This window comes from Dreissena polymorpha, chromosome 6 (genome assembly GCF_020536995.1).
Source record: "Dreissena polymorpha isolate Duluth1 chromosome 6, UMN_Dpol_1.0, whole genome shotgun sequence".
Taxonomy (NCBI): Eukaryota; Metazoa; Mollusca; class Bivalvia; order Myida; family Dreissenidae; genus Dreissena; species Dreissena polymorpha.
Genome location: NC_068360.1, coordinates 9480242 through 9552330, shown reverse-complemented (window position 1 = coordinate 9552330; position 72089 = coordinate 9480242). Strand labels below are relative to the sequence as shown.

Genomic DNA, 72089 nt, shown 5'->3' with positions numbered 1-72089 from the left:
ATAACAACACTTTAAACATATGGAATTCGCTTACAAAAATGTCAACAATAACTAAAGCCCAATAACATTCATTGCAATTGACCTCATAAACATATTATACGTCATGAGTGGACTCCTTTCAAGGTTTCAAAGCCGCTAACAGTAAATCAATGTTAACATGTCATGCATTAAATCACAGTAAACGCAGGAACACATAATCTTTCAATTGATGGGCACTAATTTAAGTGTGCATGTGCATTTTCACAAAAGGCAAATAAACGTGCCGTTATCTCAAAATAGCGCATCCACTTAATCAAAAAGACTAACTATACAAATACCTTTTGTTTGTATTACTTTGTCAATATGCACTTAAAAAGCCTACACAATGACTCTGATAAAAAAACTTGAGGGGAGCATCACCCGTCCCCGACGGTTTCTTGTTTTAATAGGGTTATAATATTTTTGGTGAGTCTGCAAGTTACCAAACAAAACAATATAAGCGTTTGCAAGCTTGGGACATAGTTCGGTATAAATACAGCTCCATTACAACTGACCATATAACATATTGATACCTTAATTTCATCGTAAAAAAAAGAGATTTTCAGAAAAGAAGTAACTTGAGACTAGATTCCTAAAGAATAAAACACATGGAGATGTGGCATATTATTGTGGCAAATCACAATGCAACTTGTACAAATAGCGTTTGTAGTATGAGTGCAAAACTTAAATATCAGTGATCAATCATAATAAGAGTATGTTTATAAAATATTATTATACGTTAATCGATAATACAAGTTCCTTCACTTTTCTTTCTATCATTAAACTCCATTCAGTCATCCGCAAAATTTAAATTTAAGAAAATACAATGTATAGAGCATATTAATGTGTAAATAAAGATAAATATTGAAACATTTCATCCCATCTATAATGGAAATGTTATGTATTCAAAAGTTGTTAGTGACTTAATTGCAGATTGTGATATTTTTTGTATCTTATCATGTTCCAATACGATTTTATTATAATCATGCATTTATATAAAAAATCCATATATAATTACACGAATCCCTGATTTGATGGCAAAGAATAGTTTAATATGGATTCAATATCTTTTAGCCTGTTATGTACAAATGTTGTTATCCCATGGCACATTTATATATATCCTTTATATATTATTTAAGCATTCATACAAAGTCTAAATCGAATAATATATTAACCACTGCTACAATTGTCAGTTTACAACTGTTTAGGGCTAAGTATTTAACGTATAGCTATATTTCCATTCCGCCAAACTAGGGAGTTTTATATGTACACATATAGACTTGTTTTTATGTTGTAGTTTCTCTGAATAATCATTTAATAATCACTTTCATAAAAACTATAATATTCCGCATAGTTCAAAACATTAATGCAAGGGAAAACAGTTATTTAAACGTTTGCCTTCCCCACAATAACGTATAGACAACTATAGGGAATTTTAAACACCATGTTAGTATGTATAACATTGCAAATACAATTCGTCTTTGTATTTTTTTTTCTTAATATTAAAACGTTCAAACTTGAATCACTTTGCTGGGATTAGGTTTAAATGTCAACAAAGTGAACATTAAGCTGCATCAGTAAGTTAGTCGCATTTCATGGAATGTGATTGTTTTTCATGGTATACATCCCGGTTACCAAAATTCAGACTCAGAACACTTTAGGAACAGCATTTTATTGAGACCAATACAGTATAAATTAATAATTATACATGAATACCTCAAAATAATATAATACAAAGTACGCCAAAAAACAATCAAATAGTTTAATATAACAGGAGAATTTACATATAAAACTTCTAAAAATATAACAAGTAAAGATCTAAAGTCATAATAAACAATTAGCTATTATTACAAATATGCAACTACACTAAACAATACTTATGCTAATCCTTACAAAAGATATCGTATTGATTAAAAACTATGATATGTCGGTTAATAATTCGCACACGTTGATCATACAAGTTAAATCTATCTTATATTAAAAGTAATCGCGATTTTACGTTCTTAGTTTCAGAACAAAACAGCGTATTGATAAGCATCATTTCGAGTAAAAACAATTTTAATACATTCTAATATGTTTGTTTGCATTAAATGGTATTACAAGGAGGACATTTATATCGATATCATGTTTAACAGTTTTGTTAAAATAAGACCTAAATGTTCCCAATAAAATGTTTTTATGTTACACTATTTTGCAATAATTCATAAAATAGAGACGCTGCTTTCTTTTACTAGGCACATTTAAAAGCATGATGAATTTTATTCAAATGTCGTCTGGTTTAGAAAGCTTTTGAAATAGATTTAGGTGTAGGTGTTTTAGTATGGTTTATATCAAACAAAATAATACATTGTTACATACAACATAATGAAAATGTAAATTAAAAGACACCTATATATTATAAAATTAAACGCAGCAAGTAACGTTCCCGTATATAAATGATTACACTAAAGAAAGTAATCATTTCCATTGTGGTAGGTGTTGGTTAGGGGCCTGACATAATAAAGCTAAACACATTTTCATATATACACATATAAACGGATAATACATTATCAAACATGCTTAAAATCAAATTATATATTACCCATATACTATGTACATATCTAATAAAATCTCCAATATATCACAAGCATATCACGGAGTCACATAAGCTTGCTAAACCATTAATGATATTATATCACGGTTATTTTTAATTATTTTACGCATGTTTAACAGGTTATACATATTATTTCATAAGTCGACATATGAAAAAAACTTTGTGCTGGTAAATTGCATCGGAAACAATAGTCATTGTAAAATAAAATTTAATATTCAAAAGGCACAATATAGTCATTGTTAAATTTAATTTAATATTCCAAAGATAATGAAAAGCTCACCTGAGTTCCAGATACACACACTGTCAAACTATGCGTAGAGATTGTCAACATTAACATTTTTATTTTTAAATCAATTTTGAGTCATAGAGTGGTTCATAGGTCAATGACCTGATCATTTTGTTTTCAGACGAACCTAACCTACATCTAAAATCGCCCTTAACATAGTAAAGAATTATAATATGACCAAGTTGCACCGAGATCGAGCCATAAATGAGGTTCATAACGTGGTAACACTGTGTTAAAGGATTTGACCAGATGGCACGGTTTAATTTAAATTTGGCCTAGACATTATTAAGAAACACATATTTTATAACGTTGCGCCATCTATATAGCCTATAGAGTTGTTACAAAGATTAAGTCTACCGACATTATTTTGAACGCAATATATTCAGATTTAATTTCGTTCTAGTGTAAAACAAACATATACATTTTTATCATGTTTCACCAGTATTAAGTCGTTTATTTGGCTTCTAGGGTGGTAATAAAGCTATTCAAAGATTTGTCCCGATGACCTGGTGTTTGCTATGCACATAGCCCAGAGTCAAAATTATCTTAGATATGTTTAAGATAAACATTATGACCAAGTTTAAAAAAGATTGGGTCATACTTGTGGCCTTTACAGTAATTACGATCACTTCGTTCTCAGGTGAACACACACATTCCCATTCAAGACAAATACACCCACCTGCGAATTATATTTGCAGTGTGCTCTCGAAAAATGAACATAACGAGGAGATACGCGGTAAGCTCAGTTGGACGTTATATTTAGTGTTAGTATTATGTTAAGATTCTTTAAGTAATAAAACAGTGATGACGATTATAGATAAGCCGTGTTTCTCACTACCCGGTATGTTTGTGAACTGTGTAAAACAAATTGCATGACATTACAATGATAGACGCCGCGCAAATAGTATGCATAAAACACATCAAGTGATTCAACAAATGTATTTACACGGACTACCAATTGTGCACAACAAATACAACTTCAGTAGAAAATGATAAAAGCCCATAGAATAACTCAGCTTATTTTCGCAAAAATACTCTGAACAAACGAACTACATTGTCTCTCCCATATATTTAACAATTACCCGTCTGTAGAATTACATATACACACGTTCATTACCCGCGAATTAAATTAGGAAAATATTGTCTTTAGTGACCATTTCAAAAAGCATCCGACTTTGCAATCAGTTGCTTCCTTTTGAAAAGATGTAAAGACAGCATCCTTAAAGGAGATCTTTGATATCTTCCCGGCCGACGTTGATGTTGACGTTGAGATTAACGTTGACCCTCTTATAACATAATGTTCACATGATGGGACTAAATTAAACATTTACACTTGTAAACATGTTGTATGGAGCAGATTAATTTCGATTTATCAACATCGTGAACATTCTTTATGCCATTGCATGTATAAATAATATTTATGTGAATTGTATTGTTAAGTGTTTCACGTGATTTTAAGTGTTTTAAGTCATCAATCAAGATTACATTATTGTTCAATTCGACGCATTTTACATGTAGCATATTTCTTAATATTAAAATGAAACTAATCCAAATCATATTGTCTCCCCAACTGTTGACAGTGTTTCACATGTATGTATTTATTTATTTCGAATGATAGCCCTGTATATTTATTTATTCACCCATGCATTCATTCATACATTTTAACGAATGACTGAATGATCGAATGATGACAGTATCATACTCTTTTTAAATATTGTCAATAGTATAATGCATTTCGGGATCACACAGTGATGCGATTTCTCGCCGGTTTATTCCGAAATTATTAAATCTAAAATTATTCTGCAAAACTGTGAGATATAAACCTGATCTCACACGATTATTGGTACGATTTTTTTGCTTCTCTGTTGTCCGCGTTTTTCCTGTTATGGGCAACACTCTCAATGTTTTGCTTCTCGGTTGTCCGCGTTTTTCCTGTTACGGGCAACACTCTCAATGTCGACAGTACTTGTTAAATACAGGCATTACTAATGCAACCCATGCAAAAGAAGTCGGACCGCGGACATTTCCGGTAAAATTTGCTGAGGCCTGGGATAATTCCCGATATTGTCGGACCTCGTATCAGAAAAAAATATATTAAATATGTTTGATGTAAAATGAAAACCAAACTAGGAAATTAATATGCTAAAAAATGCGAAGTAGTTCATGTTTGTTTTACTATCGATAGATTATTTGAAATTAAAATTAAAACTAATTTTACCAACCAGTCGAACTTGCTATCTTTGACGGTGACGCACGGGTTTCACTGGCCCCAAAAAAGTTGTCGCCACTTTTTTCGACGAGGAAACCTTCGGTTAATCTGGCATTATCTCTAAAGACAATCATGTTAAAAAAATACAACTAAATAATGTCATTGACTATGTTATAACTTTAATAACTATAATTTCTTTAATTACAAGAAGTAGTTTTAATAAGTCTTAATACGCTTTATTTGTATATTAATATGATTAACATCACAGGTGACCAAAATAATCAAATAATGTGAAGTTGAGACAAGCTAAACTTTTAATTGACTTCAACCCAAGAGTTGGCATGGACTAGAAAGGAGTCCTTGGACACCATGGAATGGTCCACTGCAACAGCCATGGTCTTCTTTTTCTCAAGACATGTGATGAGCATGAACTCTGATCACAACCACTATCTTGCCCCTTCACACCCATTACCGAACGTCATGGATGCACCCTCGCTCATAACACTGGAATCTTATTGACTATTCTATCAGGCGGGATGTACAGGTGACCAATTCAATGTCGGTTACCGAATGCTGGACAGATCACCGCCTCATCATAACCAGCCAAATATACATATTCAGCCCAAACAACGTTTGCCAAGAAAGAAGGCCCCTTAACCCTTGAACATTGCCAAGTTCGAGACTGCCAGCAGCAAGCTGTCCTTTGTAAATGCTCTGGAAAAGCGTTGGATTGGGCATCACTCAGAAAGCTGATTTATGCTACAGCCACAGACACCCTTTGGGAAAGAACCACAAGGACTGGTTTGATGAGAGGACATTAAGCAGGTATTGGATGAGAAACACCACCTCCACAAAGCCTACCTCAGAAACCCCAAGTCCGTAGCCAGGAATGATGCATTCAACAAAATAAGCATAAACTTTGTCAGATGCAAGATGCTTGGATCAGAAAAAAAGCCGTCGAAAGCTATTCCGATAAGAACAATGATACGAAATTTTAAGACGTGCTAAAAGAAGTGTACAGACTCACTATGTTTGCAATCAAGCGCGCATAGACATAAGCATGGGATCAACACTTAATTGTGACTGTTGTATGATATACAACAGAAACTTATGTATTTGGAACAGTATGAGTTAAAAGAAATGTTTTCAGGAATTGTTAAGTATTGCAGACCAACGAACAAACACAGTGACGAAGTGATTTTAGTTTCTCCAAATACACACCTATTCCAAGTGGTTATATATTAATTGCCTTTTGAGGCAAACTATGGACAATTATCTGAGTTAATACATTGCAATTAGGTGTTTTAATTTTATTCTACTGCAATTTTGCATTCTATTAAAATTAATTAATTGCACGACATTTTATAACTTCCAATTATAAAAACCTGTTAAATTGATACAAATTGAAAAACAAAAAACATCCATAAAACATCAATAATTTGCCTTCAGTGATTTTGGCATGAATTTTCAAGCTTTTAATATTTATGAAGTACATTATAATCAAATTAAACTAAGCTTCGGTTATGTTTCAAGACATCAGTTACCTGCATATATGTTGAGTATTGGCTCCTTAGCAAGTATAAAACATTTTGTTATCTCTGTTTCATCTTATCCGCTGGGCACTATAAAGTTTATTAACAACAGTTATCCAACTGGTTTATAAAAATGATCAGTTATGAACAATGCACAATTTGGGTGAGTAAAACACTTGAACAGGCTTTTCAATTGTCCAAATTGTAATAATCTTATTTTTTTAATATACATAATTAAAGGGGTAGAATGATGGTTAATGCCTTATTAGATTTTGAAAAATAATATTTACTTTAAACAAGAATGGATTAATGGTTGCTTGACACATTTGTTTGTATAATGTCTCCATTTTATAAATGTTCATTAAAACATTTGAATACCTAAATAATAAGTTGTCGCCACAGAGACTTTTAGTATGCATATGACAATTGGTAGTATTAATAATATATAATGAAATGTACATTAAGTTCAACGACACACATGCACACTATTAATAAGAGGACTTTAGTAAAGTTAAAATTTCATGGAAGTAGGTTTTGTGTAGGCATAAGTTTGATTCCCATTAAAAGCATGTATGTAACACAAAAAATAAAACATCTTTTTTAGATAAATACCTTTTTGAAAACAAAGAATATGCATTTTCATTGTGAAATACATGTACTTTTCATTTGCCCCTTTAAACATTTTGGATTTTCTGAGTAGATCATTCAATCAATTAACAAACTTTGATTCAAAGAAGTGAGGTTTTGTAGAGCCTAAAATCTTATTGTGCCCACTGATGTCTAATGATTCTGTTCAAACCTTTTGAATCTTTGTATATTATTATAGAACAATATAACATTTATAAAGGCTTATGTATCACTGCTTAAATTGTTTTCAACAGAAAGGGTCAAAGAGGTTAAAGGTAAATCAAAGACCAGTATGATAAAAGACCAGTGTTGGTAGTTCTTTTGTTATTAAATTATGGCTACTTGATTCAGTCAGTTTAAGGAGATATGATCGTAGCGGATCCGTGGTCTAGTGGTAATTCACTGGCTTCACAATCCAGAGATCGCTGGTTCGATCCCCCGCTGCACCTAACCTACTAACTCGTCTTGGACATGAGACGTTAAACCGAGGTGCAGTGTACTAGGTGCTATACACCGGGCACTAAAAGACCCAGGGTCACCTCTGGAGCGGGGTGTCTCCTGTATCTTGCAGTATCCCCCGTAACCAACTAACACGTCTTTCTGGGGGCGATGGCCATATTTGAGACAATCCCGGTGCACTCGATAAAAAATAATGAAGAAAGAAGAAGGAGATATTATCCATTGTTTAAATATGCTTTGTAACTGAATGATCCCAGAGCCCAAATTACAGCAATCATAGCAGAGGTCCACTTGTTAGTATGTTGCATAAAAGTATCACCGCTCCAGGGGATTTTTTTTAAGTTTTAACATAAGGCATCTTTTAATATAAAGATTTTGAGATAGTCTTTAAATCGTTCAGGCTGGAAGAAGGACGTACTTTTTGCCCACATTCCGTATGGAAAAAGTGACGTAACAATCTCCAAGTGCCATTCTAAGAACCAGTCAGATATAGTGCATATTGCTTCGAGCTTTGGTTTAATGCATTTAACTGGCTTCAATCCTTGTGATCATCGTAAATCCAAAGCGGGAAACCACACGACCGTTGCTTGTTTCTTGTCAAGATTGTATGCGAAAATCAGCGGTAGAAGCGGCTGTTTCAACGATTAAAGAACTTGTTTAAAAAAAAATCAAAAAGCTTTTAGCAATTTTAATTGAAAGTTTTACCCTATTTTTAGCGAGGCTGTTTTTGGAGAAAATCCGAGCTATTGTCATAGCTAGCTCGTCCGCCGTCCGACGTCCACCGTCCGCCGTAGGGGTCGTGCTAAAACCGTAACATTGGCTCTAAAATCAAAATGCTTCCACCTACAACTTTGAAACTTCATATGAAGATGCACCTTGATGAGGTCTACACGCCACACCCAGTTTGGGTCACTAGGTCAAAGGTCACTGTGACCTCTAATATCAAACTTTAACATAGGCTCTAAAATCAAAGTGCTTCCACCTACAACTTTGACACTTCATATGTAGTTGCACCTTGATGAGTTCTACATGCCACACTAATTTTTGGGTCACTAGGTCAAAGGTCAAGGTCACTGCGACCTCTAATATAAAACTTTAACAAAAAACTTAACATTGCCTCTAAAATCAAAGTCCTTCCACCTACAACTTTGAAACTTCATATGTAGATGCACCTTGATGTTTTCTACACGCCACACCCATTTGGGGTCACTAGATCAAAGGTCAAGGTCACTGTGACCTCTTAAAAAATTCTGACAAGCTTTATTTTGATATTCTAAAACATTTATATGCCCCTGAAGGATGGCATATAGTGATCGGACTGTCCGTACGTCTGTCTGTCAAATTTTCCGTTTAGATTTTGAAAAATGCTCATAACTTCACTGTTACTTCAGATAGCAATTTCATATTTGGCATGCATGTGTATATGGACAAGGTCTTTCCATACGCACACAAATTTTGACCCCTGTGACCTTTACCTTGAACTTAGGGTCCGCGTTTTGGTTTCGAAATCTGCGTTTAGGTTTCGAGAAAAGCTCATAACTTCTACCAAGCGTTTATAAGGGGCATAAGTCATCCTAGGGTGACAGCACTTGTTTGGTTAAAGAAGAATAATTAGGTCCGGGAAAAACTTGTAAGTCCGGAGAATTTTTTAAGTTGTCGGACCTCGTTTCCCATAAAATTATTTTGTCTTTCGCACGGGTTGACTTATGTTAGCATTATTGTCACGCTATTTGCAGTTTTATTTCAATCTAAATGCCCAGATACAATACAAGAGGGGAGACACACTTTCATCGTATTCACCATCGAAATTCAAAATCCATTATTGCTTAGCTTAACTCGAAAAAAAATAAGAGAATACTGTTTGATGAAAACAACGTTTTGCTTTATAACAATTATAAGCAGGGCATAATTAAACTTTTATAATATACACACGCATGAACTATAATTAAGATTATATATGCATTGGTTTTATAAAACAATTCACAGGTAGGTTTTTTTTGACGTTTTGTAAAACTGTACAAAACGGTTTTACTGATAATCTAATTTACGTCTCCATGTGATCTTCAGAGACTTTAAGATAGATTTGATTCAGCACTTATCAAATACTAAACATTAAATAGCATTATATAGTTTATTTATTTATTAGTGACCTATGTTCTGTGGCAAATATGGCGATGTCAGTGAAAACATATAAATGGTAATTGGCTTCTTCAATCAGTTAAAAAACACAGGTAAAGACCCAGTCAAATACAACTCTAGTTAGTAATGATTCAGACGTCGTTTTCAAATTGATACGTTATCGACAACAAAATGTATTAAAAGCAGACTAATAACATTTATTGTCATCTTTTTTTTCTATACACGCTTTAAATTGTACAAGGGCAATGTCCGTAGAAAGAGTACGGTATAGTATTTATTTTGGACATAAATTTATTGGTAATGAAGCGTTGATTTAATTTATGTGTGCAGTTTTCGAAATTAGACTATTATTATCAAAATATGCGAGTTCAAGTTGCACAATACTAAACATTTCTTAATGCTCACACATTTATTCGAGTTCACATAAAGGTGATGTCAGTTATGATTTTATATGGCGATACTTTATATAATCGAGATTATGTCGAAACGTCCGTCGATCCTCGTTGTTTTCGTGTCATTCAATACATGTATCGTAAGCCAACTCTCGTTAATAAATCCAGAGTTTCACATATGTTTGTGCCTACATAACATTCAAGCTACATAGTGCGAAAATCTATTCTTCCCACACCAATACTACCAAAACAAATATACACATAGATAAAAAGTATTTAAGACTCAGCGTTCATAGCGAAGAATACTATGACTACATCACTTCACTACAATCGCTGTCAGTTATCAGCAGCAAATCAAATACGCCGTCTTTTTTGACAGAGCATATTTATAATAGAGCATGGAATCAGCTCTCAAATAAAAGTTAATTAATCGAAAACAGAAATGACTTGTGAATCATGACGAAATATGTGTATTTTAAGTATTCAGTATTATAGTTAATGTCATTATAATTACCACTTTAAATGGGCTAAGGTAATAAAAAGTCAGAGAAGAAGGTAAAACAAAGAAAACATCAAAGTTGTCGAGTTGCAAGAGTGCATCTTGCATTCACTTTCGGTAGCCAGTTATTATTATTTCGACATCGTAAAAATGAATAATACAACCAATTATGTGTCATTTAGTATATTGCTTGAGTGTTGATGAATCATTAGAGTTTAAATATTGTCAACGATAAATGGTCAGATTTAAAATCGAAGTCCTAAGATCCGACACATGTCTCCTTAGCAAAATACTGCTTACTTCACGCAAAACATTAGTTTTATGTGTACATATATTCCACAAAGAACGTTTCGGTCAGGGGTGCATTTTGTTAAAAGATAGTTAGCAAAATAGTTTATGATTGGAACAACGAAGTTCCAGCCACTTTCATCAAATTGCATAATATAGAATGCAAGCTACATTGATTAAAATGTTACCTACTTTAATTCGAGTTTTATTCTTAGTGTTTGTAAATAAGCTGCGCCATATAAATTTAATTATGATCATTAGTTAAATCATTATTGTAATGTTATAGTATGCTTGCAATCGCAAAACCACACACCCAATTTTAGCATATGCAAACATATATTTGACATCAAGGATAACTGCTATATCGACATGCATAGCAAACAAGATCATACCATATGATTTCATACAGTAAACACTGTGCTTTGAACGAGCAAGTAAATGAATACAATGGGAATCTTACACATAATCATCATGCAAATGTTCCGTATGAAGCTTACAGATCTAGCACTAAAATCCTGTTTATTATTAACATAATCGATGATTCTGAATAAACTGATAACCACGCACAACATTCGATTAATTAAGCCTGAAAATCGTACACCCATCCAAACACACGCATGAAAGTGCAACATAACTATTCAAATGACACCATAAGTATGAACTGGTTAACAGGTTATATCAGAGATGAAGTATCACCAATGTCATTAATCAATATTCTACAGTGTACTGTACAGTAGTTGCGTACATGCTTATATGTGGAACGTAATATTCGTGAATATTAATTTTAATACCTTAAATCATTCGCCAGCAGTATTGATTAAAAGTGTTACAAAAACAAAAATCTAGCGCGTTCAAAATATGAGAAGTATAAAAAGAACACCAAGGTATTTATACGCCGGTGATAAGCTATTTCGTTCATAAATTTATGAATGCGTGCCCTATCCCTATTAAAATGACTGCGATGTAAAATTGATATATTGTTTATCATTACATGATATAATCACATTTGTCTGGGTGATTCATAAAATAATGTTAATAAGCCGTGACCATATTTGTATGACAAAATTCCTGGTTAGTCGCCTTAAATATACGAATAGCGGACAACCAATTATGTTCTTATAATGTTTCTGGAGTTTAAATCGTCCTATATAATATCAAATCAATGTGACGTTCTTCAGACGGGAATGTTACGTTGGTATATATTATCTTTATTTTCCCCACGCTTTTCGGAGAAAAATTGGGGATTATGTCCGCTGTCCGTTCGTCCGTCGCTCTGTCCTGGCCACTATCTCATCCTACACTATTAGCACTAGAACCTTGTTCATGATAGCTAGGCGCATATGTGCAACGGTGACGGCGACGGAATTTTGATTAGAACTCTGGGTCAAAAGTTATGGGGGTTGGGGTTGGGCCGGGTCAGAGATTTTCCTGCGACCGCGATAGGAAAAAGGCTCATAACTAATGTATCCATTCAGATATTGCTTTCATATTTGACATGCATGTGTATCAAGACAACACCTTTCCATGCGCATATAATTTTTTACCCATGTGACCTTGACCTTGAACTTGAGGTCAGCGTTCAGGTTTTGAAATCTGCGACCGCGATTTGATAAAGGCTCATAACTACTGTGTCCCTTCAGATACTGCTATTTGGTATGCATGTGTATCTGGATAACATCTTTCCATGGGCATAAACTTTTTGACCCCTGTGACCTTGACCTTTAACTCAAGGTCAGCGTTCAGGTTTCCAAATATGCTACCGCGATTTGAAAAAAGCTTAAACCTACTGTGTCCCTTCAGATATTGCTTTCATATTTGGTACGCATGTGTATCTGGACAACACCTTTCCATGCGCATGACATTTTTTACCCCTGTTACCTTGACCTTTAACTTAGGGTACTCGTTTGGATTTCGAAATCTATTATGTGGTTATTTCCGCCGTCTGTCCGTCCGTTCTGCCCACTATCTCCTCCTACACTATTAGCACTAGAACCTTGAAACTTACACACATGGTAGCTATGAGCATATGTGCGACAGTGCATTATTTGGAAATTCGATCTGACCATTGGATCAACAGTTATGGGGGTTGGGGTGGGGCCGGGTCAGAGATTTTCACTAATTTTTTTGGTTATTTTACATTAATTTCTTCATTTCTACACCGATTTACTTCAAATTAATACTGAACATCTCTTATGACAATACGGTCAATCTAAACGATGCATGGTCCCAATACCAACCCTAATGGGGCGCCCCTGGGTCAAACATGCGGCGTGTGGATACGCGTCGGCCTCTGCCGCGCCATATCTATTTAAGAGTTAATATAAACATAATCATGGAGCTAATTTCAAATATAGTATCGGCGATAGTGTCTGTTTAATCTAGCGTAAGAGAGAAGTCTTTTACACATGGATTTTGTTGTAATTCGCGATGATAAAATCATTCCAGACGCATGCATTTATAACGTTAACACGTAAGAAACTAAAAAAAGACATATTCATTGGATATAGTAATGAATAAACTCCAAAAATGTGGAAGATGCTCTTATCATCAGATATACTTATGCTAAACATTATATTATATAAAACATAAGAGTAAACGTAGCGAGAGAGTAAGATCGGCCATCTGTGTACTTGATGGAGGTTTTGGCGAGAAGGCAAAAGTAACAGTGAATGTCACTATAATAGCTAAACCTACTTTTGACTCTTTCGTTTCCCCTTTTTGATCAAAGACACAAACAGTAAAGACCAGTAACAAGTATAATACAGATTCTTAAAGCAATATTAGAAAAGTAATTTCGGTGTATGATACCGTATTACCCGAGTAGGTTACCGGATTCGAAACCATGGGAAACGTTTAAAAAACTTAGTAATTGACCACTATACACTTATACAAATAGAAAACATATAATCTGTATTATGGTTGATATCATATGTCACATACTACATGTCGAAGCAATTTGCCTTCTTTTCCGGGTGAAGGTGTATTCAGAAGTATGTTTGCAATTAAAAGCATATTAACATTTCATTACCTGATATTTTACCTAAAGGGCATGATTTTGTTTTTGTTTTTGACTCAATAGAACACACGTATGCATACCAAAAACTTTAACTTTATCAATTGTTGTTTTAAAGAAGAACTGTTTAATGTTTTTGTTAATTAAGTTCATATTAAAGGTGTAACCCTTCGGGCGTGACCTGTATTCACCAAGGGGATGTGAATCGAGAAACACCATCTGGTGCTTACACAAATAGCAAACCTGTACCTCTAGTGATGAAAATGAATTGTTCGTTTAATGTTTTAAGTTTGCAATCAAACTTTGTATAACACAGTCAAAACAATCTTAGAAAAGTACCGTTAGTCATCGTTTCATACTACATCTTATACCTTTAGGACATTGTGCTGCAGATATTTTCTTCATTTAACTAATATCTTGTGAAGTACAATGTGATTAATAGGCATAGTTTGATTTAAGGACATGCTTTAAACAAACTAAGTATATGAACACTCATTTTCTAAAAGTGTCGATGACTTAGATGTTTAAAGTTTGTCCGCTTAAAACGTATATGTCTTTACAATATAGTTACATAATGCAACTCCACAAACATCACCGGGAGAATAATTCCTATTACAGTCAGCTACATTTATACTATAAATTAATTCTATTTAATAAAACACCAGTTACAATACCATCGCAAAATGCAAGACTTGAACCGATTATATAACTAGAATTATTGAACACCATTTTGTTGAGGACATGATCAAGTGATCGTGTTTTTATAAAACACCTGACCTGAAATTCAAATATGGCCTACATATGAAAAACATAGTATCAAGTTTCATCAATACTCAGCTCTAAATGTTGCTCTAGAGTGTAAAAAAATATTTTTTTTTCCTGATGCCTTAGTTTTCAGATTGATCTGACTAAAAATCAAGCTTGTCCTAGATATTGTCAAGATAAAGCATTCTGACCATATCGAACGCACCCGGTCCAGTTTCAAACTCATTGAAAATGTCAATATAAATAATCTCATGAAGACAAATCAATATCGAGTAAACAATTTATTTCTAGAGTTGTTTATAAATTAATGTAAGATTTTACCTGGTGATCTAGTTGTTGATAGCACGTGACAAAGAATAGAACGTGGCCAAGGAACTGTTTAGATTATAACTTAAGCTTTTACCGTGGTAACAATTTTTCAATGAGATTTGACATTGTGACCTAGATTTTGAACGCACGTAACCCAGAATCAAAATTGTCATTGAGTTATTATGACAGAGTGTTATCAAAATTTATACAAATGTATGCCTTCATGTGCCTTCAAGAGTTTCAAAACCTTATTTCTTATGATTCATCTGTTTCTCAGGTTTTGAGACGCACGTAACCCAGATTCGTGGTTAAAATTTGTTTAAATATTTCACCTGGCAGGGTCCGAATGTCAGGAAACCACAAAACTTACTTTCTGAAAAAATATTACCTGCTAGACCGACGGGACAAGTTGCATCAAAATCAATTTATTTTATCTCTAATAATACAGCAATTAAATCGGGTAAAATATACAAAATGTGGTAAGAGTTTCCTTCCAAAAGTACTCGTTGACTATTAAACAATTAAGGGCGCGGTATATTGATACACATTTATTTCAATTAATCTAACATTTAACAAGAGTACCTTCATAGTTCGATTCGCAACACAGACGTGTTTTTTTACATTAATTGCTAACGGTTGACACTCTTTTCCGAGTTCGTGTCAATCTTGTTTGTTAGAAAATGAATACGTTTATTATAATGCCTTATGAATCGCCTTTTAACTATTGATACTCATATAGCCGGTTGTAAAGTATTATGAGATTTATAATATAGTAACATGATAGTCTACATAAAAGGGAACCAAAAATATACACTATTTTAGTCGTGCTGGATTTCAATGAGTTTAAACAGACAATTTCTATAAATACATTACTATATGTGTGTTCTACAGACACTGAACACTTATATAGTTACATGTTTGGTCATGCAAAATGACTCGTCCGACTATACAAGAGGATCTTAATGTTAATTTCGAGCATTTCCTGGTGGTCTTATTTTTGTACGCTCACTATCACCATTAATTTCAAAAATTCAGTTTGGTATACACAAACGACGTTTCATTCAATTGTTTGTGTTGTCGGCTTTCTTTGTGTCATTATGTCGCTTACTCGCCTAACAAAGGAGAAGAATGAATTTGAATTGCTTCCCTTTTACTGTAAGTATTTCATTTAATCCAACCCACTTTATTAATGAATCCCTTATTTCAAATGCCTATTGCTAATTAATCACAAAAATATACAAGTATTGTTGGTATGTTCATTCAAATATATGCGGTTGTCATATAGCATGGGTTTTCAGTTCTGTATTTTGTATTATAATGCTTATATTTAAGTCTGGATTCTTTAGATTGAAAAAAGTATTGCCAAAACCATTGATGTTGTTATATTAACAATATGGTTTAAATACTGAATTGGTTTAATGACAATTACAAATTACATCTGTTTACAATTTTACAAACACCTTAAAGAAACCAATGATTTGCAAGCGACCTCTTTCTAAGGGTATGGATATCAAAAGGTTAAAACAATTATATGAGTGAAGAAAATATAGTTTACAATCACGAAACCCAGGATAGCATGAATACTTGAAGTGAAATATGATACTCATCACCTTACAACATGGAGCCTGAAGAAATCAATACAAAGAACTAGCAACCACATAAATGGTCTTGCTTTCGTTTTTTATCAATATCATAAACTGTATTCACAAACGAAAACTATCGTTTTTTGAAAGCATCAAAATGAGTCAAATGTAACCAAAAATTGCATTTTCCGGGAATTTAACTCTTCAGCACTGAGCCGTGCTCCAGATTAATAAATTTTCATCGCATTTTAAACGATATGTTATTCCTGCACCTATATTTAAATTATGATTTAACAGCATAACGTCTGCTGTAAGAATATTCTCAATCGATAGTTTGAACCTATTTTTAACATCATACACGACATCCACCCACAAAACCCGCAAAATGTCATTTGTCTGACAGACCTTACAACCAGGGCATGTATTTTTTATTATTATTGTAGAAGCGGTCGCAATCTATTTGTAATTGTTAACATATCAAGTGAGAAACATCACCAATCTTCATAAGAACTCGAAACAGTATGTCGATCCAAATTCACTTATTGAAAGTCTGAATCTCTTGCTCCAGCAAGAAGACGCACACATGCCCCGATTAGTCAAAGATCGTCTGCCTCGGGGGAATCTGCTTTCCAGCGCCCATGGGCATCAACGTCAACAAATACCCACGCAAACACTAATCGATCTTCAACACGTGTTAATTCCAGAACTCCCCAAACTGTTAACACTAACACGGATGGAAACAATGTTCATCACCAAAACGCGAACTGTGAAAATCCCTCGAACTCTCCAAAATAGGCACAAGGGGGAGAGGCGCCTTGTGTAACCTGAAACCAGAAACAAATTTAAAATTATGTTGCCTGAATGTAAGTGGCATAAAAAAAACGTATAAATTACCCTGATTTTGTTGACTTTTTAAATATGTTTGACTTGTTTTGTATTTCAGAAACACATCTTGATGATTATGACATTGTTAATCTAAATGGTTTCCATTTTATATCAAAACACAGGTTGCAAAAGTACAGGAGAAAATCAGGAGGCATTGGTATTTATGTAAGACAATATTAGCCAATATGTTCATGTCGTCCCAAATAACTCAGAATACATACTCTGGGTTACCATATCCAAAAACTTATCCAAACTAGATGACGATATCTTACTAGGTGCACTGAATTTCCAACAGAAAATTCAAGGTTGTTTAACAACGACTTGTTTAACGTTTTAGAAAATGAAATCAATGACAAATGCAGTAACTTTAAATATGTCTGCATAGCTGGCGACACAAATACTCGAACAGGTTCATTGAAGGATTTTATACGTTCTGACCCACATCTTAACAATTTGTTTGATATTGACGAAGAAATTCAACAACAACTCGATAATTGTGTTATCCTTGAAAATTTGTCAGTTCCACTTACAAGGGTTTTCCTAGACAAAAAACAAATATGCATGGGTTCCGATTGCTTGATATCTGTAAAAACAGTAACTTTTTTTCCTCAATGGAAGACTAAACGCAGATAAAAATTCAGGTGCCCTCACTTTCCGAGATAAGTCTGTAATTGATTATGTCATTGCAACAGCCGATTGCTTCCAATACATTAACTCATTTGAGATTATTGAAACAGATCCCCTATTCTCTGATGGACACAGTGCTCTTACATGGACCTTTAAAATATTGAACAACCAAATCCCAAAACAAGACACTAAAACGACATCTCATCATCCAGCCTGGAAACACGGTATGGAAAACCATTTTAAGCAAAACATTAACATGGCAGACATAGACAATCTAATATCACAACTTAACACCTACCCTCAATCCACAGAAACAGTTGAATTCATAACCAGCAAATTACAGTCCATTTTTCACAACACAGCACTTCAAACGTTCCCTGAAAAATTTAGAAACAATCATAAAGTAAATAAGCCCAACAATAAACCCTGGTTCGGACCACAATGCTATCAAGCCAGATAAAACTACCATAATGCTAAAGACGAATATACAACAAATAAAAACAACGAAAACAAATTAAGATTAAAAAATGCAAGTAAGAAATACAAAAGAACAATGAATATATTCATTAACAAACATAATGAAAACACTTCTTCAAAACTTAGATCATTAAATGAGAAAAACCCAAAATAATACTGGAAAATTTTGAACTCCTTGAAACCTGCAACAAAAGTAAGTAAAGCACCTTCTATTGATGAATTCTATAAGCACTTCAAGATCATAAATACAAATACAATTAATGATGACCGTTTTCAAAATGATATACACACCACAATTACCTTAACGCACCACTCACTGAACATGAAATAAATAAATGCATAAATAACCTAAAAAACTCAAAAGCCTCAAGCCCTTCAGATAATATCCTTAATAGATATATTAAATCAACCGAAGAAATCCTAATACCCTTTTATTGTAAACGGTTTAACTGTATCATTGATACTGGAATTATTCCCCAAACATGGCTTGAAGGTACTATCATCCCAATTTTTTAAAACAAAGGCGACCCTAAAGATTTCAATAACTATCGACCAATAACAATATTAAGCTGTCTTGGAAAACAGTTCACCTCTGTACTAAATCAAAGATTAACTCAATTCTTGGAAAACAACAATCTACTTGATCAAAATCAAGCAGGGTTCAGAAAAGGCTACTCTTGCAGTGACCATATTTTTACACTTCACTCTTTAATAGAAATCCTTAAAAAACAAAAACAAAAACTAATGTGCATTTATTGATTTCTCGCAGGCCTTCGATAAGGTATGGAGAGTTGGCCTCTGGCATAAGCTTCTAAAAAACTCAATAAATGGTAATTTTTTAAATATAATTTTAAGTATGTATAGTAATATAAAATCCTGTTTCTCACACAATGGCACTGTCTCTTCTACATTTATTTCAGAAATTGGAGTCAGACAAGGAGAAAACCTTTCCCCACTTCTCTTTTTATTATTCCTGAATGATATGCAAGCCTCTTTGCATCTGATCGGTTCTGTTGGTGTAGAGTTAAAAGACCCATTAGACCTAACATTGTGAGTTAAACTTCTTATTTTACTCTATGCTGATGACACTGTATTACTTTCAGATTGCCCAATTGACTTCCAAAATAGCTTGAACATTTTTTTATGAATATTGCAACAACTGGCACTTAAACATTAATTGTAGCAAAAATTGGAGCAAGACAATTACAAAACTTCCATTTTTACATAGATAACACACCAATTGAAATAACAGACAACTATCATCATCTTGGTATCACTCTTTCAAGCAATGGATAATTTCTTAAAGCACGCAAACATATAGCAGAACAAGCAACCAAAGCCATGCACTTACTTTTCACAAGGGCAAACAACTCAAGCCTCCCAATCGACCTCATTATAAAGCTTTTCGACCACACTGTGCTTCCAATCCTGAGCTACGGATCTGAAATATTTGGTTATGAAAACATTGATATACTTGAAAGAATCCACAATAATTTTTTTAGGAAAATCACACATGCTAAAGCTTCAACACCTATATCTTTCTTACATGGAGAGCTTGGCAGGAACCCAATATCAATTACTATTCAATTAAAAATGATATCTTTCTGGACTAGAATACTTAACGGGAAACAAAATTAGTTTGCAGCGCAGATATATAACTATATGATGAATCTCCCTGACAACAATTTCAAATTGGTTAATAAAATAAAAGAAATTCTCAATGTAACAGGTTGCATAGATTTATGGCACAACCAAGACCAATTGAACACTAATCTAAAAAAAAATAATAAAATTGAAAACATATTAAAAGAGCAATGTAAAGCTACATGGCAAAACAGTCTCACAACCTCAAATAAAACCAGAACATACAGAATATTCAAAGAGAACATTGAACTGGAAAAATACCTTAGACTCTTACCTCAGCGTGAGCGAAGCACCCTTTTCAAAATCAGAACAGCCAACCATAACCTCCCAGTCGAAACAGGCAGATAAGATAGCACCCCGTGCACCGAAAGAAAATGCACAAAATGTACAAATGACCAGGTTGGAAGTGAAGAACATTACCTTCTATTTTGCCCCTTCTTCCAAACACAAAGAGAACAGTATTTAAGTGTATTCAATACACAAAGTTCAAGCCTTACTATTATAACAATTATATTTACAACGTCAACACCACATCTTAAAGAAGTGTGCAAATTAATAAATATAATCCTAAAAAGTTTTAAACAATAGTAATGCCACACCACTCCATTACCATTTCATCCAATTACTATCATATGTGTGTTTTTGTCACATTTTTTTCTTTCCATTCTTTTTTTTCTTCCACCTCATCCTTTATTTATCTCATAAGCATCTGTTTTCTAAATATACTTGGTAAACAATTCCTAAATCCTCATATTCACTAGAGTGTAAAATGGCCAGTATGTTCCCAACCCAGGACAATGCCTCCTGATTTTCCAAAGATTACAAATGACAACCATCCTCAATGTATTATATGCATGTTGCTGTTCCGTTTTAATTACCAAGTAACGGCGTTTTTCCTGTTTATTTTTATTTAATACAATGTTTGTGACCATTTTACATAAAATAAAAATGTCAACTTCGACATTCTCAAGCCTTCAAGGGAGGTAAAAAATTAAGCCTAATACAACACAGTTAAATACCATAATTTACAAAAATGATATAGCACTTCAAATAACATACTAAGCTTATTTTATTAAAAACTACCTGCTTACCTGGTGCTTTAACGGTTAACTCCATCCCTTACCTTAAAATCCGATAATTGCTGACACGTTTTCCCATTCGAACGCTCATTGTTGTACTCGTCAGTCTAAACCGCGAACGAAATAATTTATTGCTCCCGGGCTACATGCTACATATAAAATTTGTATTGCCGTTGCATTGCTTTGTATAGTTTTTTTTGTTTATAACGCATTGTGTTCATCTAATTTAAATGTTTGTTTGTTTGTTGTGTGTTTTTCTTATCTCGATGTATTTTGATATTGATTAAATATTGCATATATACATGTAAAGATAATATGTCACCCCCCCCCCCCAAACGAACTTGTATACACACTGTATGTGTTTGAACTCCCATTTAATAGTTCCCCTTTTTATCTTTAATAGTAACACTACCTAACACTAATATTAGCTGTCCTATAACTGTTCCCACCTTGAACCGGAAAATACCGTAAAACTCCTTTTTGTTAGGTTGCCCTTATTGTATACCTTGTATACATGGGTGTAAAATAAAGAGTTGTTATGTTCTGTTCTGTTCTACTTAGTAAGCGAATGTATGCTATTTTATACATGCCTTTGTACACATAATATAGTTAATGTGTCTTTAAAACATGAAGTAAATATAGCGTCTGCATGCACAAATAATAATTACAATAAACGCAATCACTATCAATCCAACAAATATTATCCAGAAATTATTGTGTCCTTTGTATGGAGGTGTTGAAGGTATGATTTGTGTTGTCATTAAATCCGAATTGTTGATACTAACAGATTTGCTACCTGGAAATATAATATTCATAATTTGTTTAGATTATGTTTAGCTATTTCAAACTACGTCCACTGAAAAGTTAATTTATGCGATTGCTATTTTAATGCTCACGCCGGGTATGCGGATACTTTGATAACAGATGGCACTTCGATACCAGATAACAACAAAAGCCACGCGCTAGACTTGAGTTCTTCAGCTTTTTTTGCATTTATGTTCTGTTTATTTGGTTTTCAGATACGTAACATTGTTTGGTCGATTAATGGTATAGTACTTCGTATTGCGGAGCAAGAAAGTCGTGAAAAAAAAAAACAGTTGATAATAAAAAAGAGATAAAATGTCATCGATAATCGTCATGAATTCGATGATCAGTGCGTATTTCAACAAAATAAAAATACTTTGAAATAAATCAAGAACGTGCCAACTTATCGAAATAAAAGATCAATATGTCCATTAATGTTACAACATGTTAAATTTTAGTTCAATAACGTATTTGCGGAAATTCAAATGTTTGAAGAGTCGGATGCCAAATTTTCATGGATACTTCTTTTACCGATCATCTCAAAGACAAAGGCACTTCGATTCCAGATAACACGACACTTTTACCAGATATAACACACCCTATTTAGGGAATCAGAAATACGGAATTCGCCGTGGAATATTGCTATAGTAAGCAGGCAATAAATAAAAATGTATGTACTAACGTAAATTAAAAACGAATTACCGAAACATGTGCTTATCCCTTTGGAATATGATAATACAAGTGAACGGGAAGTGTAAAGGTAAGTGCTTCCTATAAGTAGAGCTCAATATAAATGGAGTTTTCCAATCTCTTTTAAATGTTGTGGCTACACATAAGTATCGTATTCAAGATGCGATTCTGATGAGCACCAATGACAAAGGATTTTATGAGGTTTATTGGCCGCTTTAAGACCCCTTGCTCCCCTTATCTTGAGTCCTGCTATAAGTTCAATTGAATACAGTCGTGTTGATCCACGTGATCCGTTGTATTTTTTCAATTCTCTTAATCTCAATTTACTACTTAAAAACAAGTTAATTTGTTAGACAATTATTTTCGGTCGTCACTTGAAATATATTACTTCACGTTATGCATAGATTTCCAATGTGTCGGGCTTGACAATGCAAATTGATTCGTACTTCAAAATGTTTGGTAAGAATAGCCATAATATACATAAATGCATTTCAGGTAGAAGATAAAACTCGGTTATCAGAGTGCCCAATTTGTTGAAAGTCTCTGTTATCCGAAGTGCCCTGTATCGGGAATCAAAGTATCCGCAATTTCATGAATACCACATATTAAAACATGCTTTATCTTCGTTTATATTTCATTGAATACTATCAAAATTTCAGTATTTGAAGCACAATGATTACTCTACATGGTGGAATATCGAACAATTTCTTGCAATATTTCTATGTAGTTTTATTTTGTTGAAATGTTTATTGTTCATCCAGTTTATGCTGTTTTTCGACCGAATTTTCTATTTTTGGGAGAACAATCTACCATTTTCCGTAATGTTTTTATTTGCAATAGAAAAGGATACACCATTTATAAATTCGACCATGCGCCTTGTCTAAAAAACTAATCTTTATGACATAACTTTGAACAAAACTGATGAACATAGCTCTCGCGCGTGGCTTTTGTTGTTATCTGGTATCGAAGTGCCATCTGTTATCAAAGTATCCGCATACCCAGCGTGATGCTGTATTCGTGTGTAGCACTGAGCAATTTTAAAGGGACCTTTTCACATATTTTGGCATGTATTATCATTTGTTAGTAGATTCTTTATATTGATAAATGTAAACATTGGATATAAGAAGCTCCAGTACAAACAAACAAGAATAACATTAAAGAAAGAAAAATAAGTAATGCCCTACTGGACTCGAACCACTGACCCCTGGAGTAAAAGTCTAACGCTTAGATCACTCGACCATCCATGCTCATACAAAAAGGGATTTATTTTATACTTTATAAGAAATCCTCGTAGTGCCACAAAATATAACGACAACAGCAGAACGCGCCAAATTATTCATTCGTTTCGCGTTCCAACTTTCCATAATTTTCAGGTTTTTAAATCGTAAAAAATTGCATATAATGGATATTTTAGAGCATGTTAAATATTCAATATTACTGTTTCCTCACAAATATCATAACTACAACGAAAAATTAAGATTCTGAAACAATTTGTTTTAATTTTGTCAATTTACCAAAACGTGAAATGTCCACTTCTAATCATGATCATAAATAAAATTCGTCATGTTCAATATATAATGTCTTTAAATCAGGCGCTTAATTATGTACGAAAAAGTTATGTGCACGAGCCTAATATAACTGCACAAAGCAGCAGTATACGCGAATACACATGCCCTTGTTTTATGCTTTCAGTTAACTAAAATGTCCGCCTTGATACAAATAATTAATTTGTGCATAATTATTGTAGCCAATGACAGCACAAATCAAATCCAGTATTAAAAATAATATATTTAAGTATAAACAGTTCGTTTACATTTAACGGTTAGAGTAGCCTGTTAACTTTCAATTATGTTCAAAACATACATTACCATTGTCCTCTGTTGGTGCACTTTTCTGCGTTGTTGGTATAGCTGAAATATTTAATAAAATACTGTAATGCTTTTATGCACATACACCAAATGTTGTTTTTTTTTAATTAGAATAGACGCATAACATATTACCTTTTACTTCCAATATTTGTTCGTTACTATGGTACAAAGTGCCGTTATTCGAGTCGGTTATGGCACACGTCCATACTTCTCCGTGGTTCGACAAGGACAACGATTTCAGTGTGCAGCTATGTCTTGAGTTACCAAACGTATACTCAGAAAAGTAAGATGGTATATTAGGTGGACTATAAGCACAGACTCCGTTGTTTTCTTCTGCTACAGTGACTCGTACATTCTTTAACCACCATGAAGCAACTTGCGCAGTTGAGTGTTAGCAAATTTATTCAACAGCTTGTTGTTCAAACACTGAAGTTGAGTTGGCTTTCGACAAAGGGTTCTGTCCAACTGTGGAAATAAAGCAGGACGATAACAGAGTGCGTTAAATTCTTTAATACTACCATATCAAACAAATTAGAAGAACTGCCGAAAACTTTAAAGTATTTAGTTTGTATCAGATTATAGAATATAAAGAAGTGAAACTCCAGCTGCTGGAGCAGTATTGAATTTTCATTAAAAACAATTAGTTGGTCCTTAATTTAAGGCAAGTGACCGATTGCCCAAACAGTACAAAACAGCACAATACAGCACAATACAAACCAACATAAACACAAAATATGAATAAAGCTGGGGTCACCGCCTTGGAACGGTCAATGCAAAGCATTGGGGGTTTAAACCTGGTTATAGAGCGCTCAACCTCACACTTGGCCCAGCAATATTCATAATACAACTTTAAAGTATTTAGTTTGTATCAGATTATAGAATATAAAGAAGTGAAACTCCAGCTGCTGGAGCAGTATTGAATTTTCATTAAAAACAATTAGTTGGTCCTTAATTTAAGGCAAGTGACCGATTGCCCAAACAGTACAAAACAGCACAATACAGCACAATACAAACCAACATAAACACAAAATATGAATAAAGCTGGGGTCACCGCCTTGGAACGGTCAATGCAAAGCATTGGGGGTTTAAACCTGGTTATAGAGCGCTCAACCTCACACTTGGCCCAGCAATATTCATAATACATTCAAGTGTAAATAAAATTTAATGTCATAGCATTGTAACTCAAATTAAACAATAATAAAAGGGAATTAAAACGCATTCAATATAATTAATATTTAAGTACTCAATTGCATTGAAGATACAAGAGTAACAGAATTTTGACGAACGATCAAATAAAACTATTAACAATTGTCAACTACATTCCTTCTTTATAGAAAAGATTTGAGAATGTAGAATCATAGAGTTAATATCTCAGATAATCATCGCGCAAATACAGGAAGAAGCAGCAATAGTGGGTGTAAAAATTCCATATTACATACTTGGTTGTTTATGTGACTGCTAAACAAATTAAAAATAATTAAATCAAACAAGAAACGCCTATCACAGAGAAAATATAAATAAAATGGAACGTTATAAACCCAATGACCTATGCATGTAGATTACAACTGGGAAAGTCGGTCGTATGACGTCACAAAAATCCATAATGACATAATGACGTGAACAAATTCCAAGGGCAGTACTAAATAAAAATATTAATCGGGCTGTGCTACTAATAAAACAAGTTTACGTGATTTAATATTAAGAAGCAAATGAATACAAATGGTGATTCCATTAAAGCGACATTATTGGAATCACACAGTATATAGGTGTTTTGACAACTGAAGACAGAAATGATTTGATGTACGATTTGAGTCCAAATGTAGTTTACATGCAGATTTGTTCATACGACACAATGACACAATTTTATTCAACAGTGACAAATGCCTATAATGTAGTATTCATGCAGATTTGTTCATACGACACAATGACACAATTTTATTCAACAGTGAAAAAGGCCTATAATATCACTAATTATTCCAAATTTCAAGTCACCAAGCTCGAATATATAAAATAACAAAAAAACAAAATAAATACATAAATAAATAAATAAATAAATAAATAATTTAAAAAATGCATAAATGAACGCATTAATTAATTAATTAATTGAATAATAAATGAACGAACGAATGAATGAATAAATGAAAAAAATAATTAATTTATAAATTAATTAATGCATTAACGAATAAATAAATTAATTTTTAAATAAATAAATTAATTAATTAATTAATTTATAAATTAATTAATTAATTAATTAATTAATTAATTAATACATAAATAAATAATAGATAAATAAATAAATAAGTAAAATAAAAAATAAAAAATAAATAAATAATGAAAGAAACAATGAAAGAATGAAAGAATGAATGAACGAATGAATGAACAAATGAATGAATGAATGAATAAATAAATAAATAAATATATATATATATATATATAAACAAATAAATAAATAAATAAATAAATAAATAAATAAATAAATAAATAAATAAATAAATAAATAATAAATAAATAAATAAGTAAATACGTAAATAAATAAATAATCAAATAATTTAAAAAATGTATAAAATAATTAATTAATTAATTAATTAATTATTTGAATAATAAAACAATCATAAAATACTATAAAATATAAATAAATAAATAAATAAAATTCAATGAAAGAATCAATGAAAGAATCAATGAACGAATGAATTAAAGGATGAATGAATGAATGAATAAATAGATTAATTGATAAATGAATGAACACACAAACGGACGAACGATCGGACGAATGGATGAATGAATCATTCAATAAAAAATAAATACATAAATAGATAATCTGTATATCTATCCACATAAACTACATCTAATAAACAACATAAATATTTTTCCCAAAACTAAAGAGTTTTATATACAATGCTTACCCACAATAGCCATTTTTAAAACGACACAAAACACTTTAAAAACAAATAATTTGCACTCCATGTTTAAAGCAGAGGGGTTTAACCAGACCCGATGAGACATCGCATAACGACCACGTTTAGTAAAGAAACTAGCAGGACTTTAAACATATTTTATCATATGTACGCACCCTGCAGTAAGCAGTAAATACACTCTGAATTCAATAATCAAATTGCGGCGTAGTACATATCTCGTACATTCTCATTGGTCGCTATTAAATCGCAGTGTCACGTGGAATGTCATACCGGATGATATTTAAAATCGACAATAATCTACTTGAATTTCCGCATTCATTATTTCAAATAGTTTAATAACGTGTGTAGTCTTTCGTCGGTTTACGATTCGTGTTAGTGTTAGGTGGATAACAATACTTTACAACGACAATAGTTTTTTCATATTTAGCATGTAGATAAATTCATACTGACGAAACAAAGCGCAAACTAAAGTAAGTGAAACGCTAACTGTTAAAATTTAAATTACGATTAACGACTAGCTTTTATGATGCTCATGCATCAACAGCCACAATTATAAGTTTAAAGAGGATGGTAATTTTGCTAAAAATGAGTAGTTATCATAGAACATAGATAACATGAACGTTTTGTGCTACTTGCAATTTATGCATGCGTGTAAAACCTTTGTTTTATTGATTTGTTTAGAAGTACGAACACCTGTTTACATCAGTAAAGTGTGTGTTACCAATCATATTTATGTTTTTTTTATTTCATTCAAATATAAATTATTAGCAATAATTTATAACTAAAATGTTTCATTTTAAGTAAACAAACATTTTAGTTTAAGTACCTCTTACATATACTTGTAATCGTGTTTTAATTGCTCGGCTATGACGCAAATCTAGACACTTTAGATGCTGTTTTGTGTGTGTGTTGTTTTTTACTATTGCTGATTATTGAAGCAAAATACATAAAGTCTTGCTAAATCTAAAGTTTTCGTTATTGTGTTTATTAGTTACAACCAATGTGTACAGTATCTTCATATGTTAAAATAAAAAATAAATTAAAAACTGGAAGTTATTTGAAAAGATGATCGGCGATTAAATAACTTTTGGGTTGTCAGTTTTACTCTAGAGAATAATGATCGGTTACTTCAGATGTTGAACTCAATAGTGTTCGGGCTAACTTAGGAGACATCTTGCACCATAGATATTTTGAAAAGGCTAACAAAAAAGAACAAGGCTATACAAAATTGCACTAGATGAAATCTACAGGAAAGGTTTTAAAAACGGTGTCATTATAGCCATTTCTTAACATAAAGTACTGTTTATCGAATTTATATTTTTACTTTTAATGAAGCTTATAAGAAGCAATTGTTTTATTGTAGGTTCCAAAAGGTAACCATGATTCGTTTTAAATAAGATTTCGTGTATTATTGCAGTAGAGAACTACGGCAAATTATTTCTTAATTGAGTGTTCAAATTGCATAATTATCATATGGAATCTATGTCAAACGACAACAGTCAGCCAAGCGATATTCCATTTTAACTATACCTTGTTTGTCAAAGCTGTGTGAGTATAATTTAGGCTATCTTGCTATGACATTATCTTATGAAAGTGTCTCTGAATTTAAATGGATAAACCGCAATGGCTTCAATGCCCATGTGCAAGTGTTTAGCAAATGAGCGTAAAATAATTACAAAAGCATTACATTACGTATAAATATGTTTAAGTGTCTAAGCCCGTATCGTGGACAAATAACGATGTATAAGTTTGTATTGAACCTGCAAACAGCCGTAAAAACTATTCGAGACACAATTGTTTTGAATCGATTTGCTTACACTTATGGTGTCGAAATAACATTTAATAGCAAAAAAGCAAGTTTATTATCATTTAAATCCAACCATACGTTGATTTGTGTCATTTCAATCTCGATTAAATATATGTATCATTCAAAATTAAATATATTTTTATATCTTAGTTTTAGCAAGATGGCTAACATGATCGTGATGACCATGTGGGCATGTGTTGCTGCTTTAAAAGTGATTGGTAAGTTTTCATTTGTTGTGTTGGCTTTCCTTAGCCACTCCGAACGCCAGTCAAATATCCCCTAGAAATATTACAAATATTACAATATTATTGTGATACACTTTATTATTTCTCGGGATCCAATTCAAGAATTAAATAAGAAGAATGAAACTCATCTTCATATGAAATTATTTTAAGATACGGCAGTAATCTTTTTGTAAAGGCACAATACCGAGTGCCTATACAGCACAATTAAAAACATAAAATAAGACATTAAACATACCATACTAGTGAAAGCATTAAAGCTGGGTTCACCGCATTGTGGTTCAAATAAGTTTAAAATTAAGCAACACATTATTCCCGTTATTATCACCTCAACATATAGGTATATAATTGAAAACAGTAATAAAGCACGACATATATAAATTATTCAGTGTGTTTGATTATGGGATCTGTGCCACGGAACGGTCATTGTAAAAGCAAATTTAGCGCTTCAACCTTTTGCGAAATGCAAAACATCACTATTCACCCATAACCTATTACAAAAGACACACGCATTAAGAAGTTTATACTCCTATCATGTCAGTTCACGTACAAGGCAATAAAGGAGAATGCAATTCACCATAGCAACATAGTTACACCGTTTGAAGCATGAGGAAATAAAGTGCATACAACCTGTAAAAGCTACATCAACTCTGATTTCATTTTCGTTGTTTTTAGTATTCATATTATTTAATATGTAATTCATTGAAATAGAGACATTAAGGAGCTATAAATGAAGTTTTTTAATGTATGTTTTATATGTATGGTTTACATTCTACGTTATATAACCAACTGTATGTAAATAAGTGTGGGAAAGATCGTATTTATAACCAATTTCTTTTATTTATGTTTGTTTGTTTTTAGATGCATGCGATGTTTCGCTATCTACAAGTTCCAACATTGTGCAAAATGGTTCTAATGTCAGTCTAGCCTGTCGTGCCTGCAAACTGCCAAATACAATTTCAAATTTTGAGTTGGTCCACAATGGAAGACGAGTGGGAGATTATTTTTTTAGGGTGTTAACAAATTACAACTATTCGCTTTATAACATTACTATACTCGTTGATAACGACGCAATTACTCTAGTATTAACGATCTTGAAATTTCTTGAAACATACGAGGGAATGTATACCTGTATACTGGATGACAAAACGAAAAGTGCAACACAGTTTCTGGCATTGCCAGGTAAATCAGATAAGCGAAACATATCGATATGATTTTAATAAATATGTACTGATTATTGTTATTTTTGTACAGTTGCTTATTTATTTTAAGGGCAATTATGTAAATTTGTTTCGATAATAGTAGATGTACCCATTCAAGTTTAATGCCGATCGAATTATAAATACATATATTTATACAGTGCCAGTAACGTCAGTGAAATTAACTCCGCAATACAATGTGCTGAATGTTATTGACGGGCTTCCTATTGTCTACATGATATGCGAATCATCACGCGGAAGACCTTCTCCCGCAATTACCTGGTATCTCGACAACGGGACACAGCACACGTACTTGGATGATATAAGTATAACATCGAGCCCACACGTTTCTACAAATGACGTGGCAACTAGCACGCTCACATTGACACCTACAATACGAGACACCAATCAAAGTATTTACTGCAATGTGTCTAATGGATATTCCGTGATTTCATCAACGGAAAGGCCTCGATTGAATGTTCTGTGTATGTTCAATATGATATAATATTTTTATTGCGAATCTATTTATATGTGTGTTATTTGTTTTAATAGAGTAATCCGTACAATGAACTATTTTATCTTAATTATTTTCAACGCAGCTTATCCGTCTCGGCCAATTATCCAATACAATGGCACACATGTTACCGAAGTATATATCATCAAAGGCAGAAATATGTCGTTTGAATGTTCTTCTATTGGCGTACCAACTCCAGTTATAATGTGGGAAATACCTCCGGGCAAAGTCATCAATAACAGCGTCTTATCAATTCCTATTATGCAGAATGGTTCGTACAATTGCAGCGCAAAAAGCATTTTATCACCTTCTCAAGGAGATAAGTTAGCGACATGTAATACTTCAGTCCTCAGTGTCAATATTCTATGTACGTTTTCTTTTCATTATATATACGTTTGTTTTTATTATTGATATAGTGCATTCAAGTTGAATATTTTGTGCTAACCATAATGATAAATTTGGCTTTGATGAAATTTGTGACGTATTTATTCCTTCGTATGTTTTATATTAATGTTGATCATACGTTCCAAATACTCTAGATCCGCCCGAAGTCATAAGGTGCACGATAGGAGAACGGTCTATGATATTATCAGGAATTATAAAGGTCGTTCAATACAAACCTTTTGAAATGAACTGCACAAGTGACGGTTACCCTCCACCTACGAATTTTACTTGGTTTATGCCTGAGGGAAGTAAGTCTAGCGAGACGAGATTGGAATTGCCCTCTGTAAAGTCTATTGGTAACAATAGTTATACGCTTCGAGTCAGCAATACAATGAAAGGAACATTTGATACCGATGTTACGGTTGGGTATTCGACTACAACGTTTACGTTTGACATATTATGTGAGTGAAAACATTACAAATAACAATAGCTTTATGTCTATTATGTCCATTGTTTAAAATTTAACATTTTTTATATACATACCGCCGTTCGAAGAAAGTGAGCGAATGGTATCTAAAGCAGAGTAAAAGAATAATAATTAAATAGTTTAAATATGTTTCGGCATATACTTACCACTACATACATATATTACGTAAGTAACATAGTCATCGGCGTATGCATCCATGCTTATTTAACTTCATTTTGTCATATTATATCATTTACAGATCCCCCCATGATGCCGGATTTGTATTATAATGGTTCAACACATATGCCTATAAACACGTCTATCATTCATGTACTCAGGGGCCACATGGTAAGCATTCTATGCAACACTTCATCGAATCCAAATCCGAGGTACAACTGGTTTGTAGATGGCACCCAAACAACTACTGCTAAAATATGGAACGCTAAAATACAAAACAATACTAGAGTTCAATGTTATGTTAGCAACACGATGAATGCTACTGGAAAACAATCTGTCACAACATCATCTAATTCGTTAATGACAATTGTGACAATGTGTAAGTATTAAGAAAAAACTGTGTAAGTATTAAGAAAAAACTTACCCATTTAAATTTTTGACAAAACATTTCGAAATTATGTAATATGATACAATCGCTCCAATTATGTAGAACCTTAATTCATTCCATCTGAAAAAATACAAATAAGCAAGAACATTTACTACAAAGTCCTTAACTATTAACAATGGAATCTTGTTGAAACAATATCAAACACGTATGCACGGGGGATCGTTCGCATGTAACCGGTGGAGCGTAAGTGAGATAAATACTAACTGTTGCTCAAAATGGCGACCGACGGCTGATTTTTTTAATGTTTTTTGCCGCACGTTTGAAACATCACGTATCACTAATCAATACACACATCACAAATCAATAATTAAAACAGCAAACCTGAACATGCGTTTTTTGTTCTTTTTTCCTATTCTGTACTCTGACTTTTGCATAAACACCAGTTACGGAAAGTGGGTTACTGTGTTTACCAGTAATAGTAATAAAAATGGGGATTAATTTTAGAATTTTGATGCATATATTGCGATTGCCTAATTGAATCATCCTGGTTCAAGGTAGGCAAACTTTGATGGTTCTTGTGTCCAACTGTCCATGAAATCTGCTGAGAAAACCTTATGCATTACCTGAAAATAAGGCACAATCACGCACTTGCGTATAAAATGTCCAATTCATTTTTAGCTCGGCTGTTTTCGGAGAAAACCCGAGGTATTGTCATAACCTGGCGTCGTGCAAAAACCTTTACATTGGCTCTAAAATCAAAGTGCTTCCACCTACAACTTTGAAACTTCATATGTAGATGCACCTTGATGTGTTCTACACGCCAAACCCATTTTGGGGTCACTAGGTCAAAGGTCAAGGTCACTTTGACCTCGCTTTCATCTTTTCAAAACTGTACCCGAAGCCGAGCGTTGGCACCCGTAATGCGGTGCTCTTGTCTAATTAATAATGCATCTGTAGGTTTTAAACTGAGGTGTAATAAATACCAGCAAATGATCCTGCGCGTAAGGATGATGTCGAATAAGTATGGTAAATGTACTAACCTTTCAAAAGTTCTGAATAAAACATCGAAAACTCAGCCGTTGGCCGCAATTTATATGTTCGTTAGTTTTTTTTGTTCACTAACGCTCCACCAGTTAATTGCGTAGGATCAACGCGCTGTAGACATTGAGTAAACTAATTGAAGTTGTCAACCCATTCAGTGTTTACATTTTACCTTCGTATTTCTAGAAACAATTATGCTCGATTCGATATACTTATAAAAATAAGGAGTATTATTATAAGTTATATTGTCTACTTAATCATAAGCGTTCGTTACTTAGTCCGTATTACTAGTTTGTAACTCCTAATAACACAAGTCGAATTATAACTTGTGTGTCTAAACAATGACGTAGTGAATCCGTATTATGAGTTTATGAGAGACATATAGGATCTGGCACGAGTTGTCATATCACACCGTATTTTATTAAACGAGTTCAGGAATTGTGTTACTAAGCCAGTCTTTGGCGAGCTTTCTAACAAATTTCCTGAACGAGTTTAATAAAATATGGTATGATATGACGAGTGTCAGATCTTTATTTATCACATGCTTTTAAATGAACAAGTTTAATAAATATTTACGCAAACATAATGATAAATCCCGAAGGTTGTTTACATTTCGTGACGTCATTTGACATTGCAACGTCATTTAAGCAAAATAACAAAATGCGATTGGTCAATCGAACGAAAACTAAGCCAATGAAAACGCTTAAAAAGTATATTACACATGTGTAACATAAAAATATTCGTAATGGATATATTACCTGGGAAACAGGGTATGGCATGTGATAAACAATTACTTCAACAGTTTCATTCGAACGAATCTGTATATAAACCGCCGTTGCAAATCTTAAATTGTGTTATTATTTCTTTAAATTTAAATCAACAAACAATCACCCACTATATATGGTATCTATGATATAGTGCAATGTAACGATATTTTTCAGGAAAAAAGCAGAATAAAGTTTGTCTCACTATGAACGTTCATGGTAAACTCAAATTACATGTGTTGCAGTTGCCCCGGACACACCGACGTTTACATTTCATTCGTGTGGAACGATTGTCAAAACAAACTATTTGAAAGTTATCCGGGGACGTTCTGTGAATGGAACGTGCACTACTTTTAGTAATCCTGATTCTATTTATTCATGGATTCCTGCTACGTTTGGCCATTTGAACAGTTTTGTAATAAGAAAATCGAACTCTAGCAATAGTGGAAACTACACATGCACGGCTACATATAAGATGATTACTACATTCGATGGAACTATAGAGGGAAACACAAATTCAAGTTTATTTTTGGATATTCTAGGTAGGTAAATGCTTATTAGCATTTAAATCATGATCGTTGCTGTTTGTGAATTAATTCATATCTTTTTGAGTTTCGCATCTTTATAGTATGCTAAGTGTCTAAATTAATGTTTCACCATACATTTTTACCTTATGATATTACTATTATTATATTTCCAGTCCCAGTTGATGTTCAAAGTATCGCAAACGCAACAGTAGAGCTGAATAGTAATTACTCAGTCGAATGCCGTTATAGAGAAGGCAATCCCGTACTTTGCCAATTGTAAATCTTTCTGATGAAGGGTATTATACATGTAAAGTGTCTTATAGGTTGGAACCTACCATGTGTGAAGCTCAAGACGATTACGACGAATCCTCATTTTACTTAGATGTGCAATGTAAGCAATACTATCTTAGTTAAGCAGATACGTTGCATGACATTTTAAATTGCAATGTGATTTGATTTGTCAACGCAACATACAAGATTTACTATTTTGTTTTGTAGATGCTGCCAAGATAAGTAGATTTCATGCCGTTGGGTTCGATGTATCATCCAAAAGCATTACCATTAACGAAAGTAAATCTGTTACCTTATTGTGTGAAGTGGATAGCGATCCTGTTGCTTACCTGGCGGTTATAAATACTACTCGCGGTAGTAACCATTTATTGATAGGACAACACAATAACACAATATCTATCAGTTTAGGTAGAGCACAATGTGAATATGATATGGGAGTTTACGATTGCAAAGGAAACAACACTCACAATAAAGTTCAGCAGGTGCGAACAGTAGAGATATTGATTAATTGTAAGTGCGTTTTATAGATACATTATGTTTATTTTATATTTATATTGTGTTGCATATTTAAAGTTAGCACTAGTGATGTATTTATTTTACATCAATGACTAATGCTCATGATATCTATTTCTGAAGGTGCGCCGAGACCATCGCCATTTTATCCAGTTAATACTACTATCTACCGAAAAACAAATGATTCTGTAATTCTCACGTTCACCTTTGTGGCATATCCTCCCCCGAGTAATCTAGACGCATTTGTTTGGAAAAAACTAAAAAGTAACGAATGGGTAACTCTTCAAAATTCAAGCGGATTTTTTATTCATATTTCCAACGATCGACTGCAAACAAACCTGTCAAAATGGCAGCTTCATAGCGACGATTTTACTAATTATACGGTCCGTGTAAATAACGATATCGGATCTTGGGAACACAGCTTTGTTATTCGAGCAAACGGTAACGATTGTTTATTTTTATGAACATAACAGTGTGAATTATGAATGGAAAATATGTGTGATTGTAACATTCCTAATAATAAAAGTCAATAGTAAAATTGTACATCAATAAATCAATATAATTTGTTATCAAAATAACTAAATAAATAAGAAACGCGTTCATTATATTTCACAGTGCAGCCATCTGCTCCGGAACTATATGAAATTATGGAAGACTTAGTAACACAGAATTCTGTAACAATCGAGTGGAAATCGGGATTTGATGGGGGTGAAGAACAACGGTTTGTTATTCTATACAAAAAATCTACAGAAATGGCTTGGGACAATATAACTCTGCCAGGAGCAATTACTCGAATCGCACTTGATGGTTTAGATCCTGGCACCGCTTATGAAGTCAAAATGTATGCTGAAAATACGATTGGAAAGTCAGAAGAAACCGCTGTGCAACACGTTGTGACGAAATCCTATTCAGGTAGATATAGGTGAACCATTCAGGTGAACTTTTCATAGGTGAACAGTGTACCATTGAAAAAATCACGTAGAGCTTATTTTTTTAATATTTATGAATGTCAGCATCGTGTATAATATACCGTCTCTAATAAAAAGGATAATGTCCTGAAGGGAAAGTTCACAAATAATTTTCTTTTCACGAAAGGTAAAGTTCACGTAGTATTGTGTAATACAACTTTCTCGTTAAACAAGATACATAATAATGTATAATGTGATATTCATTCGTTTTATTTTCGCAAATTGTATTTGGTTTTAACAAAATAAAACTCTGGATTGCTATTGTAAATTTGAATTGTTACATTTAAACACGTGAGATGAAAAGTTGATCGAAATTCTGATGTTATTTTTGAGAGTTTATTATACTTTGACAGTTGTTGAAATATAAAACAACTTTAATTTGCTCCCTTTAAGAACCTTGATAACATAAAGTCCGCATTGAAACGAACATTGCGCCAATAAGTTATTTGAGTACGTTAAGAATTAAATTGCATTTCATGCACGATGATTGTATTTCAATTAATATGTCTTGTTAACATATTGGTGGCAAAAAAACTATCTTTTCAACTGCATTTTGATGCATGAGACGCAGTGATGTAATACGAAAGTTTAAAACAAGTTTAAAGATAATCACATGTATAATCAAACAATAGTAATTATCAAAAATGACTGAACACTACCAAACAATCTTTAACTGGCTACAAAAAGTTGTATTGATAATACATATTCCTGGTAACCTCAGCTTGTGATTTGCTTTGATATTGTGTAGTAATTAAATGTGTACATCGTTTAGTAAGCAGTTACTCTTCAACATCCGCTCTTGGTGGAGTAGTAGGTGGAATATTTGGAGTCGTTGTTATACTCGCCGTGTCCGCCCTTATCTGGAGATGCAGATCGCATGGTATAACTTTACTGCAATGTAGTATGCATACTTGTCTGTTAAACCGTGCATTCAATGGCTTTATAATTCAATTTAATCTAAACCCGTATAATGACCTTTATTTTTGTTAAAGCTTGATAATATTAAATAAATTATAAACATGCTGTATGACCTTGACAATACTTATTCGAATTAATACTTGATACATTGCCGTCAAAGTCTTTTCAGGACTTATCACAACAAAACAATGCCTAACACACAGGAACTCGTTTAGGAAGTATGAGGATCTTATCCGACGACAGTAAGTAGAATTACGCTTTCAACTCACTTGTTCATGTTAATTTTAGCTTAAAAAGTGTGTACATAAACATTAAGAGCATTATGCTTTAAAAGCGCAAAAATACTAGTGGTATCCTTGTGTAAGACACCAGGTAGTTACCATATTCAGTAGGTGTTTGTAAATGCTTTTACCTGAACTATGTATTTCAGTTCTATTAGGATGACTGGGTTAATAAAAACACTATGCTTCTAATCATACAAAGTTGATGAGATCTCCACACTATGTTTGCATTCAGGGGTTACAACGACGCCTCAACAACAGATGGAAGTTATGCAACCTGTAGAATCGGTAAGGCTTTTTTAGATAAATAACTGATTGATTTAAAATACTTCACGTTTGGAATAAATAGTACTTATAGGACAACGTATACATATTAGAGTTGAATGTTTACACGTGTTGTTTGAAATGAAAAGAGAACACGTCAGGCTATATTAACCTAGATATCCACAAAAATAATCGTTTTCTGTTCTTCCAGACTCATCACAATCCCGTAAAGCCAATCAGTACGAAACAATTGTGGAGCTTGAAAGTCGTGATTACTCGATTGTGTCGGCGTGTTATGATCAAAGAGACAATACTACATCTGCAAAGGTATCCACATCGGAGCAAACTGATGTTTCATCGACCGATCCGGAATACGTAAATTTACAAATATAAATATAATGAGTTTTGTAACAATCGTGTCGGAATACTTTTATGTATATCCATATGGGTTTTATGAATGAAAATCGATTTTGCATTCTGCCTATATATGTAATATTCTGTTTTATTATGCCCTCAGTACTTTCCTTAATTATATATGCAAATGAACCCGTTGCTTTCTGCTTAAATATTGTTTCTGAAATATAAATATAACTTATATATATATAAATGTATATAATATAATATATATATTTATAATATATAAATATATACATATATAACTTATTGTTTATATTTCACAAACTGTACAATTATTTGTATTTACTACTTATATTGAACGTTCTATTTTGCCAGAGTTTCGGGATAATATAATTTATGTTTGTTGAAGTGCTTAATCTAAAGTGGCGGTTTTGTTGTTTACATTAACACAATCGCCTAAATCATCAAACACGCACCCGACGGCGTAAGTGTAACATTCACATTTTACTTAAAGAGTCATAGCATTATTTGAACACCACGACGATATATTGCATATGAAACAAATGCGTTAATTCCTTATTAAGCTGTGTTTAAGCTCTTATCATAAGCGCCTAGTTTGTTTTACAAAGTACCTATTCCATTTAGAAAAAAAGTAAAGACACAGTAAACTTAAATGTACTGGTTAATAAAAACATGTTAACTGAAAATTGAATGCAATAGTTGCGTAACATCGTAAACAAAGAATTAGGGAACATGGGTCGGTTAATAGGTTAAAATGTACATGGACAAGACAGGGCCAGACTCTTTAACAAATGATTCACCAGTTACAGAACAACATAAAGCGGACCGTTGCTTTTACAAACGCAAACACACTTCCTTTAACAATTGGAGCTCTACAATTATTGCAAGCGCACTGTTCCTAGAACAGTAACCATATTAAGTTTGCAAGTCCAGATTATTTGCAAACTTATTATTTTTATTTATTGAACAATTGTAATGAAATTTTGCATATTTGTTGAGGGCATTGAGTACATACATATAATTGAAAAATGAGTTAAACTATTTTTGGAAAGTAGAGTTATTTGATAATAAAGTTGCCATCCCCGTGGGATCCCAATGGGGATTTGGCTCCCGGTTAAGAATTGCAATTCTCCCACGGATGTTTTTTTCCAGACGGGAGAATTTTTCGTATATTTTACAAAAAATGTAATTTAAATATTATGCTTTGTTTACTGTTTCAATGTTTACAAATACACATGCTTAAGTCATAATTGTAAGAAATATGTACTTAAATAAGAAAATAAAGTGTTTGTAGATTTTCTTTCCCCGTGGGATTTTGACGGGAGCCCCCGCCAAACCCCCATTTCCATTAAAATCCCATGGGTTTTGACGGGTTTTCAATGAACCCCAATGGAAGTTTGACGGGGGGAGGGGGAATCAGACTTCAATAAACATTTAATACCCATTGCAATATATTCAATTGTATAAAGACACCAAACTTAATTAAATAATTTTTGTTTTCTTTATAAGGTGTCAAAATCAATTTATATGATTGAATTTTCTTAAATCAGTACCAAAGTTTATGTTAAATAAAATGTCTTTTTGGTAAGAGATAAGACCCACATATCGATATTTCTGTAAAGATGAATTTAAAACGTTCAATAACTTTGAAAGACTCACTGTATAAAGTGACTTGTCTCGAAGATATATTACATTTACCTTTTGATAATCCAAACGTTGCTTTTATCCATTACTGTGATGATAAATACAATTCAGAAAAACAATAACATTGGAAACATATTTATTGTCATTCGGACTTGTATTTCTTTTGTTGTTCATTCCCGTGTAAAAGTTTTGGAAGTTTTTTGCTCGAAACTTTGCTTGGAACCATGTTCGGTGCAATGTCGTACCTTAGTGTACCGGTTACATTCCACAAGTTTTTACACAAAATGCCTGAAAAGGGCAGTGTGTTAGGTTCATTGTTTTGTTACTGTAGTTGTTTTTTTTTTATATCTTTAACAACACCGTGCACTGGTGGCGTTATTATCAGAGAAATGAAGGCGTCTTCTTGAAACATACTGGACTGGCTACAGTACAATACAACATAACCAATACAAGCAGTTTCAATTATGAGACACAACACGACTTATCTAATAGAATCGATGATGTTGAAAAACATTTGAGTTATATTTGCAGTTTTAGTTATTTACTGGGGTGGGGTTTCTGATGAGGATATGATATCCCAGACGTTAGTGCCTGTGCTGTTTTTTTCTCTAAACAAACAGACATTTTATCTCAAGGACTTTGATCACTTTTCATTATTGTGTATAAAATACAAAATACCACACAAAACTGAAACATATTTGATATAAACATATCAGCAGCATGATTCCCTTTCTAAATGTAAGAAAAACTTTATTTCAATCATGAACTTGTAATTTCAAGAAAACAGGAAACCAAGAAAAAAGGTGAAACCAACAAATGCGTAGAATTGTGAAATATGCAAGCCAGAGTTCTCGAGTTACGATTGTTGTGCGCTGCACTTCTATACACCACAACCTATCTTTGTTCGAAGTTTGATGTCATTTGGCCTTAATGTAATTTTTACGTTATGACCCGGACAATAAAAAAAGCGAGATAAATATAGTAATTCAGGGGCTATAGCTATAACTCTTATACTCTAAACTTCTTATCAATGAGATCTATCCATATATGAAGTTTCATGTGAATAGGTGTTATAGGTAAAGAGTTATAGTCCGGACAAAGACTGGAAGCTGCCTGACCCCCGGCATTACATAGGTAATTCCTTAATATGCCTTTTATTAGACGGACGTATATAAAAGACAAACGGAAAGGATGAAAAAAAAACAGCAGTAATAAGTTTTATCAGAGACAAATAACAGTTATAGGCAGCTCGCCAAATATCGGCAAACTCTCGCATGTTGAGTGGCTTTGGCGAGACAAGTCTAAGCGCGCAACTGTTTGTTGGTTGCAGCGGTAGTTAACATGCTTATCAGCATTTTTAAAACACGCTTTTGTATTCCAGTCTTTTTTATATGAAACAAATATACTGCCATGTATTATTAAAATGAGAATGTATGCAGTATTATCACTCAATTGTAATGTGTCAATTAAAACAAGAGATTGCCAAGCAATATGGTCCCCTACCGGTGAAACTCCACCATTGTCAATTTTAATTTTTTATTTGTTGCCATAGCAACCACAATTCTAAAGGTAGGAACAAAATGAAATGACGTTCATAATCTCCCTATTGCCATCTATCCATGTTTTAAGTTTCATGAAAAAATATGAAAAACTTTCAAAGTTATCGCATGATCCAGAAAAGTGTGACGGACTTACAGACTGACTGACGGACAGAGCACAAACCAAAAGTCCCCTCCGGTTTAACTGGTATGGGACAAGTAATCATATGCCGCATTGATTTATTAAGCGAGTTTATAGTTTGAAAAAAAGATTTCCGGTATATAAAGATCGCCTTTGTAATGAGATAAAGGAGCGATTAGAATCTTACATCAAACAACTAGTAATAGGTTGTTTTAATTAGTTTTTTGTTTTTCATTTTTATTGCAGTGTTTAAATTTGATTACTCTGAATTCCATTTACCTGTAGTATAATTTGAATAAAGCTCTGAATTTTTTTTCTTATGGAGAGAATCTATTTTCGGTCTGTATTAATCTGTATATAATCGGCTGTATATGGTCTTTGTTCTCTTTCACAACCGCTAAATTCAATGCACAATTTTACCAATTATAAATAACATTACCATCTAGAAATCTTCAGACCCGTATACTGTGCCATTTGTTCAGCACATTAATTAGTCATTTGTGTATGAGTGCCCAGAATGCAAAAAGTAAATGAAAAGAATATATGGATTCCATATATTGTTAAAGAGCATAATCTAAAATTGAAAAGTATGTTCCCTAATGTACATAATGATAAACTAAATGAAATGTGTCCCGGCTTCTACAGAGGAACCTATGCAACCATTTATGTGATACAGTCTCTTAATAAACCTCTGAAGTAACAATTTAGTCTGAGCATAAAAGAATGCATGAACACAGTTTTTACAGTTTAATGATATTTCATCAAAACTTCATAATTCATGAACAAATATCAATACACCAGGCATAAAAAATAAGCAATTTATCAAGCATTACACAAATTAAGCAAGTTGTTGATATTACAAATAACATATTGGAAGACAACTTGCTAATATTCTGCAGTTATGCAGGCAACAAACATGTACGCATAAGAGTCATTATCGTATGAGGCAGGGTATATATGTTGCTGAAGAAAAATCATTGTCACATGTGACTGAGAGTGTTAACATGTTTTCACCATAGTCATGTAAGGAAAAAGCTTTGCCCCCCTGGTGGCCATGTTTTTAAACCATGATATCATTGTTACATATTGTTTGACCAAGTTTCATGAAGACCGGACAATACATGTGGCCTCTAGAGTGTTAAAAAGGTTTTTCGATAGCTATATATAGACTTATAAGGAAAAATGCCCCGCCCCCTGGTGCCCATGTTTTTGAACCAACCGGAACCATTTTTGAACTTGCCCAAGATATCATTGGGACAAATAATCTGACCAAGTTTCATGATGATGGACAATAAACCGGAACAATTTTTAGCTTGTCCAAGATATCATTGGGAAAATTGTTCTAACCAAATTTCATGATGTTTGGACAATTAATGTGGCTTCTATATTGTTTACAAGGCAAATGTTTACGACGCACAACACACATCGCATGACGGACCATTCACACATTGTGTTCAGGTGAGCTTAAGGGCAAAAAGATAATCACTATAAATTTGTTTCCACAAAAAATGGTCCTGTGCAACTTCCTTACCATGAACATACACAGTAGTGTGTCCTGCTTCATTAAAACATACTTTCATACTCAAAGATGTCTTGCCATTGCTTTGATCTGAATGCAAACAGAGAATGTCAAGGTCTCTAGCGTGCATATTGACAATAACTGGCTTTGGATCACTTCGTTCAGTATGCAACACTCAACCCTGATAGGCACAGTGATCTCAAACTGACAGTCTCCAACGTCAGCTCAGTCATGTTCTGTTGTTGACGATGACGAACCACACTGAATTGCCTTGTCTTCATACAATGCAGTGTTGAGAGAAGTATTATTCTCAGTTCTCAGTTATGGATTCATCCTCATCGAGCAGGAAACCATCATCAAGCGCTGTTGGGGATGATTCATCATGTCAAGATGGTTTGTGCTTCTTCTGCACCCCATAACTCAGTCACTTCCTCCTGGGCATGGCCAAACTAAAAATACCAATGAGCATATCAGATGAACACCAAATCATATGATATGTATTATATGCTATTCTAAATTTAGATAAAAAATATAAATGCCTCATGGAATTTATAAAGAAGGCATATAAGTATGCAATTTATATTGTTTCATAGGTGAATTGTATTTCTTTCTATAAGCATTTTAACCTGACAACATTCAGGCTGTTCAGTTGACTTCTTACTGCATATTGTAACAAGACTATTGCAAAGCAATATATGTCCCAAACCGGCTCCACCATTGTCAGAAATTCCACAATTGTCAGGAAAAAAAAATGCTGTTGCTATATCAACCAGAAGTTTTGACGCATAAAGTCCATATAGCCATCTATCCATGTTTCAAGTTTTATGAAAAAATATGAAGAACTTTTAAAATTATCGCAAGATCCAGAAAAGTGTGACTGATTGACAGACAGACAGACAGACAAAGCGAGAACCGGTAGGGGACAATAATGGCAATTTCTCTATAAGATATAACAGACTACTGCAGTTGACGTCCCCAAAAGCCAGTTACCTTTAAAATAGGGATTTATGTGTGTTACATGAAATTATGTTACATTGTAACTTAAAAACACTTCCAAAATACAAAATTTATTTTCTTGTAATAGAATGAGCTTCATTTTTATAAATTCACTGTCATATTTCAGCAAATGAACACCGAAAGACAATAACCAACCAATCTACCTTTATACCACACAATACCTGGTAATAAGACAAAATTTTGTCTTTTTTCCAGGTATTGTGTGGTATTAAATATTACCTGAGCTAAGAGACCTAATAATTTCTTCCTATATTATAAATTGATCAACAAGCTCCTGTTTCAAATTAAATTCTTAGATTTAATATTCCTTGACTTATGGATTAAAATTAAATTATTAAATAAATTCTTATATTAATTATTAAATAACTCTTGTATCAAAACTAAATTTATAAATTAAAACATATATTAAATGCTCAATTTATTAAAAACTTCCTTAACTTATAAAATTGAAGCACTTTTTTAATTAAGCACATTATTGATGGTTTTAACTGAACAAAATAAACAAACCATTATTTAGTCTTATTTACACAAAGTAAGATTGTGAATGAGAATGAAGTCAAATTAGCAATGTTTAAATTATTATAAAAAGTTTATTTAATTGGGGAGAGCTACCGTTATCTCTTATCTGGTAGCATCCTGTGTCTGCAATAATAAATTTGAGATACATCAACTGATAAGGGACATTTCAACACCCATATAGACATAAACTAGATGACAAAATTAATTGGCAGTTCTTTATGAAATATTACACAACATTAGTAACTGGCATCAATTTGACATCCTTTTTGGGGTGTTTTTATGGATATGTAGGAAAATTAAAAAAGGAGGAAAGGAATCCATCTCTGTGTGCACTTAAATTAAATCCAGATACTGAGATATGCTCAGTTGTTCATTGTTTAAGAAATCAATACTTATGAACCATTATCATATTATACTTAAAACTAGAAATGGCGCGGCAGAGGCTGACGCGTATCCCCGCGCCGCATGTTTGACCCAGGGGCGCCCCAGGGTCGGTAATGTGGCCATGCATAGTTGAGATTGACCGTAGTGTCATTAGATTAGTTCAGTATCAATTAGAAGTGAATCGATGTAGAAATGAAGAAATTATAGTAAAAGGCAATTTTGGGTGGGTGTGGCCTATTTTGGCGGGGCGCCACAGGGTTGGTAATGGGGTCATGCATAGTTGAGAGTGACCGTATTGTCATAAGAGAAGTTCAGTATCAATAAGATGTGAATCGGTGGAGAAATTAAGAAGTTATAGTAAAATGAAATTTTGGGTGGGTGTGGCCTATGTGGGTGGGGTGCCCCATGGTTGGTAATGGTGCCATGCATAGTTGAGATTGACCGTATTGTTATGCATAGTTGAGATTGACCGTATTGTCATAAGAGAATTTCAGTATCAATTTGAAGTGAATCTGTGTAGAAATGAAATTATAGTAAAATACAATTTTGGGTGGGTGTGGTCTATGTGGGCGGGGCGCCCCAGGGTTGGTTATTGGGCCATGCATAGTTGAGATTGACCGTATTGTCATAAGAGAGGTTCAGTATCAATAAAAAAATGAGTGAAAATCTCTGACCCGGCCCCGCCCCAACCCCCATAACTTTTGACCCAGGGGTCAGATCAGAATTCCAAATAGTACAGGGTCGCACATATGCTCATAGCTACCATGTGTGTAAGTTTCAAGGTTCTAGTGCTTATAGTGTAGGAGGAGATAGTGTCCAGGACGGACAGACAGATAGACAGACAGACGGACGGCGGAGAAAGCCACAATATCCCCACGCTTTTCAAAAAGCGTGGGGATAATTACTTCACTGTAAATATTTGAATTTGAGCTTTTATTCCATTGAAATACTAGCCATAATCCTTGTCAACTGTAATCTCCCATAATCTCCCTCCTTGTATTGCCAGCTTGAGTCCATTTCTGTGTTACAAATTTATTTTTTATTCATTTTTGTATAATTTCAATCATCTTGAGATATATTCGACTATTCGAGTGCTTGACAGTATAACGTAAGCCATCATGAAGATGGGGAGGTATAATGTGGGTGTGTGGTCATTAAATAGATGATCTTTCAAAAATAAGAAAAACACAAACAATTTTTTTATATTTTTGGGGGGATGGGTGGGGGGGAGGGGGGTGTATTGTGTGGGTGTGTGATCATTTAATAGATGATCTTTCAAAATTAAAAAGGAAAAAAAATGGGGGGAGAGGTTGTGGGCGGGTGGGGGAGGGCTTCTGGGGTGGGCGTGGGGGATGGTTTTGGCATTGTGGTATGTCAGGTAAGTGTTGTTTTGTCAAACTTTAACATAAATTTATCAATAATATGCATATTCTAAGAATAAACGGGGCCATAATTCTGTCAAAATGCTTGATACAGTTGTATGCTCTTTTTATAGATTGGGGTCATGTTGGTAAAGAAGTATGCACACTATGAGAGCAATATGTCAAGGGACATAGGAAATATTTGGGGTAGTACTTAAACAATAACATAGATTTATCAATAAAATGCATATTCTAAGTATAAAGTGGGCCATAATTCTGTCAAAATGCTTAATACAGTTGTCTGCTCTTGTTTATAGGTTGGGGTCATGTTGGTTAAGAAGTATGCAAAATATGAAAGCAATATGTCAAGGGACATAGGAAATATTTGGGGTAGTACGCAAACTTTAACATTTGCACGCTTACGCAAACGCCGACGCTGGGGTGAGTAGGATAGCTCCATTATATATATTTCATATATAATAGTCGAGCTGGAGAATCAAGTTTATCACATTCTTTCAGTTATGATTGCCATTTTCCCTTATTCATGCACCTGCAAATTAGGATAAAAAAGTATGTAGTGCATTTCTTATGTTATATCAGAATTTCACTAAGCAAATGTGAGCAAAATAAAATAAAATTCGCATTGCCTTCGTAATTCTGGAATGATAGTACACGACTATGTTATATGAACAAATTGTCAACATATTTTACATATTGTTATTGGGTGTTACAGAATTTCCGAGAACGGAACAATTTGATAATAACTCCTGGAACCATAGATGGGAGCACAGACGTTGATTTCCTATGGTTACTGCACGACTATAATCTTAAAACAGCCGTTATACTTAATGAAAAGGTTTACTATGTTTTCATATCATTTTACAAATTGTGATTGTTTACTACAAATAAACATATCAGGACTGAGTATATTTGTTAAATATATATTTCAGATGGAATCCTATATTTCCGATCAAGGCACAAATACTGTTACCGGACCAATCAGTGGCAAATTGGTTTCAAAAAGGACACAAAGTCATTACGAGGAGCTAGTTATAAAATACCAATAGTACGCAGAGGTAATAGGCTATTAGCATAAATATTTCATTTTGTCTTAAAAATGAATAACATTTTGTTTATTTATTCATAAGTTTACCTAAACAATTTACCATAAATTTTCTTAAACTATGCTATTTCTAAAACTATAAATATAACACTACTATAACGTTATAATTTACGTATGTTGATATGTTGGTTATTGTTTTCAGCATGAAAGTTTTGATGTTCAATTTCTCCTCTTCTCTTCATGGCAAAAGAAGACAAAAGTGTGCAAAATATCACATATAATGCATTTGTTGATTGGTGCCCAAGACCTTGCGACTGATTGTCCAGTGTAGGTAAGTGGTGTGGTTTACACATATTCATGTTTTTTATTTGTCGTCAAATTTAACATCAAATTGGTACACACATTTGGACCGTTCAAACATGTTCAGTACTTGACACAATTTCATGGCCACGGTAAAAGTGAGCGTATTAAAAAGTCACAAAAATAACTTCAAAGAATTACTTTTTTATTCAAGTAAAAGTTTGCAAATAGTAATACTGTCTTGACCCAAGTTTGATTACATATCTTCTTTCAGTGACGGATACACTCGAAGTGGTCTGTTCGCGGTTTTATGGTGTATTGTGGAGAGGATTAAACGGAACGGGGAGGTGGCCGTGGCGGAAAGCGTTAGGATGGCCAAGCGTCGATGTCAACGAATTATTCCTTATGAGGTACATGTCTGTTTGATTGCTTAAATTAAACAAGCGTTTTTTGAGGAAAATGCACACTTCTTTCTGACGTTAACGGAATACTTTGAGGATTCGTGCTCAGCCATAATATTGTACACACGATGTTATGTTTTATAATTCAAGGAACAATATCGGTTTTACTACGAGTTCGCAAAGCAATATGCGGATGGCTGCAATACATACGAAAATACAGAGGATGGAATTAGAGGGAAAAAATAAAATAAATAACAACCTGCTCCTTTGCACAAAACCTTCTTTGACATACACGGACGGGTGATATGATCCCTAAAATGATAAAACATACGAATAATTGATATAAACAAACTATTTACATTGATTGACATCAAAAAATGTTGGTATTAATGAGAATTATTTCGAAAGTGATGTTTTATATAATTATTTTTTGAACGAATCTGTTTTACACTTGTGTTATTAATATTGTGTGTTTTTATATTGAAGTGTTCCTTTTTAGATCTATGTTATGAAAATATGTTGATTATCTTATAATCTTATATCAAGATCTTTTGTCAAATGTTTGTTTTATACGTTACCCTTCGCATTGTTTTTAAACAGTTTTTGTTCGAATAGTCTATGCAATGCTTTTTATGAACAAGCATTGATTTGATATATTTGTATACACAGTTTCATATTGAATCAATTATATTATAAAGTAAACTTGTATGCAAAGCGTTCAAATATGCATTTATATTTTAACATTCTTTTAATTAGTAAAGCATCGTTGACCTATACTTGTTATGTCATCTTTCAATCTTTCAGTTTTCATAGGTTGTATATCTTTTATCAATTGCAATATTAATATTTTATCTATTTGGGAGCATTCAGTTGCGCTCAATCAGCAGACACATTTGTTCAAAGCTTTCTGTTCGATAAATAATTTTAGAGTTGAAAACCATATCGATCGTTGCGTTATGACCCAAATTGAAGACATGGTCTGTGAAAGCGGTTGTAAAGTAGACACTTCCGCGTGTAAATTACCCTCCCCGATATACTGTTACTGAAGTTATATGTGATAATGGTATGCATCTTACGAATAATATTACCCTTCAAATAAGGAAGAGAAAAGTTTCGTTGTTACATATGGCCGATCTAATGATTAACTTGGCAATCTACGTCTTTTGTAGTGTGATAGCATAATTGTTAATATTATACATAAGCAATTTTTTTTAAATAACCGTTTGCTTGTTGTTTTTTTGCTATCCAGACTTATGGATATTTTCATTTTTAAGGATACTGTTTATCTTATATATACGTAAGCGATTCCTGCATAATGCATAATGCATAATTTGTTCGATTCTTAATCAAGATAAATTGTAAAGGAACAAACTTAGTGTAATGAATTAAAGTAGAACGAAGGAAAGATAATGTAGTTTCATTAAACATGCAAATATTGTGTTTGTATAAAAGACTAACTTGGCATGCATTTTTTAAACCCCAAACCAACGCATATCGAAGGCGCTTTGTCTGTCCGTCAGTGGGTGGGTAGCTCTGTTGGGGTTAAAATGGGTGCTCAATCGTCCGGAATTGTTTTCGCTGAGTGTCTCCAATAATGTACTGTTTTACTTCTTGCTTGGATATAGACATAGACTATCATTCCCATGACAATGCTATGTGTCCAGTACAAGTCTCTCAACAATTAATTGTCAAAGGTCTTGGATGTCTGGTTTTCATATTTATGATTGGATTTTGATGCAACCGTAGTTAATTACCACTTCTCATCGACCAGCCAATGTATCGAGTACACCTATAATGCCCACGCCAATGTCAATTATAAGAGGTGTTTTATCTTTAATATGTTAAATTGCATTGTTAATGAATTGCGATATAACATCAGATTATTATTCCACACGAAAGTACCTGAGTCGCAAACATGATCAATCTATTGACGCTTAAGACCCATGTCAACACTTGTGGTCGTGAACGTTGATGAAAGCTAGTTTCTTGTTAAGATCTTATAAAGGATTGATTATTTCAAAGCATAATGTCCAATTAGAGAGCAATGAATTTTGTATAAAACCCAAGGCCGTCGGTCAAATGTCAATGCCATAGTTAAATGGCAAATGACTTATTTTCATGATATTTAATAATATTTTTGGGGACTGATCATTTTTATGAGGCTATGTACCACAGATAAGAAATGTGTCTGCTGCTGAAGTGTGATAACTTGTATTAATGGCATATATTTTAGTTGTTTTATTTCTATTGTATTTCTAGGCCACTCTCAGGCATGATATGCTTCGTGAACAAAAGTCACAAAATGTTAAAAGACTTTTATACTTTATATAAATTATCGTTTTCCTATTTAGCATAATATGCATTCAATGTGGTTACTTACCTTTATACTTATTTTGTTCTGTTTCAAACACTTACATTTGTTTATTATATACAACTACCGAGTTGTATCAAATAAAGTATCTAGCTTTCCTATAATGTAAGTTTCGTTTTGTATTATCCCAGTTGTTGATCAAATTCCGTATGCGTAATAACAAATAAGTGTTAACGTTTGGTCAGAAAAAGAAAATGTGGGAGTGTTAATTTTTATCAAGAAATAAAATGTCGTTTTTATTGTTTCGATTTCCTCGCGTCTCAAAAAGTGTTAATGCTGTTGCTCTTGTGTATCATAACCACTGAGTAATTAAATTATAATTAAATCCTGTTATTGTTATCTTGCTTTTTAATTATAAAACATATTTTGTAAGATAAATATAAATTAAAAAGTGTTTGTTAATGAACTAGTTCCGGGTAAGTGTCAGGATTGGAATTCCTTCAACCTGTTTACAACCTTATGTCTTGGCGTTGACCGTCCTAAGTCAGGGACCACATCTTTAAAAATGATTGTATATTGAAGGCAGCATTGAGCACATTCACGGTATTGTAAGGGAAATCAATCATTTACCTTAAATAACAGACTACCAGATGTCCTAAGATGATAAACGGTGTGTAGCCAGTCCGAAAACTGGTCTGAACCCGGGAACTCCGCTATCAAGACCGTTGCTCAGCCGAGTTAGCTAACCGGGTCGCTTAGACAGCTTATCACCAATCCCAGAAAAGGTCAAGAACAACAATCCGATAATGTTTCGTGAGTTTCGCTACATCTATACATTAAGGATAACACACGGTCCTCATGCCCGATTTCAGCAGAAACACAAACAGCCTGTACTGCCAAAAGCGACATGTTAATATTATCAGTTGTCATGACAAATTGTGATTGAGCTGTCACTTTAGTATCGTCAACAATTGTGTTTGTCTTGATGGTGATGCGCGGGCAAATCTTGTTAAACAAGGCAACATAACTAAGGCAGGTGGCATGGATAAAGATTGCTGTGTATAATGGCAACTGAAATATTGACTGAATAAGCAATAGATCACAGTGATCGCTTGATCATATCCAGGGCGCTCGTCATTATATATTGATCAGCTATACAATTGCACTGACATGCAAACCACACAAGTATGCGATCAATTTAGTACCTTTCATATCTGATGATAACTTACTTACACCTGCTTTAGGTATTGTTTCTTGTAGCTTAAAGACATTTCAATAGGCTGTATCTTATGGAAGTAATTACTCGAAAAAGAAATTACAATTCGTAAACCAGTAAGAGTATAACGACTCGAAAGCCAAAAGTGTCAGTCTATTGCCTTAATGGCCGCTTTACCATTTGCGGGTTTAACGAAAATGTAATTTGTTTACAAAAATATGTTTAGTGACGATGGTTTATCGAACCTGTTTGTAGTAATGTGATGCATGAGCAATCTACAAGATTTAACGTATTTTGGATGACGCAATAAATGTATGCAAACGTGCAATTTCGTACTTTTTTAAATGTATACATTCTTAGTAATTGACTTGAAATTGTTGTTTATTGGACTTCTGATTGTGCTATTATGAATTCAAGTATTTTTTTTATGCATTGCACTAGATCGGCGATATCTTAGTCTGAAATTTATCACCGGCCTTCCATGAAAAACCACCAAAAAACATTAACCTGAAGATTAAATATTAATATTAAATATCTGCACAGACCGCACCCAATGGCACTGAATGCATAGCTTGCTGAAGGCGGAAGAGATATTTAAATCTGTATTGGCTGTTGAGCCAACTCAAGTATTTAAAAGGTTTTTTAAACAAATAATAGCTGCATTATTCCATGTTGACAACCGCATTCATTGCGGTAGTTGAAAATGAATAGGATCACCGATTACAATCCAGGTCTTCCTTTAGAAACCGTGCAAGCTGCGCAATTCAAATACTTGAAACACTACATCATAAGTTGTTAATACGGACAGCATTGTTTGCTTATCGAGACGTTGTCCTTGACCTAGTACAATTTTAAGTGCACATGATTTTGGTTGAGTAACGGTTAAGTTAATCAAAGTGTAGATAACCGCGATAATTGTTTTAAAAATATTGATTGTGCAAGGTATTCTTGTATATTCAACTATAAACGATGTGTGAGCGTGCAAATTAGATTTCAGTTAAAGAAGGATAATTTCAAAATAGGTTGCATATAAGGGATATAACCATATTGTAAAGCACTATATTTTAGCCTGCATTTATGTGCTCCTAATCACAATTGGTTGTTATATTTTAAAGGGAGATGTTCAAAAATATACGAAATTTGAATGGAGATTTATGTTTTCCTAAATAACTTAATAACAAATATGAACAACCGTGCGATATCATGTAATTCATTTACCATTTTTGTTCATAAGAAATCAACAATTGAACGTGAAAAAAATAAAAATAAATCAGCGTTCCGTATATAAATCTTTCGTTTTAGTCGTCAGCTTTTTGCCACAGAATATCCCGTAAACTGCGATATCATTTTATAAAATTCGAGTTACTTTTTGATTGTTTGTTTAAGTGAATGTTAATCTCAATATAAAGTATATATGCCTAGGCATCAATCAAATCACATTGATGAATGCAAGAAGCAGGGCGAGAAATAAGTCGAAAACGGATCTTATGACATATGCGAACAGCGTAGCTCCAGAGCAGCCTGCACATTCGCGCAGTCTGGCCATGAGCTATCCTGTGTGATATAATGTCTTGCAATATTGTGTGATGTCATAATTATGACTACTCATCAGTGTATACGGACACAAAGTCATTTCTAAAGCAACACTTTCGGATATGTCATAAGGCTGACTTTCGCATGACGCAGCTTAAAATATACTAACTCATTAGAGAAAGGACCTTGTTCACATAATAAAACTTCCTGCACGGCGACATAATTTTCAACATAAAAATAGATACTATTTTGATAACAGTATCAGTATTTTTATTTCCTCTAACTTATTCCGGTCTATTTTAATTTAAGGTTACAATATATAAGGTCAGAACACACAAAAAATCGGCGATTGTTTTCTGCATAGAATAAACAAGAATACCAGTGAAACTGATGGATGCTCCCCGATGATAAGCTTTGTCAATCTATGTGTTAATAACCACCTAAAAAATCTATTATTAGCCTCGGTGACATTCACCTTGACCCCAGTGACCTCAAACCTCATCAAAAGGTAGAGGTCAATGCAAGGTACCTGCATGCCAAATATGTAAGAGATCGGTAAAATATTGAAGGCGCTATGAGAAACTGTAACAAAAGACTAACCGGAGGCGATCATATAAATACGGCAATAATCTAGACATTTCATTCATTATAATAAATAATTCGCACATCAAGCAACACATAGTAACTGGTTTGAACTGAAAGTTTAACTTCTATATGACTGGTCTGCAGAAGGACATTCGAAACATTCGTGAATTATGAGTTAAACAGAAGATTATTGTTTAGTAGATAGTAATCGGAAATTGCATAGTGTATATACTACGCATGTGTTAATAGCCAACATTGACATAGACAAATCTAGCATTATATTTAAACTGGGGCAACCACTTCAGCACATTGAATGCAAAACAACGTTTTTAAAGAATTGATACAAGTGTTTAGGCCTTTTCATGGGACAAATATAATTATAGGAACAAACATTTAATGTTAATTATTTCGAGAAATATTGGCAGTCATCTGTTGGGTACAAGAAACAACCATGGAAATAATGTCGTGTTTCAGACACAGTTTAAGAAGTTATCGACCGAATCTCCATAGCTCATTAACATGTTAGATTTGTGAAACGTCGTTGTTCACTGGTTTATTGATATTGGTAGCGCTCCAATATATAATGCAGCCGCTGTCTCAATTTAATTAAAACCGCGGGCACCTTTTCTTAACAGTCGCAACCCAGTTAGAAATAATGGTGATTTTCAACAATACTTTTTAATGCCCCAGCATATCCACATAAGTGTGCCATTCATATAATTTTAATGACCTGTACAAACATTCAATTGCAGAACATACATTTTGATCAAACTAATATCCGTACAAATTCTATGTGATCCCTGGATGCCCAATCAACTACGTTACGACAAAATTGTTGATTTGCAAGTTATAGCAAATCAACGATGGAACTAGCAATGTGTGAATTAGGTCGTTTTTCCTCGCGCATTTTTTAAATTGGAAGGCCCGTGTATGATAACTTTAAGTGACTAATAAAATTGAATGTGTTCATGCGGCGTTTCAAATTGGAAATGCATTTTGTTGTTGTCCATGAGACCATGATATCTAATGATATGCGAGTGAAAATTTGCAGTTGTTCGAGAATTGTTTTTATTTTTTTAAATGCGGTTAAATAAGTATAAGTTGATTATAAAATAATTTTAAGGTAAGGCGAAGTAATTCCATCAAAAACTATAAATATAAATCATTTATGTTGTTCAACTTCATATTGTAGTGGTTGAAACATTTTTTATTCCAATTAAGTGTCGTAGTTAACATACACAAACAAACGAATTTATTATTTTTCAAACATTGTTTTAGCTCAGATACCTTGTTTTACTTATATTTCAAACACATAAAGGATGCGATTGAGATAATTTATAATTAAATGCATAAATGGTCTATCAACGCGAACAAAAGTCGATTGTTTAACTTTGCAACTAAAACTCAAATATAATTAGTCAATATTATGTACTGATTGTTATTGTCACAATATCGTGTAAGAGTTTATTTGATTATGTCATATAAAAAGAACTCTATGAACAATTCTTTGCCAAAATTGAAAAGAGAAAAATGAGAACGTGGATTGTTGTCCACTTTAATCGCTACATTACACGACGGAAATTTGATATTGTTTTACCATTGGTTATAAACACAGATATGTATAGTAGCACAGGTGTTTAGGTAGTACGCCTCGCGGGCGATTTTCAATTGTGAGTGTATCCTACTGATTTGCTGTATTGTTTGTGTTGTGTCTTAGTTGTATCATATTATTAGATTGCAGTTGTCTGGTAATGGCGTCTTTCGCATGTTATAATATTAAGAAAGCAACAGAAAGTCGCAATTTAAGCAATTTAGTTTGTTTAATTTCTGTGGCATGGAACATGTTAACCTATATATACATAATATATGTGTTTTCATTAATAATTGCATAAAATACCAATTATAATTTATCCAAATGCATCACAACAATATACTTGACATAAACACGTTCTTGTCACGTTATTGTATGCATTACCTAAACATAGAACACATTAGTATGGATGAGCAAATATATGTACTCAGTGATTAATCAATACACATCTTTTAATAATGATGTTGGAATGGGTAACGATAACTAAAAGAAAACGGCATAATTTTAGTAATTCCTTTATTGACCTATATATATCTGTGTATCATTAAATATTCGTGATCATATTTCAGATGACCGAGACTGCGATTGCCTATTTTGGGCTAGATCATGTGGCGGTTATCTCTTAGTATATGAAATACAAATTCTCAACAATGGAGTGTAGCACCTACATGTTTAGCGAAAAAGAAACAAATAATTCGATGAAAACGACCATAGCACTAAATATGTGCACTATTTGTGCGTTAGATATGGTAAGTGTGCCTTATTCGGTTTGCATTTGTTTCGTTACGAAAGGTTTCCACACAAAATTAATTTGTAATTTAACATTTGGCAGAATAAAAAGATATTTATCCTTAAACTAATACACACGTCGTATTTTCTAACAAGGCTCGTCAGGTAGGCCGCGAGGTACGTCATTCTGCAGACTGTTAGGTTGCAGACGCTGATCTACATGACTATTTCCAGAGACTGAACTTGCTTCTCGTAGATCCACCTTTTTTAGATCATGATAAGTTCGCAGCATCAGTAAAGACTGAACTGAATGACGTCAGTGTATTTGTAGCAAGTGTTTATAACATTATTCCGTGTACTCGTGTTGTTTCTTTTTTTTTTCTTTTTTTTTATATTCAATATCATACATACAGTGTAAGCATGTATATGATCATACAACATAGTGATTGTACAAAGCAATATAGTTCAGACATGTTATACAAGATATGCTTATATGTATTTTTTTTAGAGAGAAAAGAAAAGAACAACAGAGGAATAGGTATGACAAATGATGAATTGTATAAAGTTGGAAGAAAACATACTGAACTTGTGTGTTTTGTTGTATATTCACAATGATCTTGTCTGATTGAAAAAAAATAAGAATAAAAACAAATAAACAAAACTATTTTAGAGAGATAATCTAATATTAGAGTGAAATGTATATAAGTGGACAAAACATTATGAGAATTTAATTAGATTCCATTTTTGTTCAACGATTTGTAATTTTCATAACTGAGGGCTATTTCTTTCTCAATCTGGATTTTTAGTTTAAGACTATGGACAAAACAATGAAAATTTGGTACTTGTTTTTTGTACTTCATGTTTAAGATAAAATATTTCATTAATATAACCATGAAATTCACAATATTATTACAGTCTATTGATTTCAATGAGTTAATTCCGAAACTTACATTTAAGAAAGATAGTTTAATTATATTTATTAGTAGCTATAATTGTATTGGTGTATTTATATTGAAAATTTCTCAGTGTGCTTTCGATAGTTGCTTTATATGGCATGGTAAATATGTGTTTCCAATTAAGTTCATTTTCTCCAAAAAGGACTTGCCATTTATTTTGGATTTTGGAGTTTTCTGTAGGGTTTTTAATTTGTAGTGTGTAAAATATTTTATTTGATTTGTTTTTTCTTCCAAGTATGTTTTCTACAAATGCTGTTTGAGTACATGGTGTATTATTTGTATTGGTTTCAGATTTAATATGTATGGGTATGCTTTTGATAAGTGTGTAGTACTTCAGAAAATTATTTGAAGGTATTCCGTATATGTAGCATATATTATTAAAAGAGTAGAAATCCTTGATTCTGTTGTCATATAAGTGGTCGACATATTTAATGCTTCGTTCAAACCAGTCTTTATAGAAAAACGTCTTATTGTTTGAGGTTATGTCTTTATTGTTCCATAAAATTGTTTTACTGCTGGTTTGGGTCTCTAAGTTATGAGTGACATCACTTCACACTGATAGAACATCAGACAGAAATATGTTTTCGTTTGCAATTTCATGTAAGATAGTTTTGCTGATGTTACATTCAAAGAGTAAGGAGTCACCATATTTTTTTAGGATTTTCTGGTAGAATAATTTCCATTTACTCGTATTGGTATTATCTAGGTATCGTTTAACCCAGCTGCATTTGATTGCATTCAAGAATGAGTCAATGTTCGTTAATTGGATACCTCCATTTTCTACAGATTGAATTAACTGAGTTCTTTTTATTTTATCAGGCTTACCGTCCCATATGAAATTAAATATTGCTGATTTTATATCGTTTATAACATCATTTGGTGGATTTGTGAGAACTGTTAATACATATATTAATTTAGGAAGTGCAAACGTTTTTAATACTGTGTTTTTTCCGATTAGTGTAAGTTAACGATGATGCCATGATTTTAAGCAGTTTTTTGAAATTCTGTAATTTACGTATTATGATTTTAAGAACTGTATCCTTTTCATTATTTGTGAATGTAATTCCTAACGTTGTGGCTTCATCGGATGTCCAATTAAATTTCATTTCTTTTTTATATTGAACATTACTTTGTTTTAATTTACCAACTCGTAGCACAGTACATTTACTTTTGTTTAGTTTAAGACCTGATGTCATTCCGTAAAGGGTTAGCGACTCTATTAGGTTATGGAAAGACTCGTAATTGTTATTTAAACAATAAGTTGCATCATCAGCAAATAGGGATTGTTTGATTTCTTCGTCAGGTTCTAGTGATATGCCTTTTATGTGTTTATTTGATTGGATGTGATGTGATAGATACTCGATGCAAATAATAAAATCGATGATGAGAGTGGACATCCTTGTCGAACCCCTCGTTCGATGTTAAAACTGTTTGAAAAGAAGCCATTGTTGATGATTATAATGTTAATATCGGTATAGAATAGTTTGACCCATTGAATGAGACTTTCACCAAAGGTCATATTTTCTAAGCAAGAGAACATAAATGAATGATCAAGCGAATCGAATGCCTTTTCAAAGTCTGCAAAGAATATTAGACCAGGATTATTTGAATTGTTGAAATAGTTTATGCATTCTTGGATAAGACGAACGTTTTCACCAATATAACGTCCTTTTATGAAACCAGATTGAGATTTTGAAATGATTGATGGTAATATTTCTTTTATTCTGTATGCTATACTTTTAGTTGCAATTTTATAATCATTGTTTAGTAAACTAATCGGGCGCCAGTTAAATAAGGATTCTAAGTTTCTTTCCAGGTTTTGGAATAAGTGATATAATACCTTGTTTCCGTAGCGTAGTTAAGTTTTCGTTGTTAAATAAATAGTTAAGTGAATTAATTAGATGTGTTTTATATCATTCCAGAATATTTTATAAAATTCGATTGTGATGCCATCAGATCCAGGGCTTTTGTTATTTTGCATTTCTTTTAGGGCTAATCCACATTCATATTCATTAAGCAATCCGTCGCACAGTTCTTTTTCTTCCTGGTTTAAAGCGTGATGTGTAATTTTAAAGAGTGTTATTTTCAACATTTTTTCGTTTATAGAGGGTTTCGAAAAATAAACGTTGTTCTTCTAGTATTTGAGTTCTGTTTGTTATATCTTTTCCATTGACTTCTAATTTGTGTACAGTTTTTTGTTCACTTCTACGTTTTTCAATGTTTGCGAAATATTTTGTATTCTTTTCATTGTGTTCAACATGCTGTGCACGCGCTCTTAGTATTATTCCATTGAGATGTGTATGATAGATTCCATCTAATATTTGTTTTTTTAATGTTATTTCATTTTCAATGTCGGTGGTGTCATTTGTGTTTGTTTGATGTAATTGTTTTTCAAGTGTTTCAATGGTTTTGATGGTTTCAGTTTCAAGTTTGTGTGTTTCTTTTTGTTTAAATGATGTGTATCTAATTGTTGTGTTACGTATATTGCCTTTAATTACTTCCCATAAGGTGTTTGGGTTTGCATCTTTATTATTTTGAACTGTATTTAATATTTCCTGTTTTATTTGTGTTTGATATTATGTATCTAATAAGATGGTGTTGTTAATTTTAAAGTATCCTGGGCCTCTTTCAGGTTGTATATTGTGCAGTTTAAGTTCAACTAGAGAGTGGTCAGTCATAAATCCTGGTTTTATTTTACATGTGTCAATAATGTTGCAAAGAGAGTCAGATATTAAAAAATAGTCTTATCTACAAAATATTGTTGGTTTTGTGTATGAGTGCCAGGTGAATTTGCTCTCGTTTGGGTATACTGTATGCCAGATATCTATCATATTGTAGTTTTCAATTATGTTATTTAAAATGTTTCTATGTTTAGTATGAGTATAAAGGTTTCCATTCTTTTTATCTATTAATGGGTTCAGGACAGTATTGAAATCGCCACCGATTATAATATTTTTATCTTGGTTATGTAGCGCGAGCCGCCGACTACCTGAGGCCGCCACCGAGCGCTATGTGCGCGGCCTCACAATGATGATGTGCCTTCCGAAACCCTCAGAAGGCCGATTACAAATAACAATTAATAAAAACTAATTTTTCTCAGGCTACCTGCCTTATGATTGGAAAATGAAGAGTAATTGAGTCGCCTTAAATATATACAATGCGACCAAAAGAGGGGAATCGATGCCTTCGACCGATTTCATGAGGCCGCCACCGAGCGCTATGTGCGCGGCCTCACAATGCCGATGTTCCTTCCACGAATCCTCCGGCTTCCGTGAAGCTACATGTCACCGCCTCCGTGAGGCTACTGGCTTCCGCGAAGACACTGGCTCACGTCACCCCAAGGCCATAGGTGAAGCTTCCGTCACTGCCTTGTACGACGTCCGTAGATTCCAACCATCTGAAGACCCTCTCCAAGAATCAGGAACTCTGCAGCCCGGGCAGCACCGTTTAAAGCTTGAAGCCAACGTAAATACCCAACTGCTCCAGAATACTGTTCTTTTAGAGTAACGTCCCTTTTCTTCAGATGTTGATCCGGTCGCATACACCGGAGGACTCCCCAACTTGTCTATTTGCAAGCCTTTATATACTGGCGAACAGAGCGCCACCTAGCCAACGGAAAGGCACGATCCGGAAACTACCGACGTTTCCGAATTCCCTCCGCACTCTACGGAAATTACGGAGTAGCATTTTTCCTTCACTTAAACAGAAACTAGTCGAATATATATGCAGGATTTTACTAGAAGCATTCCTTAAATATCAAATACTCTTTAAATGCTTAAGACATTATTTTTAGCCATACAATTAACTTACTTTATGAAGAACAAGTTACAATTTCATATTGTTTACCTGGCAAATTTAAAACTAAGGGAGGTAATTATACTGTAGCAATAAAAATACGCAAAGCATCTATTTCGACTACGAATCCTTTTGTTATATTACCCACGCCTCCGATTTGACATGAGTCCCCTCATGATTCCAATATACAAAACTAATACAATCAAACATTGCAAGTAATCCAAAAACTGTACACATGCAAACTACAACAAGAGCTAACATACACGATGCAATATCGAATCTCTTCCTGAGATAATAAATGTATCAAGATCAGTGCTAAAAGAAAATCTACTCACTACTTAACATGTTTCGTTCTGAACTAAAAACACACAGCCCCCATTATCACATCCAATGATAATGTCACCGAGGCTTACCGTGCCTCTGAACTGACTTAGCCGTTTGTTGAGCATGTCAACCATCTTTTTAAGCTCATTCATTTGCTTCATTGGCTTATTGTCATCGGTACCTACCGCAGACATATGGCTGTCAGGCTTAGTTCTTTCTGCACGATAAAAAGCTTCTAGCTCCACAGCGTGCCTGATGGCATCATTGAGGACTACTGGTCGGACCTGTTTGATGCGAAGTCTCATGTCCGCACTTTGAAGAGCATCAAGAAACTGATCTTTGGCCAATGTTTCTTTCAGGTCTGCCGGTGCAGAGGGGTATGCTAGGTTGTTTAATCTTCGAATGTCTTGCCCCAGCTCTCCCAACGTTTCCGATGCTTTTTGCCTGCGATCGCGTAACTGCACTCTGTACAGTTCCGTCTGGTTAGGAGGCGCAAAACGTTCTTCTAGGGCTTGCAACAGTGAATCAAAATCTCTGGAATTGTGTGCAAGGTTTCCCAATACCCCTTGCGCTTGGCCACGCAACGACACTGCCAAATGCAATCCCTTGTCGTTGTAGTCCCCTTGGTTAATCTCAGCGCACGTCTCAAAGTGCGCTCTATAATCTCGCCACGATGATTGTCCATCATACGTAGCTGCCTTCACGGAAGCTGAAGGCTTCAATGAAGTCTTCTTTCTTGTTGTTACATTTTCTCCGGGAAAAAAAAACTTTGATTGAGGCTTAGGTGTCTCTGTTTCTAGACCAGGAGTAGAGAAGCGAGTCCGGATTTTGTCACGCTCTAATATATCAAGTTCCTTCTCCAAAGTCAACGTTTCACACTTTGCAACGAGGGCTTCATTTTCCCGCTTCAACCGCTCCATTGCTTCAAGAAGACTTGCGTCCCCACCTTGAGCCATTTTGAGGCCTGGGCTTGACAGGTTAGAACTGTCGATAGGTTTCTGTACCCTATCCCACCGCTGCCACCAATTATGTAGCGCGAGCCGCCGACTACCTGAGGCCGCCACCGAGCGCTATGTGCGCGGCCTCACAATGATGATGTGCCTTCCGAAACCCTCAGAAGGCCGATTACAAATAACAATTAATAAAAACTAATTTTTCTCAGGCTACCTGCCTTATGATTGGAAAATGAAGAGTAATTGAGTCGCCTTAAATATATACAATGCGACCAAAAGAGGGGAATCGATGCCTTCGACCGATTTCATGAGGCCGCCACCGAGCGCTATGTGCGCGGCCTCACAATGCCGATGTTCCTTCCACGAATCCTCCGGCTTCCGTGAAGCTACATGTCACCGCCTCCGTGAGGCTACTGGCTTCCGCGAAGACACTGGCTCACGTCACCCCAAGGCCTTAGGTGAAGCTTCCGTCACTGCCTTGTACGACGTCCGTAGATTCCAACCATCTGAAGACCCTCTCCAAGAATCAGGAACTCTGCAGCCCGGGCAGCACCGTTTAAAGCTTGAAGCCAACGTAAATACCCAACTGCTCCAGAATACTGTTCTTTTAGAGTAACGTCCATTTTCTTCAGATGTTGATCCGGTCGCATACACCGGAGGACTCCCCAACTTGTCTATTTGCAAGCCTTTATATACTGGCGAACAGAGCGCCACCTAGCCAACGGAAAGGCACGATCCGGAAACTACCGACGTTTCCGAATTCCCTCCGCACTCTACGGAAATTACGGAGTAGCATTTTTCCTTCACTTAAACAGAAACTAGTCGAATATATATGCAGGATTTTACTAGAAGCATTCCTTAAATATCAAATACTCTTTAAATGCTTAATACATTATTTTTAGCCATACAATTAACTTACTTTATGAAGAACAAGTTACAATTTCATATTGTTTACCTGGCAAATTTAAAACTAAGGGAGGTAATTATACTGTAGCAATAAAAATACGCAAAGCATCTATTTCGACTACGAATCCTTTTGTTATATTACCCACGCCTCCGATTTGACATGAGTCCCCTCATGATTCCAATATACAAAACTAATACAATCAAACATTGCAAGTAATCCAAAAACTGTACACATGCAAACTACAACAAGAGCTAACATACACGATGCAATATCGAATCTCTTCCTGAGATAATAAATGTATCAAGATCAGTGCTAAAAGAAAATCTACTCACTACTTAACATGTTTCGTTCTGAACCAAAAACACACAGCCCCCATTATCACATCCAATGATAATGTCACCGAGGCTTACCGTGCCTCTGAACTGACTTAGCCGTTTGTTGAGCATGTCAACCATCTTTTTAAGCTCATTCATTTGCTTCATTGGCTTATTGTCATAGGTACCTACCGCAGACATATGGCTGTCAGGCTTAGTTCTTTCTGCACGATAAAAAGCTTCTAGCTCCACAGCGTGCCTGATGGCATCATTGAGGCTTACTGGTCGGACCTGTTTGATGCGAAGTCTCATGTCCGCACTTTGAAGAGCATCAAGAAACTGATCTTTGGCCAATGTTTCTTTCAGGTCTGCCGGTGCAGAGGGGTATGCCAGGTTGTTTAATCTTCGAATGTCTTGCCCCAGCTCTCCCAACGTTTCCGATGCTTTTTGCCTGCGATCGCGTAACTGCACTCTGTACAGTTCCGTCTGGTTAGGAGGCGCAAAACGTTCTTCTAGGGCTTGCAACAGTGAATCAAAATCTCTGGAATTGTGTGCAAGGTTTCCCAATACCCCTTGCGCTTGGCCACGCAACGACACTGCCAAATGCAATCCCTTGTCGTTGTAGTCCCCTTGGTTAATCTCAGCGCACGTCTCAAAATGCGCTCTATAATCTCGCCACGATGATTGTCCATCATACGTAGCTGCCTTCACGGAAGCTGAAGGCTTCAATGAAGTCTTCTTTCTTGTTGTTACATTTTCTCCGGGAAAAAATAACTTTGATTGAGGCTTAGGTGTCTCTGCTTCTAGACCAGGAGTAGAGAAGCGAGTCCGGATTTTGTCACGCTCTAATATATCAAGTTCCTTCTCCAAAGTCAACGTTTCACACTTTGCAACGAGGGCTTCATTTTCCCGCTTCAACCGCTCCATTGCTTCAAGAAGACTTGCGTCCCCACCTTGAGCCATTTTGAGGCCTGGGCTTGACAGGTTAGAACTGTCAATAGGTTTCTGTACCCTATCCCACCGCTGCCACCAATTATGTAGCGCGAGCCGCCGACTACCTGAGGCCGCCACCGAGCGCTATGTGCGCGGCCTCTAAATGATGATGTGCCTTCCGAAACCCTCAGAAGGCCGATTACAAATAACAATTAATAAAAACTAATTTTTCTCAGGCTACCTGCCTTATGATTGGAAAATGAAGAGTAATTGAGTCGCCTTAAATATATACAATGCGACCAAAAGAGGGGAATCGATGCCTTCGACCGATTTCATGAGGCCGCCACCGAGCGCTATGTGCGCGGCCTCACAATGCCGATGTTCCTTCCACGAATCCTCCGGCTTCCGTGAAGCTACATGTCACCGCCTCCGTGAGGCTACTGGCTTCCGCGAAGACACTGGCTCACGTCACCCCAAGGCCTTAGGTGAAGCTTCCGTCACTGCCTTGTACGACGTCCGTAGATTCCAACCATCTGAAGACCCTCTCCAAGAAACAGGAACTCTGCAGCCCGGGCAGCACCGTTTTAAGCTTGAAGCCAACGTAAATACCCAACTGCTCCAGAATACTGTTCTTTTAGAGTAACGTCCCTTTTCTTCAGATGTTGATCCGCTCGCATACACCGGAGGACTCCCCAACTTGTCTATTTGCAAGCCTTTATATACTGGCGAACAGAGCGCCACCTAGCCAACGGAAAGGCACGATCCGGAAACTACCGACGTTTCCGAATTCCCTCCGCACTCTACGGAAATTACGGAGTAGCATTTTTCCTTCACTTACACAGAAACTAGTCGAATATATATGCAGGATTTTACTAGAAGCATTTCTTAAATATCAAATACTCTTTAAATGCTTAATACATTATGTTTAGCCATACAATTAACTGACTTTATGAAGAACAAGTTACAATTTCATATTGTTTACCTGGCAAATTTAAAACTAAGGGAGGTAATTATACTGTAGCAATAAAAATACGCAAAGCATCTATTTCGACTACGAATCCTTTCGTTATAGTTATTAATTATAAAGGATTGTTATGTTTCGTAAAATGTGGAATCGTCTATGTTAGGGCCGTAGACGTTGATTAATGTTATTTGTGTTTCGTGTATTTTAATATCTATACTTGCTTGTCTGCCAATTATTATTTCCTTAAAGTTATCGACTGTGACCCCTATATTGTTTTTTATCAGAAAGGCAATGCCTTGTTTATTAGTATTTTCTCCACTGAGATAGATTTCCCCGGCCCATTCATCTATTAAGGTTTGTGCTAAAGTAGGTATCAAATGACATTCTTGTAAAAGGCATATACTATAATTTTTTTCGTCTAACCATTTGAAAATTTTTATTCGTTTGTCTTTATTGTTTAATCCTTTAACATTTAAAGTACATAATTTAATCATTTAAGTAGGTGGAGGGTGATGTGAATCGTAATTTGTATGTGCTTGTCCAGTAAGTTTTTATTATAAATGTGTCAAGTTGGTTTCTCTTATAGGACATAAGATGTCCATACATATTAACAAAAATAGAAAACAAAAATTAGGAATACAAAAAGATAAATATTCCATAGACTTCAGGCGAGGAAACATGTGTTAATTACGCTTGGCACGGAGTTCACGGAATTAGCGAATCACTGTGTCAATATTGTCATACAGGTAAAATTTAATGCGCTCTTGTCGTTTAGTTAGCGCGAACACAGAGCCATTGAAGAACCACGTTGACTCTATGTCCTTGTGGAGCTGAAGTCGGCTCATCAATCCTGTATTAAGGGCGGTGACGTCATCCACCAGGCGGTGGCCAGCGTTCTTCATTTCTTTTCGCTTCCTCATCACTGCGCTCTTATCGTCGTTATTCCTGAGCTTTATGAGAACAGGTCTTGTCTGCCCCTTTTTAGTAGGGATTCGATGCATAGCAACAATCTGTTCTGGCTTGATTTCAAGAATTTTTTGTAGAAATAAAGCTGTTATTTTTGCCGAGAGAATTGGTATGTTTTCGTTTTTGTCCTCTTTAACATCCATAATTTTTATATTGTTTTTTCTCGAATACTGTTCATTGTGATTGGATCTCTTGCTGTTTTCTTTATTTAACCGTGCGTTGTTATTTATTCGGTCGTTCATACTTTCTATTGCTGTTTTGTGTTATTTTATTAGTTCAACTTGTTTTTCTCGTAGAGCTTCGTTTTTAAATTGTAAGCTTTTTATTTGGTCAGCAAATTCTATGGTTATTTCCTTCAAGCTATTTTCTGTGATTTTAATAAGTTTATTTTCAAGTTCCAGTTAAATATTTTGTTTCATTTTCATTAGCAATTCTTCATTTTGTTTTTACATTTCATTCATTATTTTAGTTACTGTGCTTGATATTAATTTTTCAATATCCTCTTTTTTAAGCATCTGTTCTCGCAGATCTGTTAGTGTCAGTTCCATGGTGTTCAACTGCACTCACCCGAGAATTGAGATCGATAGGGAGCTCACCATCAAACTCAAAACTCATCTCAGTTGAGACCGACTCAACTTGCAGACTCGACTCAAATATTTATTATTTGTTAAAAATGTAAGCATCGTTCTTCAAAAGGAGACTTATTTTAACATTTTTACGGGAGATAGTGTCAATTTCTTTTCGTCTGCGACAATGCCTAGGTCTGATAATTTTTCCGAAAATGAAAGGCTCTGCCTGTTTGAAAAAATCATTACGATGAGCTTTACGGCCAGCTGAAAGGCTCAAACGGCAAGGCGATGAGAGCTGAAACGTGGAAATCTATACTTGCAGATTTGCGAAGGTAATTAGATAGTCCGTGTGAATATTATAATAACAAAGCAAACTATTTACTGTGTCTAACATGTGATATACATCTAGATGAAAATGCTTAAAGGCCTTCAAAAATAATGAATTTATGCATTAAATTCAAACATTAATATGTCCAGTTTTTTGCCTCACTGCACTAATTTATGCATGTTTAACCCATCAAATGCTACAAATTCATAGAACTTAGTAGGAAGACCCATTTTAAACAACTTACATCACTTAAAAGGATATGGTTGCTGAAAATGTACTATATTCGTCACCTCGCAGTTTAATCCATGTTGTTTTCCACTTAAGTGTAATGGTTTTTATTAATTGCTCGGATTCTATTGGAAATATGTATTTATTTAATGCATTTCTGTGGTTTACACTTGTGTTATGACATCATCATTCCAAAAGGAAACTTACTGTAGATTGACAGTTGAAAAACCATTTTTTTTAAATGTCATATTTTGGAACATGTTATATTTGTACACATTTTCATTGAAAATACTGTAATAAAATCATCTCTGCTCCACTCGCAAACAAATTAAATTCTCTCATCACTCATGTACTAAAATTTATAATGTACTGGTTAGGTACTATTTGTCGGACAGCAGTATTTACCAGACGTTCTATTTATTTTGTGTATTGTAACGCTGAAACACAATTTGCTACGTTGTTTTCTTGAAGATGATAGAGCAATGTTTTAAAAGGCTGCATTATAGTTAAACAATTGCAATTGTTACATTTGCTTGTAGATGACAAACCCAGGATGTATCATTTCATATTCATGCAATATTTTTTATTATAAGGAGAGTTTTTAAGAAAAACGCTTTATTTAGTCAGAGAAATACTCGTTGGCCAGTACTGAAATCAAAAAATATCCTCTAAAATTTTGTAATGACAATATATGAATGAAAGAGTCAGAAGTAATTGAGACTGGTGTGGTATGCCAGTATGTAGCCTATGTTTCTTATGGATACATTTTATATAATTTTATTTTATATGTTATTTATGTTATTTGGAATCATTGGTACATGTAATGCCATGCCTGTTGTACACAAACTTGGGTTGATCACTTGGGTTGACTTGGGTCGACTTGGGTCGACTCGGGTTGACTTGGGTCGACTTGGGTTGACTTGGGTCGACTTGGGTCGACTTGGGTCGACTTGGGTTGACTTGGGTCGACTTGGGTCGACTTGGGTTGTGTTGGATCGACTTGGGTCGACTTGGGTTGACTTGGGTCGACTTGGGTTGACTTGGGTCGACTTGGTTTGTCTTGGGTTGACTAGAGTCGACTTGGGTCGTCTTGGGTTGACTTGGGTCAACGTGGAATGACTTGAGTCAACTTGGGTTGACTTGGGTCGTCTTGGACTTATACCAAAGAGTCTGCAGTGTCTCCCCTCTGCGTTACGCAAGGAAAACAATCGATGTCCCCCCTCTGCGTTATGCAAGGAAGACAAGCGGTCAGTGTTGTACAAGCGACAATCAGTAGCTTGACAGACTCAGGCTGACCTACGAGACCAGACTCGTGTACCGTCTTAAATCACCAACGAAAACCTGTGACCCGGACAAAGGTATGAGTCTCTATTGAAGCTACCCAGCAAGCTATGGTGTAATGCGCAAAGTTGCTTGGGTCTCTTCTACTCAAAAGGCATCCAAAGTCCCAGATAATTTCAATGGTATACGGTCTCTAATTAATGCAACGTAATTAACGATGTGCTCTGATCGGCAATCGAACGCAGACTGCCCGCTCCCCATAAGAGCAGCGCTTATTATACTGATATATATACCACGTGACCCGCTTGCTAAAGACATCACCCTACTATTTCATGTAAACACAACCCTACCGTTTCGAACAGTGATTGTATAATACTGTTGCTCTATTATAAAATACATATTGTGCATCTTAATAACCGACTTGTATTATTAAATCATCAAATTATGTACATAAAAATACAATGATCAATCCAAAATACACACGCTATTTGCGTGGAACGTACCGAATAGTCGAATGCTTGTTCGCGGGAAATGTACTTTCGTTTTGGTGTAAATAATAGGAAAGAACTCAAAGAATAATGAACCTAAAGGATAAAGTACCGGCAAAAATCATTACACTACCCACGCCTCCGATTTCAAGCGTCCCGCTTACAATATTTCATATCTAAAAGTAAAACAAATATGTCAATAACATCTTTAATTGACGAACCACGAACTACTTCCGGTAGTAATACAAAAACAATCGTATACAACAAAAATATGAGATTTTAAGTTCAAAAATGATAAGTATCCTGTTGAGTAAAATGATCAAAACAACATGAATGTGACCTGATGAAACAATGAACAAGAAACAGTAACAATAAACTATACAGCTAACTCTAACAGTTCTAAATGTGTCTCAGTCATTTGGCAGTATGCCCCATGGTTATGTGAATATAGAAACCCATCGCGTCATGGCATGTTCCACTGCAGAGATTCAATCTCATAGGATTGTCGACACAATGGCAACCCTTGTGTACGAACATCATGGCCTGGTTGCCGAAGGAGATATCGCACACATCGCTTTTGTTTATCCCAGGTTCGTCTGTCTGGATCTGTACATTACAGCTAACCACCGTGGGGACCTGTCTTCTCATCGAACTATTGTCTGCAGCGGCAGTTTCAAGTGGGCGATTACAGCTAACCTCGTTTCCCATCTAGGAGCTGCGTGCCTGCTCCACGGCCAGATGCGGCTTCTAAGGAGCCATGGCTGGTTCTGGGGCCGTCCGTTTCATGATTATTCTTCCTACGTTAAAGTCTATGCAAGTTTTTTCCTCTACACCAACTTCGGGGTCGTTATCCCAACTGCGGTCGCTACCCACCGTGTCGTCCCCGGGTGTTTTGGGTGTTTTTGCACTTTCAAAGGAAGGCGCTTGAGTATGTCCCGTTAGCTTCACGTGACGTTTTAGTTACACCAGTTCCTTGTAGTCTTTTCCACACTCATAGCACGTGTGTCTTTTGGGATTCATTGCGCACTGTGTAAGTGCAGCTCGAACCTTTCACCAGCAGTGACTTATTCTTTGCATAGCGGACATATGGCCCTCGATCTGGGCGTGATCTTTGTGTTGGGCATTCCGGAACTGAAAGTAGAAAAGACATAGTCATGATGCCAAAGTGGTTTACGTCTTTTCCTACTTATCGAACCAAGGTCATCGTGGTTACTACCATCGTGTAAGCCTGGCTCGCTGGGTTCGGCACTGTTTTGTCCTGAGTTGTCATAGAATCGGGATTATTTTTGTCTAACTCACCCAACAACACTTGAGGTCTTACTTTCTTCAATCTATCTGTGTGTATGACCTGCGCAGATCCAGACCTACCACAATTTACCTTATACAAAACGGTTGCTACTTTCTCAAGGATCTGAAACGGTCCACGCCAGTAAGAAGTAAATTTTGGAGACCACTCTGAACGTTTCACCGGAAAGAACACATATACTGAATCCCCTACATCAAAATGTTCATAGGCAAGTGACCTGTCATGATACTGCTTTTGTCGTTCAATTGCCTTACCAGTATATGTACGAACAAACGCATGAGCGGTTTCAAGCTTTTCTTGCAACTGCCACCCCCATTCGTTAGGTGGTGTACATTTAGCATGTGTTGGCATATCGTATGCTAGGTCCAGATGAATAGTGTTTCACGCCCAAACATCATAAGATTTGGGGTGACACCGGTAGTTTCGTGCTCCGATGACCTATAAGCCATCATAACGAATGGTAACTGGTCATCCCAGTCTCGATGATTTTCATTCACAAATGCGCTGAGCATTGCACACAAGGTTCGATTGAACCGCTCTACGATCCCGTCCGATTCCGGATGGTAGGTTGTCGTTCTAGTTTTCTCTATTTGTAACAGTCGACACATCTCTGTAAACAGTCTACTGGTGAATTGTGATCCTTGATCCGAATGCACTTTTCTTGGCAAACCATATCGTGCCACGAATTGTTCCACAATGACACGAGCAACAGTTGCTGCCTCCATATTTGGCATTGCATACGCTTCTGTCCACTTGGTGAAGTAGTCGGATACCACCAAAATGTATTTATTCCCATTCTCGGTCATTGGCAATTCCCCCAAAATGTCGACTGCTATACGCTCCAAAGTATAGCCACTTCTTGTAACCTGCATTGGTGCTCGATTAGTTGTGTTGGGTCCTTTTCGCTTAGCACAAGTTTCACACCCATTGACGTAGATCTGATGATCATGTTGTAGACCAGGCCAATAGTAGCGTTGCCCAATCTTTGCCAACGTCTTCTTTATTCCTAGATGTCCTGAGGCCTTGATGTCATGTGCATATCTCAATACCTCTCTTCTCCTACTCAACGGCAACACTGCCTGCCATTGTATAGTCTTAGTA

At 34.5% G+C, this 72089-nt stretch overlaps 1 protein-coding gene and 3 long non-coding RNA genes across 6 annotated transcripts; 2 read left to right on the top strand and 2 right to left on the bottom strand.

The window, feature by feature from the left end:
- Window positions 1-16608: 16608 nt before the first annotated feature.
- LOC127836212 (uncharacterized) lies at window positions 16609-21515 on the bottom strand. The gene is made up of 4 exons (XR_008028660.1): window positions 20620-21515; window positions 20053-20142; window positions 18523-18601; window positions 16609-17536 (listed from the first exon to the last, which is right to left on the bottom strand). It is a non-coding gene; the product is annotated as an uncharacterized LOC127836212 (long non-coding RNA).
- A 552-nt stretch (window positions 21516-22067) lies between these two features.
- Window positions 22068-27914, bottom strand: LOC127836206 (uncharacterized). Its single transcript, XR_008028651.1, has 4 exons — window positions 27690-27914; window positions 24919-25251; window positions 24787-24828; window positions 22068-22220 (listed from the first exon to the last, which is right to left on the bottom strand). It is a non-coding gene; the product is annotated as an uncharacterized LOC127836206 (long non-coding RNA).
- Window positions 27915-28028: 114 nt separating this feature from the next.
- Window positions 28029-30724, top strand: LOC127836211 (uncharacterized). Its single transcript, XR_008028659.1, has 3 exons — window positions 28029-28171; window positions 29665-29726; window positions 30612-30724. It is a non-coding gene; the product is annotated as an uncharacterized LOC127836211 (long non-coding RNA).
- Window positions 30725-35474: 4750 nt separating this feature from the next.
- Window positions 35475-38991, top strand: LOC127836197 (nephrin-like). 3 transcript variants are annotated; one of them, XR_008028650.1, is made up of 8 exons: window positions 35475-35601; window positions 35709-35983; window positions 36138-36455; window positions 36630-36926; window positions 37755-37862; window positions 38061-38142; window positions 38417-38469; window positions 38657-38991. XR_008028650.1 is itself a non-coding variant. In XM_052362681.1 (8 exons), exons 1-8 carry the CDS (start codon window positions 35547-35549, stop codon window positions 38836-38838), a joined length of 1389 nt encoding a protein of 462 aa, XP_052218641.1. In that variant the 5' UTR covers window positions 35481-35546; the 3' UTR covers window positions 38839-38991. The 3 variants fall into 3 exon arrangements, 2 of the variants coding, with proteins under 2 accessions (XP_052218641.1, XP_052218640.1); XM_052362681.1 differs by having other exon boundaries at window positions 35481-35601; window positions 35709-36011; window positions 38070-38142; XM_052362680.1 differs by having other exon boundaries at window positions 35481-35601; window positions 35709-36011.
- The last annotated feature ends 33098 nt before the right edge of the window (window positions 38992-72089 follow it).

Excerpts from the sequence above, each read along its gene's own strand:
- LOC127836197 (XM_052362680.1), top strand. The coding sequence starts at position 35,547 with ATGTGTGAAGCTCAAGACGATTACGACGAATCCTCATTTTACTTAGAT. Across the intron at positions 35,602-35,708 it reads ATTTTACTTAGATGTGCAAT|ATGCTGCCAAGATAAGTAGA; the intron begins GTAAGCAATACT and ends TTTGTTTTGTAG. Across the intron at positions 36,456-36,629 it reads CTTTGTTATTCGAGCAAACG|TGCAGCCATCTGCTCCGGAA; the intron begins GTAACGATTGTT and ends TATATTTCACAG.